This window comes from Ursus americanus, chromosome 4 (assembly GCF_024610735.1).
Source record: "Ursus americanus isolate L20-20 chromosome 4, mUrsAme1.1.p, whole genome shotgun sequence".
Taxonomy (NCBI): Eukaryota; Metazoa; Chordata; class Mammalia; order Carnivora; family Ursidae; genus Ursus; species Ursus americanus.
This window is the reverse complement of record NC_142130.1, coordinates 35,423,747-35,474,609: the sequence shown is the minus strand read 5'-3', so window position 1 is coordinate 35,474,609 and position 50,863 is coordinate 35,423,747. Positions and strand designations below refer to the sequence as shown.

General features: G+C 41.2%; 2 protein-coding genes across 16 annotated transcripts; one reads left to right on the top strand and one right to left on the bottom strand.

The window, feature by feature from the left end:
• Window positions 1-12,232: 12,232 nt before the first annotated feature.
• On the bottom strand, window positions 12,233-41,695 carry PARP9 (poly(ADP-ribose) polymerase family member 9). 14 transcript variants are annotated; one of them, XM_045812543.2, is made up of 13 exons: window positions 41,557-41,655; window positions 39,526-39,680; window positions 39,119-39,241; window positions 38,217-38,327; window positions 37,396-37,432; window positions 34,702-35,549; window positions 32,179-32,403; window positions 30,796-31,014; window positions 27,994-28,054; window positions 23,540-23,920; window positions 19,177-19,313; window positions 18,354-18,528; window positions 12,233-13,045 (listed from the first exon to the last, which is right to left on the bottom strand). In XM_045812543.2, the coding sequence occupies exons 4-13, from the start codon at window positions 38,238-38,240 to the stop codon at window positions 12,669-12,671; spliced, it is 2,484 nt and encodes an 827-aa protein (XP_045668499.2). In that variant the 5' UTR covers window positions 38,241-38,327; window positions 39,119-39,241; window positions 39,526-39,680; window positions 41,557-41,655; the 3' UTR covers window positions 12,233-12,668. The 14 variants fall into 14 exon arrangements, with proteins under 14 accessions (XP_045668499.2, XP_045668497.2, XP_087717699.1 ...); XM_045812541.2 differs by lacking the exon at window positions 39,526-39,680 and having other exon boundaries at window positions 41,557-41,695; XM_087861573.1 differs by lacking the exon at window positions 39,526-39,680 and having other exon boundaries at window positions 38,217-38,324; window positions 41,557-41,695.
• Window positions 41,696-41,715: 20 nt separating this feature from the next.
• DTX3L (deltex E3 ubiquitin ligase 3L) lies at window positions 41,716-50,575 on the top strand. Of its 2 annotated transcripts, none has more exons than XM_045812549.2 (5): window positions 41,716-41,899; window positions 42,930-43,138; window positions 44,961-46,508; window positions 46,947-47,164; window positions 50,002-50,575. In XM_045812549.2, the coding sequence occupies exons 1-5, from the start codon at window positions 41,716-41,718 to the stop codon at window positions 50,069-50,071; spliced, it is 2,229 nt and encodes a 742-aa protein (XP_045668505.1). In that variant the 3' UTR covers window positions 50,072-50,575. The 2 variants fall into 2 exon arrangements, with proteins under 2 accessions (XP_045668505.1, XP_087717705.1); XM_087861579.1 differs by having other exon boundaries at window positions 41,716-41,998.
• The last annotated feature ends 288 nt before the right edge of the window (window positions 50,576-50,863 follow it).

Below are 50,863 nucleotides of genomic sequence, written 5' to 3'. Positions count from 1 at the left end.
AGAAAACTTTTTTTAAAATTTTTTATTCTGTTATGTTAGTCACCATACAGTACATTCTTAGTTTTTGATGTAGTGTTCCATGATTCATTGTTTGCGTATAACACCCAGTGCTCCATGCAATACACGCCCTCCTTAATACCCATCACCGGCCTATCCCAATCCCCCACCTGCCCCTCCCCTCTGAAACCCTCAGTTTGTTTCCCAGAGTCCATAGTCTCTCATGCTTCATTCCCCCTTGTGTTTACCCCCCCTTCATTCTTCCCTTCCGTCTCCTACCTATCTCCCTGCTATTCCTTATGTTCTATAAATGAGTGAAACCATATGATAATTGCCTTTCTTTGCTTGACTTATTTCACTTAGCATAAGAGGAGAGATCACTTTATTCCAATCAGGAACTAAGATTATTCAGAGCTGGACTTTAGTCTTGTGAAAACTAGTTTCTTTCCATTTCACCCTTACTCCTAGCTAGGGCCCTTCTTCCTTGGCCCAGACTCTCTTTCTGGGCCCAGTTTCCTCAGGCCCATGAGACAGCCAAAAGCTCTACTCAGTTTCTCAGCCACTGCTTTCAGACTTAGCAATCACCTCAGGTGGAACGGTGATGCAAATGTCAGCCTTATGGCTTCCGTTTTCTTCCAGATCTTGGACCCACAAATTCTCACTGCCTTGTGACTCCTTCATGCCTTAATGTTTTTATATTTTGTCCAGTTATTCTCAGTGGTGGGAGGATTTGTTTGACAACAGTAGGCCATTGCTGAAGCAAAATTCTTATGTATATGTTACTTTTACAAAAATGTCATCCTACCACACAACATGTTTTATTAGTGAATATCTCTCTGGCTTTATCTTTTTGTAGTTTGAGAAATTTTAAAATTGTAGAACAATAGTTTTGCCACTACGAACAATACTGCTATGAGCATTTTTGCGCACATCTTTGTGTATATAGGGAAACTGCTAGATCCTAGGATACTACCTCTTTAATTTCACTAGCTGTGGTAGGCAGAATTCTAAGATGGCCCCATGATATTTGTCCCCTAGTGTTGCCGTATTAATCCCTACCCCTCAAGTGTGAGTGGGACCCTTGACTTAATTCTAGCCAATAGAATATGGCAAAGATAATGGAATGTCAGTCCCATGATTACATTTCATTTTAGCAGGCTGGGGCTAGACATGCTCCTAATGGGCTTGAAGAAGTGAGCTGTCATGCTGTGAACTGCCAAAGGAGAGGGTCATGTGCCAGGGAACTACTGATGGCTTCTAGGACCTGAGTGCCTCCAGCTGACAGCCAGTAAGAAGCCAGGGCCCTCAGTCCTACAACCATGAGGAAATGAATTCTGCCAACAACCTGAGAGAGCTTGGAAGTGACACTTCCCCAGTCAAGCCTCCAGATGAGAAGACAGCCTGACTTATACCTTGATTGCAACTTTGTCAGACCCTGAGCCAATGAAACAGTCAAGCTGTGCCTAGACTTCTGGGCCACAGAAACTGTGAGATAATATGTTTTAAGCCACTAGGTTTCTGGTAATTTGTTACACAACAATAGAAAACTAATATACTGAATATCGCAAGAAGATTTCACAAAGTGGTTGTACCAATTTATACTCCACAAGCAATATATAAGATTCTCTTTTCTAAACATCCTTGCTAACATTTGAAAATGTCTGGCTTTTTTTTTTTTTTTTTGCCAATCTGATAGGTGTGAAAATAAATGATAATATGATTATACACATATGTTATTACTTTAATATAAAAACATGTATTTACTTGAAATTATATATTCTATTTCTTTTCCATTACATTAATGCTATTACTTAAAATAGCAATAGGACCAGCTGAAAGTGGCAACTAGCAATAATAGGAAGACTAATTATAATTAAGCAAATAACATGTGAGAAAAATATAACAATTTTTGAAAAAGGGGGAGGGTCAGAGGGAGGGAGTGAGAATCTTAAGCAGGCTCCATGCCCAGTGCAGAGCCCAACATGGGGCTTGATTTCACAACCCTGAGATCATAATCTGAGCTGAAATCAAGAGTTGGGCATATAAAAATTTTTTAAGTTTTTTATTTTTTTTATTTGAGAGAGAGAGAGAGAGAGCATGTGCACAAGCACAAATTGGGGGGAGGGGCAGAGGGAGAATGAGAAGCAGACTTCCCACTGAGCAGGGAGCATGATGCAGGGCTCTTTCTCCGGACCCTGAGATCATGACCTGAAGGCAGGCACTTAACTGACTGAGCCACCCAGACGCCCTAATATTTTTATAATGTAATATCTTTATGTTCTTTTCTGTGCTCTGGTACAGCAATTTATTTTAACTGTTTTAACTCTTTTTTGCATATTTAAATTTTGTGGGCCCTATTAGTCTATATTCTTAAGATACATAAATGTAAGAATTTTTTAAAGGAGAATGTAAATGCAGTAGACCTAATTAAACAGATATTACCTATATTAAATTAAAAAGCAATATGTTTCTTTCTGTTCAATGATACAATGGGAATTTTTTATTGTTTATTTCCTTTTCCATTAATACTCTGAACTGCCTGGGGCCTTTAGGACGTCTTTCTTTTTTTTTTAACATAATGGTTAAAGTGAATATATATTCTCTCAATGAAAGTGTTTGAGCACAGAATACTTAGGATTTTATTTACTAGCACAGCACATTTCTAAATTTGTAGGGATTTGTTTCTAGCTCTCCGAAGTGTCTACCTTTGTGTCTACCTACTTTGTGTCTACAGACTTGCTTTGGTAAGCCGGATGTTTGTCAGTTAGGTTCTTTGCCTCTCTAAATTAATCATGTAAGCTGTTCCTATCCAAACTGCTCATCATTTTAAAAACACTCTGAAGCACATTGTATGTCATCATAAGTTAAACCTCTTTTCCCCAGGGAAAATGCTTTTAAAACACAAAAGTAATTTAAACTTGTGAAATTGAAGTTAGCTTCCAAGTAAGTGTACAGTTTTAGTAAAGAAATTCAAAAAGTTCTGCTTAACTTGGTTGCCTTTTTTTAGGGACTTCTTTTTTTTCTTAAGATTTATTTGTTTATTTTAGGGGTGCCTGGGTGGCACAGCAGTTTAGCGTCTGCCTTTGGCTCAGGGCGTGATCCTGGCGTTATGGGATCGAGCCCCACATCAGGCTCCTCCGCTATGAGCCTGCTTCTTCCTCTCCCACTCCCCCTGCTTGTGTTCCCTCTCTCACTGGCTGTCTCTATCCTGTCGAATAAAAAAATAAAATCTTTAAAAAACAAAACAAAACAAAACAAAAAAAATTTATTTGTTTATTTTAAAGAGAGAGAGAGCGTGTGCACAAGCAAGGGGAGGAGCAGAGGGAAAGGGAGCGTCTCAGACCCACTCCTCCGTGCTAAGCACAGAGCTGACACAGGGCTCCATCTCACAACCTTGAGATCACGACCTGAGTGGAAAGCAAAAGTTGGGTGCTTAATCGACCGTGTCGTGCCCTCTTTTTTAGCGACTTCTTAAAAAGTTCTGAAATAGTTTATTTCCCCAAAAATTCATCTTTTTTTTTAATCTGTTTGAGTTTTTGACTCAATCTAACATAACATTGAATAACTCCCGTGCAGTTGGTTCATCTTTTGCTAGATTCCTCATGCCTTCTTCAAGGATTATCAGACAGTTTTAGAGAACCAGCATGTTTATTTCTGTTTCACTGTAGTCCTCTCCACTCTCATGCTCAACATATTGCCAAATTGAAGCAGGACATTCTTCTTTTTCCATACTTTGAAAATATGATTTTATGGCAGGCCATGATTTTAACATATTTTCTATGGCTAGCAACAATGATAGTCATTTGTTACATATATACATATGTTTGTTATGTATGTGTGTGTATATATATATATACATACACACACATGTATATACATATATATGCATACACACACATATATATAATGTGGTTTTATTTATTTACTTACTTATTTTTTTAAGTAATCTCTATACCCAACATGGGGCTTTAACTCACAACCCTGAGATTAAAGCCGCATGCTCTACCGACTGAGCCAGCCAGGCACCCCAATGATAGTCATCTTGTAGGCACATGTTTCAGGTAGCTATCTCCTTCCATTTCTGTAAAGTCAAAAATTAAATCAAATGCTTCTGCACATTTTAAGGAAACTGAAATGACCAAACACTTCCATTATGAAAACCTCCATATCCCAGGTAAGCAAACCACATCCTTTCTTTTTAGCAGTATTACGTCTAAGGTGTTTCACAGATGACATTGTTTCATTTTCTTTGGAAGTTTAGAGACTGAATAGAATTTGTCAAAATTAACATTTGCACTGAAAGCAGATAAATGAGCCAAGTCTACTTTGTCTTTGAACAAGATAGAACACCCTTTGTTTTGTGTATATGGTTTCATTTAAAATCTTAATAGACAGTAAGAAGCCAATTTGAAACTCCCATTTTTCAGGTCAAATAGCCTTAAGAGCTAGAGGGGAGTTTTGTTTTGTTTTGTTTTGAATCAGGAAATGTAACCTTATTCAGTTCCATAGAGCAGTCAAAGGTACCATACAGTAATGCTCACTGGTTCATGTGATAGCCCAAGCTAATTCGGCAGCTATTTTCAGCTGAGCATTGGTATCTTTGAGAAACTAAAAAACTTTTGATTGATTCTGAAGTACTTGTCTCTCTTATTCCAGACTTGTAAGATTCAGTGTCCATATGCACTTTCACATCTTCTCCACTATAGCCAATCCGAAATTCTTCCCTGCATATTGTGCAGTATGCTCTGTTTTTGTTATTTACCTTCCTAATCCAGTTATATTGTCTTCCATTGGTCATCAACATTACACAGTCATTTGGGTTTCTTTTGCAGTGATATCTGGGTCATGCTGTTGGTGGTGTTATAACCATTCTCATCTTCATTATCGCCACTTTTATAAAATATGGTCACAACATTCACAGTGTTAAAAAAAATTCAACTTGTACGAGGCACAGCAGTTAACCCACAGGCAAAGCCAAAGATGGACTGCTAATGCTTCTGATTACAACACACTTACACTGCACACTTAAGTCATATCCTTCAGAATGATGCAACAGTGGATGATGATTGTTGTGAACTGCAAATCACGGTTACCAACATCAATGGCCGGGGGGGGGGTGGGAAACAGCAAGATAGTAACTATAGACGTCAAAGAATCTACACTATATCTATTTGACACTAAAAGTGGTGTGGTTGCTTTCAGCCCCTATGTTTTGGGCTGTCATACAGATGGGTTTTGTACTTTTCCCCCTATCTTCCACACTCATCGCAGACCAGGATTTTTTGTGTGTCCAGAAGGGTTTCCGAGGATTTGGGAATTTGGGCACCAAAACCTGGAAGGTCAGGCAAGTCAGAACAGTTGTCACTCTTCCCTATCTGTACTAGTGGGGGAAATGAAATGAATTCACTTCATCTAGCCAGTATACACATTCCCCAACCTGACGTGAGTGCTGGCAGATAACTTTCAGCTGCCCCCTTCTCTGAAGAAGTACAGGCCTAACAGGAGCCAGCTTGCTAGAAGTCTCCTACTCCTACCCTCAAGGACAGAGGGAGGCCAATAACTGACATCACTTCAAAAGGCCAACTGCTGTTACAGTGTTCAACTTAATCTAATGGTACAATTTGTGTTCTAGAGCTTTCCCTTGAAATTATACTGAAGCTAGTCTTCAGCTGAGACCATATTCCTACTAGCTTTCCCCCTGCCCTATGCTGCCTTCATTCCCATATTCCCGAAAGCAGTCCCCCAAAAGGTCATTTGAACAAGAATCACCATCTTAGGCCCTGTCTAGACCTAGAACAAGATCCAAATTTATTGTTTTCCATTTCCTTAACCGTTGTCTAAGACCATTTATTGAGATTGGTCCATTGTTTTTCCAGTGATCCACAGTTTTACCTCTGTCATTCACATATATACACACACTCAGAGCGCTTTACTGAGAAAGGTATGTATATAGATAGTCACATGATACTCAGAAAGTAAGAAGAACTGGTGTGCAAAAATGCCAGCATCAAATAGCCAGTTTTGACTTGATACAGAAACTTGAATAAGAAATCAACTGTATTCTGGGGCACCTGAGTGGCTCAGTTGTTAGGAGTCTGCCTTTGGCTCAGGGCGTGATCCTGGCTTTCTAGGATCGAGCCCCACATCAGGCTCCTTTGCTGAGAGCCTGCTTCTTCCTCTCCCACTCCCCCTGCTTGTGTTCCCTCTCTCGCTGGCTGTCTCTCTCTGTCAAATAAATAAATAAAATCTTAAAAAAAAAAAGAAATCAACTGTATTCTGTATCATGTGAATTCTGACTTTTAAAGATTTTATTTATTTGTCGCAGAGAGACAGCATGCACAGCAGGGGGAGTGGCAGGCAGAGGGAGAAGCAGGCTCCTGGCTGAGCAGGGAGCCTGATGAGGGACTCAATCCCGGAACCCTGGGATAGTGACCTGAGCCAAAGGCAGATGCTTAACCGACTGAGTCACCCAGGCGTTCCAGAGTCCTGACTTTTAAATAGTACTTAGCTTCTAATGGCAAATATCTGCTGGAAAATTTTATACATGTACCATAAAAATATTGACACCATTAAACCTGCAATGTGAAAAGTTACAACATAAATATTGCAGAATATATAATTTTTATAGTATATAATCACCTATATAAATAGTATATAATTTTTATAATAATAAACTTAATATATAATATATAATCATATATATTTATAGTATATAATTTTTATAATATGTAAACTTGAGATATATTTCTCAAATATACATATTTATAAATGTATATGTATTTTATACATGTTAAACGCCTACATAGAGATATATATTTGAGATATATATGTATGAGTATATATATATTCAAGATACATATATTCTCAAGTTCTACATTGGCATAGGTCTGTTTTGGAGCTTTCTATTCTGTTCAGTTGGTCTGTTTGCCTATTTCTGCACCAATAACACATCATAATTACTATAGTTGTATAATAAGTCATGATATGTTTTAGTTAAGTCACCTCTTCTTTGTTTTTCTTTTTTAAAATTACCTTGGCTCTTCTTGGGCCATTTTATTTAATATAAATTTTAAAAGTACTCCATCAATTTCTATGAAGAAAATCTTATGGTTTTGATTAAAATTGTATTGATAAGATTTATTTTTGGAGAATAGAGATCTTTATTATATTGAGTTTTATACATTTGATGACAATATAGTATATCTCTCCATTTATTTAGATTTTCTTTAATGCCTTTGAATAACATTTTATTATTTTTTTCATTAAATTTCTATACATCTTTTGTTAAACTTATTTCTAGTCACTTTATTTTTTTGGTGATGCTATTGTAATGGTAAAAAAGTCAATATATTTATTCTCATGCATAAGAATGAAATTGATTTATATATAACTTCTATTTACAACCTTGCAGAATGCTTTTATTCATTCTAATAATTTGTCTTCAGATTTCCTTGGATTTTCTATAGACAATCATGTTTCCTGTGATTAATGCATTTTTATTTCACCACCACTAGTCATGTTTTTCATTTATTCTTCTTTACTGTGTTGGATGGGAGTTCTAACTCATTGTGGAGGGTAAGTGGTGGCAGATAGCATCTATTGTCTCATTCCTGATTTTATAGGGAATTGTTCCAATGTTTTACCATGAAATATGATGCTTGCTCTAGGTTAACATACTTATTGGTGAGTTACGGTAATAGATGTTCTTAAATTATCATCACATTTCTCAAATAAACCTAACTTGACCATGATTTATCTATTTATACAGAGCTGAATTATATTAATTGTTTTATTAAGATTTGTACTTTGTGCATCTATTTACATAAATGAATCAGTCTGTATTTTTCCCATCTATACTGGTTGTCTATTCCTGGTATCAAAGTTAAACTAGCCTTGAAAAATTTGTTGTGGAATGTTCCCTCTTATTTATCTAAGAAGTTCTCTAGAAGATTTTACATAAAATTGAAATTATCTGTTCTTTGAAGATTTGGTAGAACTCACTAGTAAAATCATCTTAGCCTGTTGTATTTGTTTACTTGGTAGGTAAAACTTTAATTGCTGCTTCAACCTATTTAATAGATATTGGAAAATTCAGGATTTCTAGTTCTTCAGTCAATCGTGGTAGGTTATGTTTTCATAACAAAATCTATATTTTTTCTAAATGTTCAACTTCTTAGCACAAAATTGTTTCTAGTATTATTACCTTTAGATCTCTAATGTATTTTAGTTACACCCTCTTTTTAGTCCTCAAATTCTTTATTTGTACCTTTTGTTTTTTCTTGATCAATCTTGCCAAAGATTGGTCTATTTTTAAAATCTTTACAAAGATATGGCTATTGACTTTATTATTTCTCTCTGTTGTATGTTTTTGTGTCTATTTCATTATTTTCTGTTTTTATCCTTTCAAGTTTACTCTGATTTTCTTAAGTTGGATGCTTAGCTGATACTTTCTGCCTTTATTTTTTCTTAATATAAGCTTTAAGGTTATAAATAATTTAAGCATTATTTTAGCTTTATGACACAAGCTTACACACAGGCATGTGACCAACTCAGCCTTCATGTCCAAACCCCATCCCTGCAATAGTCACCCTTTGGCCATTCTTGATGCAGACTGTAGCATAATCTACTCTCAGGAGGACAGACCCAAGAAAGCGGTTCAATTTAGGCCCTGGAAATAGACTTGGAGCTGTTTAGGCCAGAAATTGGGGGTTCCAGGTACCTAGTGGGTGGTTTAGAAGTGAAGTATGCAGGCTTCAAATGGATACATTCTCTTGACCCGATAGACTACTCACCTTGTAAAGATGAGAAAACCTACAGGAAGGCCAGAGTGGTGCCCTCTCAAACTAGAAGTTCAGGTCAGGGCCTCTCTTGCCCATATCCAAAGACAGTACCATACGAGACAGGAGGCATGCTTCTTTCAAGAGGAAGACTGCTGCCACAGCAATCAGACAAGAAAAAGAAATAAAAGGCATCCAAATTGGTAAGGAAGAAGTAAAACTTTAACTATTTGCAGATGATATGATACTATATATAGAAAACCCTAAAGACTCCACTAAATAACTATTAGAACTTATAAATGAATTCAGTAATGTTGCAGGATACAAGCTCAATATACAGAAATTCACTGCATTTCTATACATTAAAAATGAAGTAGCAGAAAGAGAAATCAAGAAAACAATCCCATTTACACTTGCATCAAAAAGAGTAAAATACCTAGGAATAAACTTAATTTAGGAGGTGAAAGACCTGTACCCTGAAAACTATAAAACACTGATGAAAGAAATTGAAGATGACACAAACAAATGGAAAGATATTCCATGCTCATGGATTAGAAGAACAAATATTGTTAAATGTTCATACCATCCAAAGCAACCTACATATTTAATGCAATCCCTATCAAAGTACCAACAGCATTTTTCACAGAACTGGAAAAAATACTCCTAAAATTTGTATGGAACAACAAAAGACCCTGCATAGTCAAAGCAATCTTGAAAAAAAAGAACAAAACTGGAGGTATCACAATCCCAGATTTTAAGATATACTACAAGCTGCAGTAATCAAAACAGTATGGTACTGGCACAAGAACAGATACATAGATCAGTGGAACAGAGTAGAGAGCCGAGAAATAAACCCACAGTTATGTGGTCAATTAATCTTCAACAAAGGAGGCAAGAATATACAATGGGAAAAAGTCTCTTCAACTAATGGTGATGGAAAATAATGGACAGCAACATGCAAAAGAATAAAACTGGACCACTTTCTTATAGCACACACAAAAATAAACTCAAAATGGATTAAGGCCCTAAATGTGAGATCTGAAACCATAAAAATCCCACAAGAGAGCACAGGCAGTAATTTCTCTGACATTTTTCTAGATATGTTTCCTCAGGCAAGGGAAACAAAGGCAAAAATAACCTATTGGGACTATGTCAAAATAAGAAACTTCTGAGGAGCTAAGATGGTGGCATAATAGAAGAACCCTATGCTCCTCTTGTTCCTAGAGCACAACCAGATAACTATCAAATAATTCAGAATACTCATAAAATCGACCTAAGGACTGATAGAACTGCACGACTAGAGGGATAGAAGAGGCCACATCAAGGAAAGTTAGGAAGTACAGAGACACGGTTTGGGAGAGAAACAAAATGAAAAGCTTCTGCCCAGCAAAGGTAACAATTGACAAAACTAAAAGGCAACCTACAAAATGGGAGAAGATATTTGCAAATGACATATCTGATAAAGGCTCGGTATCCAAAATATATAAAGTTGTATATATATATATATATATATATATATATATATATATATCTCGACACCCAAAAAGCAAATAATCCAATTTAAAAATGGGCAGAAGTCATGAACAGACGTTTCTCCAAAGAAGACATACAGATGGCCAACAGACACATGAAAAGATGCTCAACGTCACTCATCAGGGAAATGCAAATCAAAACCACAATGAGATAGCACTCACACCTGTCAGAGTGGCTAAAATCAAAAACACAGGAAACAAGTTGTACACCTGAAAGTAATTTTATATTGTATGTTAACTAACTGGAATTTAAATAACAACTTAAAAAAATTTTTTTTAAACACAAGAAACAACAAGTGTTGGCAAGGATGTGGAGAAAAGTTACCTTCATGCAATGCAAATTGGTACAGTCACTGTGGAAAACAGTATGGAGGAAAAAAAAAAGAACAGTATGGAGGTGCCTCCAAAAATTAAAAACAGAATTGCCAAATGATCCAGTAATTCCACTATTGCCAAAGAATGCAAAAACACTAATTTGAAAAGATATATGCACCCCTATGTTCATTGCAGCATTATTTATAATAGCCGAATTATGGAAGCAGCCCAAGTATCCATTGATAGATGAATGGATAAAGAAGATTATATATATATATATATATGTATATATATATATATATACACACACACACACACACACACACACACACACACAGTACCATATGAGACAGGAAGCATGCTTCTTTCAAGAGGAAGAATGCTGCCACAGCAATCAGACAAGAAAAAGAAATAAAAGGCATCCAAATTGGTAAGGAAGAAGTAAAACTTTAACTATTTGCATATTATTCAGCCTCCCCAAAATAATGAAATCTTGCCATTTGCAACAACATGAATGGAGTGAAAGAGTATTATGCTAAGCAAAAGAAATCAGAGAAAAGACAAATACCATATGATTTCACTCATATGTGGAATTTAAGAAACAAAACAAAGAAAACACAGAAAGAAACCAAGAAACAGACTCTTAACTATAAAGAATAAACATGGTTACAGAGGGGAGTTGGGTGAGGGTGATGAAAGAGACGAAGGGGATTTTTAAAAAAAGAGGAAAAATGCTGGTTACAGTAAGATGAGGCAGAAGAAGTGTTCTGAGCAAAGATATAAGGGTCAGGAAATTTGGGGAGTATAGAGAAATACGGATTTCAGAATAGGCAAGAGATATATGGTGAGATTAGCTGGCCTCTGTATCGTGGAATTCTGAAGTAAAATTTGGGCAAAGTCACAACAGATTCAGCCTTTATAAGAGCTATTCTCTCTGCATAAAATACTCTTCCAACTCTGCTCCTGATTTGCTGTATCCTTCATTCACCTAACTCTTATAAATACTTTTGGTCTCAGCTTGAGTTTCACTTTCTCTAGAAGGCCTTCCTCCCAACCCCTGATTAATTTATCCCCCTCCCTCTTAAATTTTTCCAAAGAATCTGTAATTCCTCTTTTGTTATACTCAATCGTATAGCTGCCTTTCTGATTGTTCAGGCTGAAAGCTTTCTGAAGACATTTGTCTTGTCCTGCATCATATCCTCAGCACCCAGAAAATGACGGAAACACATCTGGTGATCAAGAAATACTTGGCGAATTAATAATTTGGCCTTGGGGCACCTGGGTGGTTCAGTCGGTTGAGCGTGACTTGATTTCAGCTCAGGTCTTGATCTCCAGGTCCTGGGACTGAGCCCCACGTCAGGCTCCACACTCAGCGAGGAGTCTGCTTGAAATTCTTTCCCTCTGCCCTCTCTCTCCACCACTCATGCGCACTCCCTCTTTCTCTCTCTCAACAATAAATATATCTTTAAAAAAAATAAACAATTAGGCCTCGTGGTGCTTGAGTGGCATTGCTTGGTATGGTTGAATCCAAACAGGATATCAGTAGACTATCAGCCTTTGGATGTCCTTCCACTTTGAATAATGTCATTTTACATACAATTTTTCAGTCAGTTACTCAGACAAAGATGGTTTATTTTGACATCTAAAATACTACATAAGATTTCTCTGGAAAATCTAAAATCATCCTGCTGTTACACTATCATTTTAGAAAATAAAAAGGCTTGGATTATATACTAGAAACCCCCCTTCATCACATGTAAAACATTTTTACTGTTACCCATAGTAAAAGAGATGAAAGGACAACTTGAAGGAGAGGGAACGGTCCTGAGAGTGTTTGGGCTGGGATTTACGCACCCCAATCCCAAGAGGTGAAGACAAAGGTGAAAGAACTAAGATGCTAGTTTGTGGTGGCTCCCTTCGATAACACAATTGGGCCATATGGACAACACATCTGACATATTCAGACCACTCTTTGACTCACTGATGGTCATTATTTGGAAAGTTCCTCCAAAGCAGGCACATGCCGGTTGTTAAAATGATGTGGAGGTTAAACAGAACTACCCCTTGAGAATCTTGCTTTAGGCTGCTGTGAATATAGCACCCTTGGTTCTGATGAGTAATCCCATGGCTGTACACGATCCTGGGTGCAAGTCCACAAATACTGGGGCATAGCCTGAGTGTTACTAAAAATAACAAAGGTTTCGGGGCTGGAGACATTGTCAACTACACTGTCATGGCGATCTGTGTCTCCAGGATTCAATGGTGGGGGAACGATATATAACGGATGACCCCGACAGAAGGAGCCTGTGAGTACTTCAGCTTCAAACACATATATCAGTTCGTCCGTGGCCGATGTTTTCTTGACCTGATATGCTAAGTTTTTCAGGTTCTTGGTGAAGTATATACCAGCTCCATATTTTGGGTCTGATAAAAGAAAAAAAATTAAAAGATTATTAGGATCTGATGAATCATATTGCCTATGTGGGTACTACTCTGTACTCTCTAGCCCTCTGAATAATCACCACCTCCTGGTCCCAAGTCCCTGTCTGTAGCAAAGACACCTAAAGTTGTTCTCTTGAGACAATTTATCATTGATATCATCAGCATAATAATAGCTTACATTTATATACCTACCTTCCTTTTTATTTCCCTTCCTCCCTCCCTATTTTTTTTCTTTACATTTACTTAGGATTTAACCAGATATTGTTGCAGGCTCATGAGCAGCACTGAACAAAAGAAGTTCAATGTAAGCTATATATGTAATTTAAAATTTCCTAGCAGCCACATAAAAAGGCAAAAAGGAACAGGTAAAATTAATTTAATAATTTTTATTTAATCTATGATATCCAATATATTATCATTTCAACTTGTAATCAATATAAAAAATTATTAAGGAGATATTTTACACTCTTTCCTTGGGTAGTGATCTTTAAAATCAGTGTATATTTTACACTTACAGCACATCTCAATTCAGATTAACCACATTTTAAGTGCTCAATAGCCACATGTGGCTAGTGGCTACCAGCTGGACAATACAGCTCTAGGGCTTCAAAGAATGACTAAGACATGATCCCTGTTCTCAAAAATTCACAAAGGGAACTACCCACACGTAAACAGGTAAAGTACAGCACAATTTTATGTGGAGAGAAAAATATTTTGAGATAAAAATCAAAGATTTCTTTTCTGGAAGTTTCTTCTTGCTCTTCGTTTTTCCACCCATTGAGTTCTTGCTACTTATTACATCAGGGGCAAAAAAGATAAAGCTCAGAACAAAGTCAATTGAATATATGTAACATTTTTGAATTATATAATATGTATTTATATATAAATTATATAATATATATTTACATGTATTATATAATTAAAAAATATTTTAGAGAGTGCAAGCAGGGGGAGGAGCAGAGGAAGAGGAAGAGAGAGGCAAAGAAGGAGAGTCCCTGCTGAGCCGAGATGATGCAGGGGCTTGATCCCAGGATCCTGAGCTTGTGACATGAGCCAAAACTAAGAGTCAGAGGCTCAAGTGACTGAGCCATCCAGGTACCCCATATATCATATATAATTATTTTTAATCAAAGCATAGATTATGGTCTTGAAAGGTTTCCTGAGAGAAGAAAAGGGTTTTTTGAACCGGAAGTCTAAAAACCTAAAGGATTCAGAGCATGGAGTTTATGCCATATGTAACAGAGGAGAGGAGGATAAAAGGTAATTCTTAGAATAGTTCTCTCACTTCAAAATAAATAAAAGTTCTTCCTTGCACCTGGTGGAAAGAGAAGAATCAGAGAGGACATGACTAGAACTTTTGGGGACTCAGAAGGGACTCACTTCACTGCCCCACTCCCTCAAGAGAGCCCTGGGCGTCGAGATAGGGAAGAACAACAAGAATCTCAGAAAAACAGGGAGTAGGGGACTTCGAGAGTAGAAGGAACCAGTGCCTGACTCTACTGGGTGCAGCCCCCTCCTCCAGCCTGGCTGCTAAGTGGAAAGCAGTGATGGCTGGGGAAGATGTCCAGAACAGGTGAGGAATGCCACACAAGACCTTGCATTTCAGCTTGGACGATGTGCACACTCAAAAATTTCCTGCGCTGCAGGAGGGGCACAAACAATGGAAGGGAATTCCCTCGGCACGAAAAACAGAGTGCCCTGTGTAGACACTAGGAACAAAGGGCACCATAAATTTAAGCACAGGAGGGTGCTAATGACGAAAGCCCAGGGTGGTTTTTCCAGCAGAGGACATCTGGAGACAGAGAACAGACAGATGAAGAACCAGACCACTCTCCCCACAATGCCTGTCCATCATTGAAAGCACTTTCAGAAGTGAAGAAGGAGAAAAACCTTGCAGGAACTGAGTTTAAACCCCAAAGGGACTAAGAAAACTGAAAATGACTGAGTTGATCTCCAGCTGTCAAGATGGGAGTTTTCCACATCTGTGGACATGGCAGCATGAAAGGTAGATAAAGTTCCATTTTAGGGCTATAAAGAAGACAAGCCCCACACCTGAGTTTTGTGGAACGGTAGATTTTTGTACCTGTTGGAGTTACAGATGCGGTAACAGAGGAATATAGGACGTGCGGGAGCACAGAGCAGGAAGGGACTCCCTGGGCCTGCAGGAGTGAGGGAAGGTGTCAACCAGGAGATGCCATTTGAGCTATGTCTGGAAGAAGGAATAGGACTTTGGAGGGCTAAAAAAAAGGGTGAGGAGGGAAGGCATTCTGCACACAAAGGCATAGAGGCATGAAATAACCAGCACATTTAGGAAACTCTAAGCAGTTCCTGGCTAAAGTGTGGATGACACAGTGAGTGATGAGGCTGGGGAAGTAAGGGTGGGGGGAGGCAGAGGAAGGGGGGTTAGGTCCTCACATGCTCTGCCAACGGGGCTGGAGTTTTACCTTGTAGGCAACTAGGAAGGCAGATATTAAACAGGCACGTATGTTTTTAGCATGATTCTGGTAGCAGAGAAAGGATAGGTTGGATAGGGAAGATGGTACAGTTTCCAGCTAGGAGACATGGTAGGTAGATGGTGATGGTATTAGCCAGGTTAGGGACTATCAGGGGGGTGGGGAGGGAAGCACCTATTTCTTAGGGGAAAATATGGTCAAGGAAAAAGTTCAGTCTGAGGAGGCTATGGAACATCTAGGCAGAAATATTCAAAAGAAGGTCGGAAATATGGACCTGCAGGTCAGGAGAGAGGAAGGGGGTTGGAGTTACAAATCTGTAAGTCATCATAGAGGTAGGAGTTGAAGCCATAGGTATAGGTGCAATCATCCAGGTGACATCATAGAGTTAAAAAAATAAAAAAGACTTCCTTTAGAACTCCAGAAAACCAACAGATGGACTCACTACATTATAAATCATAAAGGTGGGAACTCTGTGTGTTTTGTTTACTGTTGTATTCCTCCCACCTAGCACAGGGCCTGCCTTATAGAATGTGCTCAAGAAACTTGTGGAATGAATGAATGAACCCAATAAAAAAACTGCAAGCATGGAGGCTCCTTCTTGCGACATTCAGCCAAGTCCTACAAGCAAGAGATGACATCAAAACTGGCTTGAATGCAAGCCAAGAGAGAAAAAATATATATAAAGCTTCATTAATAGAAGCCCCTTTTGCCTATAGCTGGCCATCTAAATTGACTGAGAGTCCCATAATTTGGAAACTTTCAGGGGTAAAAAAAAAAAAAAGCTAAGAACCTTTGTACTCCAAATGAAAACTAGGTTAAAAAAGAAGAGTTGCAAAACAATTTCAGTGGTGATAAAATGTCTCCTGGGTTTCTCAAGCACGCTCTCCAGACATGTTGGCGCAAGTCACATTATGGACAGTATCTCCCCAGTGAGTCTATCATTCGAATCGCCTCAGGCAGCGGCTTTAAACTAAGAGCTAGGGTCATGGACAGAGCATGGAGGCCAGTAGGTAAAAGACCATAATCTTGAGGCTTAAAGACTAGGTGGAGACAAGACCTTCAGCTGGGTTTTAAAGACACAATCTTGACCAGAAGCAAACAGGCTTCATGCCTGCTGATGTTTTAAAGGAACTGTACTGCTGAAGAAACTGTAAGCCTGGCTGTCAGTTGCTTGAGAGCATTCTAGTCCCTGATGCAACCCATGGACCCCTGATAGGCCATGGACCCCAGGGGGCCTAGAAATGACCACGGGCGGCAACACATAAGGAAGATTCTTCCCAGAGTGCAAAACCAGGGTGTCGGTCCACTCTGAAGACAGTCCTCACTATCCCTGTCCAGGGGCATGTGATTAGTGGTAGGGACCAGTGACTTTCCTTCTCCCCTTTAGAAATGGGAGGTTTTTTTGTTTTGTTATTTTTAAAGATCTTATTTATTTTTTGACAGAGAGCACAAGCAGGGGGAGTGGCAGGCAGAGGGGGAAGGAGAAGCATGTGGGGCTCGATCCCAGGACCCTGGGATCATGACCTGAGCCAAAAGCAGATGCTTAACCATCTGAGCCACCCAGGCGCCCCTAGAAATGGGAGTTTTTATTGCAGTTTTTCTGCTCCTTCTCCTATTATTATATAATGAGTGGGTTAGAGCAATTACCTTGCTTTTAAGCTTTACGAGAGGATTTTCTGGACTTGAGTTTGATGATAAGACAGGATGAGACTTTGGGGCTGTCTTCCTTGGGAGGTGGTGTGTGTGTCTTTCAGGAAGAAAGACATGTACAGATGTCATGCAATTCGCAGCGTCTGCCATAGGACTGAAAAGAAGGCAGTACTGGATTTGAAAAAGAGGAGGATAGTGATGGTCTTAGTGAGAGTAGTTTAAGTAGGGGTGGGAGGGGGGAGTGCAGAGAAGCCAGTTACAACGGGTTTAGGAGCAAACGGAAGTTGTGAATTTTTAAGACTTTACCAATATCACTATTCTGGCTACACTCAAAGACTTCTTGGTGGGGATTCATTAATCAATTTTTACCCCCAGGAATTTTTCATGTTCAATTTTTACTCCAGGTATTGCTTATGTTCTCTCTGGGGCAAAGAGATGATGGCTTCCAGACCCTTTGCTTTCTAGAAATCAAGACTTGGAGTTGGCTTCACAGCAAGGATCATGCTATATATTTTGAAAGGTAAAGATCAAGAACATAGTCAATGGATCAGGCAAAATCAAGCCTCATGGCTAGGTATCCTCCATGATTATTATTAAACTTCTTCGCCTCCTTTGGAGAGATTTAAAGGGGACAAAACAGCAATTAAGTATGCAATATTGTTGTACAACTGAAAAGAGACATGGAAGCTACACATGGTAGAACTCCCATGGCTGAAAAGGATCTTAAGATGTTGTTTACTTCACCTGTCAGATGCTATCTAATTCATTCCCTAGCAGGCTACAGGAAATGAAGAAGATGGAAGAGAAAAGAGCAACTTCATTAAGTTCAGAAAAATGCCCTTTTAATTAAGGATGAGGTTTGGTAGTGTTGATAATAATTTTGTGGAGCTAAGCCAAAAAAAAAAAAAGCTTCAGGGTGTTCTCTGCAGATAAAACACATAACCACAGAAAAGAGAAAAACAGTGAACTGTAGAACTTACCACTAAAGCTTTCATAAATCCATCAGCAACAAAACATATGAAGGCAAACAAAAAATATGACCCTTTCCAAATGACTTGATCACTATATCCCAGTGGCAAGGTTCCCCTCACCACAGCAACAAATACCATGAGCGATGAGTCATCTGCTAAGGTCTGCTTACCAAACCCCATGTACAGAGGCCCTGAAGATGAGGGGCTGACACCTACCGCAGGCCGCCGAGTACATTCTTTGGAAGCCAACTCTGCACACTGCTTCACAGAACTGGTAGGGAATTTGCTGATACAGCCTGTGGCTCACAGGCTTCCCATGTGTTCTCCCTTCCATCATTGTCTTCTTGTTTTGGAAGACAGCCATGAGAACTGCATTGTCTATTTTCTCCACCTATGACCCAAGGATATGAAAAACTGAAAAAAACTGAAAAAAAAAAGTGAGAACCTCTATTTACATTGCCTGATACTCTGGTTCAAAGAGAAAGGCTCTTAGGTGCATGTTACCTGGCATGCAACTTGCTTTTCGTATAAAGTGTTTTAAGAACCTCTCCTGGCCCTACCCCTCTCCTATTTTGACTTCTGTCCCTTCAAAATTCCCTGTCCCTTCTTTGATAAATCCAGGTAATAAAAATTCACTGAGCAATCCCTATGTGCCAGGCCCTGGTAATGAAACGGTCAACAGTGTAGACAGTCTTTGGCTTCTTCAAAGCTCAGGGTTTAGTGAGAGTAAAAATAGGTAAGCGATTACAATCCAGTGTGATAAATGCAATTCCGTTTCTTTTGTGTTGCTTTAAGATATAGGCAGGTAAGTTTGCCCTGACGCTTGATTGGTGCTTCTGTACCTCCTGACATCATTCCTACCTCCTGATTCCAGCTATACCCTTTGTGCCTGCCCACCCCTGCCCTGCTTTCAGTCTTACTCCTAGGGGTCTGGGCCAATGAGCAGCTGGCTTAGAGTCATCAGCAGGTGAGTTTTTCTTTTGGTTACAGAACTAGGTGATAGCAAGACGAGTCGAAACCTTCCCTTAATTCAGTATACCTTTATAACCTGCAGACCACAGTTTTCAAACTGTTTCTTCCGACCCTGAATTTCCTCCGTTGAAAGCTTTAGGCATTTCCGAAATGTATTCCTTTTTATTTCATCCTGGTTTGGGAGCTGCCAATCAGTCTGTTGTCCTAAAAATGAGTAACACAAAACTTTGTCTCAATGCTCTGTGAGAAGAAAAAGGTTTGTAAAGAAATTTAATAAAACAAATTACAAAAATTTAAAGGAATGGATTAGCCAGTTTAAATTGTACGCCTTATGTATTTAGGACAGGCAAGGAGAGTACAATATAATGAGAAGGCATAGGATAGAAGAGGGGGTTAATAAACTTGTCCTCACATGATTTGGATTACGAGGCTGACGGGGGTGAGAGAAAAAAAAGCATTAAGATATATGTTCCCCATCGATGTTGTAACGATGATAAATAATTGTGTTGCTAACAGGAAATGTTTGTATTTCTGGCCAGGACGCTCACCAACAAAAGACACAGGCATCACAAAACATTAAATAATGATGAAAAATCGTATGACGTTTACGTAAAGCTTCAAGATTTTCAAAACAGTTGCACTTGAGAATTACCTCACCACCACTGAAATAACTAACCCACTTTTGCAAATAAGGATATTGAAACTCGGAGAAGTTAAGTGACTTGCCTGGTATCACACAGCCAATTTAAACCTGGCTTTCACCAGTACTTTCTGCGAGTGGCAGAGTACTCTCCACATGTATCACTTGTATGCCACCCAACCACAAGGAGCAAACTTTGGAGATTAAGAGTTTATGGTGTCCTGTCTTTCCTCCCTTCCTTCCTTTTTTCCTTCCTTTGTTTCTTCTCCCTTAACTTTCTTACTTTCCGTTTTAAATTCAAGGGACAACCTAGCAACTCCTTGTTGGAATAAATATACATACAGGTGGACAAACAGGACCCCCCCCCAAGGACTTATTTTCTTTTCTAAAGATTTTATTCATTTATTTGAGAGAGACAGAGAGAGCAGTGCAAGCAAGAGCAGGGGGAGGGGCAAAGGGAGAGAGAGAGAGAGAAGCAGACTCCCTGCTAAGCAGGGAGCCTGATGGCAGGACTCGATAACCAACTGAGCCACACAGGCACCCCTCAGTTTATTTTCAGTTTGACTTAAACCCAAGTAAACAAAAATGACATAATTCCCAGCACATTATTTAACTGAATGTGCTCAATTTAACCACAAAAAGCAGATGATAAATCCAAAGAAATTCACTAGAGGGGCCAAGTTGTAAATCCGGAAAGCAGGAGGGACAAAATTCCATAGCAGAGAAACTCCAAAGCCAGGAAATTTCAAAGGAAGAGACTATAACTTAAATCTCGAGAGCAACAGCTGACATTTATAAAGTACAGTAATAGAGTTCAGTTCACTAGAGTTCAGCAAACATTTACTGAGCTCCTATTACCTGCCTGGCGCTGGGCTGGGCACCAGAGACTCAAACATCCAGGAACTCCTGCTGTCAGAAGTTCTCCCCAGGGAGGATGACAATGGCAGCATCAAAAAGGAAATAACTAGCTTCCCTTATTTAAATTTTATCACTCTGGTGGATAGTTGATATTCCTTGTAGTAATAATTCATTGAAAATTTGTCCACTGTGTTAACTAAGGTCTTAATCTGATTGAGAGAGGGTAAGCGTGTAGGGGCCTCTGAAAGACTGCTGTGGAATAGTATGCTTAGTCACCCACTATCAAAAGTGCCACCTTGCAGCGGAACAGGGGACTTACAGGGGACTAATTGCCAATAGCTGGGAGAATGGGTCAACCTGATGAATGCAGTTAAAGTAATGCCACAGGCTTTATAGACCAGTGTTTCTTTGTCTCTTGTTCTCTTGGGAAGTGTACTGGTGTTAGTTTAAATATCCACAGTCATCACCTTTCAAAAGCTAAGTAGAAATCATAATCTTCGGTCTCATTCTTGTGTATGAATTTTGAACGTTATTTCTTTATGCTCAGTGTTTTTAAAGATTTTTTATTTACTTATTTGAGAGAGGGAATGTGAGAGAGAGAGAGAGATAAAGAGAGAACATGGGGGGGGGAAGGGGCAGAAGGAGAAGCAGGCTCCCTGCTGAAAAGGGTGTCTGATGTGGGACTGGATCCCAAGACCCTGGGATCATGACCTGAACCAAAGGCAGATGCTTAACCAACTGAGCCACCCAGGCGCCACTCTTGTGTATTATTTTTGTCCATGTTTTTTGACACTGGGTTTTCTAGGGAATGTGGATACAACACTTATTGTAAACTCTCACTCACTTTGACCAGGTCTGCCTGGATTATTTTTACAAACACGAGGTGAAAATGAGGTGTCCTTTGAAAATTTGCGTCTGAATTTTTGTACCAAACTCATCAACATTACAATGAAACTGACCTATCTTTGCTAAAATCCTTCAAGTCTCTCCCTTGTTTCAAGAAAAACTCTGAACTCTCATGTGATTTATAAAGTCTTTCATAATCTAGACCCTGCCACGGTCTGATTGCTTGAAAGTTTCTTCACCTTACTAATTTCTACCTATTCTTTATTCTCCATTTATGACACCTCCTCTGAGAAAGCTCCCCTTGACCTCCCAAGTCTGGGTTAAGTGTCTAAATCGGTATTCTGAGACCCAATTCCAATGTCTGTGTGTGTAGGAGGGTTTCCCATATATACAACCAAGCAATTCTGCTACTATCTACCCAGAGACAGCATCAGAGTCCACAGGCTAAGAGTTTAGTCCTACAAGACTGCTCCTCAACACACACACACACACACACACACACACGCACACACACACACACTTCAGACACCAGTTGAAAGCCAGGTTTTTACCTGTGCTTCTGGCTGACTAGCTACAAACTGAAGGTTCCAATGACCTTCTCCTTGGATTTCAGACACCAGTTGCAAGTTCAGGTTGTTACCTGTACTTTTAACTGGCTGACTGTAAATCAGAAGTTCCCATGATCTCCTCCTCGGGTTCAATTAATTTGCTAGAGCAGCTCACAGAACTCAGAGGACCATTTTACTTACTAGATTACTGGTTTATTATACAGGTGTATTACAGGAACAGCCAGACTGAAAAGATGCATAAGGCAAGGAAGGAACGGGGAAAGGGTGTGGAGCTCCATGCTCTCTCCCAGCAAGCCACACTCCCTAGCTCTCCACGTGCTCACCAACCTGGAAGCTCTCTGAACCTGTCCTTCTGGAGGTCCATTACCTAGTCACAGCTGGTTAAATCATTGACCATTGGCAACTGATTCAACCTCCAGCCCCCTCCCCAGAGGTTGGGCTGGGGGATACCAAAAGTTTCAATCCTCCAAACACAGGTCAGGTTTCCTAGTGACCACTCCCCATCCTTAAATGCTTTCAAAGTCACCCCCTAATGTAACAAAAGACACCTTTATCACTCTCAACACTTAGGAAATCCAAGGGCTTTGAGAGCTGTAAGCCAGGAATGTGGATAAAGACCAAATATGTATCACAAATGTGTTTTGATCGTCTGAATGACCAAATATATATTCTAAATCGCAACATCATAGTGCCCTTCTGAGGTGCTCCCACAGAGTATTTTCACCCTCCTCTTTCATAACTAACCTGTTTGCTTCTCAGTATCCTCAATTCGATTTTGAATGGAAACAATGTCCATCTTATCACTGTATCTCCAGCACCCATCACTTGCTTGGCACATATCATGGATACAATATACATTAGTTGAGTAAAGAAATGAAATAAGCTTCTGTTTCCCAAGGTGGCATTTACAACAGTGTAATTTTCCTAATTAGCTCTAGGGCCATGTTGAAAGGACCTCTCCAGACCCAAATTCCCAGTCATTGTGAGGATTTTTGCCCCACTGAATGGGAGATACTTGAGTGTTACTTCACAGTATGAATGAATAATTTACTTAGGTGAGAGAGCTCAGAGTAATTTTAAGATTCCCAATGCTGCCAGCAACAAATACGTAAATGCAATAAAACTCAAAGAAATGAATTAATTAAGTAGAATGTGTCTATATTTGAATGCTCCATTTGTAGAATTAGGGATGTACTTTCCCCCCAGAACCTGGGCTTGTGTTGCTGGAGGCTTTCCATTTAATTGCCTCTTATAATCCATGTCATCATAAGTAAATCCAGTCACGTGTGTGCCCGTGTGTGTGTGTGTGTGTGTGTGTGTGTGTGTGTGTTTATTTACTAATTAAACTTGCTCGTAGAAAGACAGCCCAAAAACGGTTATAAAAGGTCATAGCTTAACACAGAACCAGCATGGTTTGCTCTCTCTTCCATACTATCTCTGACCCACATACACACAGACGCACTCACACCCATAAGGAACAGTTGCAAGAGCTGACTTTCCAACTTAAAGTTACTCACCTGACATGCTCCAAAGGACTAACTCCTTTTTTCTTGTCATTTCCTTTTGAACTTCACACAGCATATGTTCAATGTTCATAATGACCTCAATGACGCCGGCTTGGGCTCCTTTAATCTCTAACGTTGCCTTTTCTGGAGTGATAATCTCTGAGATAGAGACTCTTAAGGTATTCTGAAACTGAGTCAAAATGTCATGTTCCTTTCTCCCAAGGTAGAGGATATGATTATTCTCAATGATATGGTGGTCCTGGGGGGTCAGTATCCTTTGGATCCACACTTGGGCCTCCTTCATCTTTTCCAGGTCAGATCCCATCAGACTGATGGCAGGAGATTTAGCTTTGAGCCCGTTTTCTCTTTTTTCCTCTCTGGTCAACTGGGGGACTGAAAAGACTGTCATAAACATCCACAGAAAGCAGGTGGGTTTTAAACCAGAGCAGAACAAAACACCAAGGCCAGTATTTGCCCCAAGGATATTAGGACCGTTGCCAGCAACAGCAACTTCAATTAAGTGCCTATCTCTGATTGCTGTGCTAGATAAGAAGGAAATCTAAATGTATGGTTTACAGTCTCCTTGCGAACAAGAGTTTAGCCTGTAAGGGGTTGGTCTTATCATGGCCTTGCCCCTGCTATCTTGCATTTGTCAGTGCACAGGTGAGTTCACCTTGTGATATGACCCTGGATGTTAACCAACTATTGTACCTCAGAGAAGTAGGTTGGGTTCCACCTCACCACAATAAAGTGAATATTGCAATAAAGCAAGTCAAATGAATTTTTTGGTTTCCAAGTGCATATAAAAGTTACGTCTACATTATACTGCAGCCTATTAAGTGCGCAATAACATTGCCTACAAAACAATGTACATACCTTAATTTAAAAATATTTGTTGCTAAAAAATGCTATAATCTGAGCTTTCCACGCGTCATAATCACTGATCACAGATCACCATAACAAATACACTAATAATGAAAAAGTTTGAAATATTGTGAGAATCACCAAAACGTATACAGAGACATGAAGTGAGCAAATGCTGTTGGAAAAACGGCACCAATTGACTTGCTTGACGCAGGGTAGTCATAAACCTTCAATTTGTAAAAAAAAAAAGCAGTATCTGTGAAGCATGATAAAACAAAGTACGATAAAACGAGGTATGCCTTGATGTCCCGCTGACTGAGATCTTCCTTAACCTTTTGCTACTACTGAGTTTGAAATCAAACATCTCTGAAAGCCACAGACTTTAAAGAGTGAAAATTCCTTTTGAAAAATATGTATTTTTTTTTAAGATTTTATTTATTTATTCGACAGAGATAGAGACAGCCAGTGAGAGAGGGAACACAGCAGGGGGAGTGGGAGAGGAGAAGCAGGCTTCCTGTGGAGCAGCCTGATGTGGAGCTCGATCCCATAACACCAGGATCATGCCCTGAGCTGAAGGCAGACGCTTAACCGCTGTGCCACCCAGGCGCCCCGAAAAATATGTATTTCTGATTATAAAAAATAACACGCTTATTTTTGAAAAATTAGAAAATTATCCAAGTTTAATGAAAGGAAGAAATACTCCTAACTCTACACCAGGGATTCCTTTTGATACCTTATCTGTACGTAACAGGATTTCCATCTGCAGCGTTTGGAGCTTAGCAGCTTCTGCTTGACACGTATACCCCAGCAGAAAAGGTCATGGAACTTGATTCCAGCCCACCCACGTGTACTCCTCTCTGCAACCCCCCTCCATAAGGAGCAAAGACATATATAAAGAAGCAGAGTTTCTGATGCATTAGGGTAACTCTCAACCCAAACTGCAAAAAAAAAAAAAAAAAAAAAAAGTTGGGGGGCAATGGACTAGCAGAGAGGAAATTCATGGGTGAGGCAGTATCTAGAATATATGAAGAGTTCTCTCAAATTATCAAGAAAAAGGAAGAACCTAGTACTCAGCTGGGCAAAAGATTTCACAGCAAAGGAAACACGAACGGCCGACATATGTGTGAAAAGATGTTCATCTTCACCGGTAATCAGGGATATGAAAAATTATCCACCAGACTGGCAAAAAATAAGTCTGACAATATTAAGTGTTGGGAAGGATATAGAGCAACTGGAACTCCTGTATATAGTTATGATGGATGTAAAACCTGAACAACTACTCCCATAATTATATTTTGTAAAGAAATTTTTGCATGTGTGTATCAGGAGATATGTACAAGAAAATTCACCTTCTCCTTTGTAACAGCAAAAACCTGGAAATGACCCAAACGTCCTTGAGCAATGGAATATTATTACAGCAATGAAAAGGAGTGAACTTTAGCTATTTGGATGAATCTCAGAAACATATTTTGAAGGGGGGAAGTAAATTGAGCACTTACTATGGCATTGTTCTAAGTGCTTCACATAAATTATTCTGTTCATTCCTCACAACCTTATAAGTACTATCAACATCCCCATCTTACAAATGAGGAAACTTATTCAGATTTATCAAATAACTTGCCCATGGTTATAGGACCAGGAGGTGTGGACAGTCTGACTCTAGTACTCATATAATTCTGCCTCCGCGTAAGTGATCTGAGGTTAGTAGTGGTAATTAGCATCTCTCCCCCTAAGGTTAGTTGGGTGGTACCAGGAACTATGAAACAGTACCAAGAAAGACTCAGAAGTAAGAGAGGGTCTGAGTTGGAAAAAAAAAAAAAAAGCCAATGTTTTGGATACTAGAAGTGACAAGGGTTCTTAAACTGGAAGCACAGGGGTTTTATTTGTTTTTTAATCCTTGTTCTGCCTGGGAGTTCACACTAATTTTTAGGAGAAAATAGAAGCAAAACATAGTGATACTTCATTTATCCATCATTACCAGGAAAAAGAAATTGTCCTTCTGGGTAACTAATTGTTCAGATCACTAAAAAATATACTTTTAGCACGAAATACATTAGATAAGTATTTATTAGTTAAATTTCTTAGTTCAATTAAATATTTATTAGTTAAATATTTCTAATGAAAACACATTTCCCTGCCTTCCTAAATAGTTTAACTTTTCCTTGATAAACTGAGATCATCACCATTAACCATTATTAATGTCAATTACTGTCCTGTGCTATAATTATAATTTCTTAACAGATGTCCTTAAAAATGAAGTAAATGGTAACGCCTGGCCCTATCATTCAGACTAATAACATAGAGACATTGTGTGTCCCTTTTCCATATTATCCTCACCCAAAACTCCTATCTACCTTCCCTAGATTCAGTGTGGTTCCCCACATATGCGCTGTATCTGTTTGCTCCTATGCGTTTTCTTCACCTTGGGTGCCCCACCCCACCAGCTCTAGCCATTGAAAGTCTGCCATCCTGAAAGCCCAACTTAGAACCACTCATCCAGGAAGTCAGTTCAGGTCAGAAGCAATCTCCCCTCCTCTGGGCCCCCGGGGCAGTTTGTCCACCCTCTCATTCATTATTCTTTGGCCTTCGTTTAATGCTTTGCAATTTACGAAACATTTTTACGTACATAATCTGCAATTATCCTCACAAAAGCCCGTCATTATCATCATTTTACAGATAAATAAACAGGTTCATAATAGGTGCAGTCACAGACCACAGCTCTTCAAGTGTCCCCTCCTTTGTTTCCAGCACTGCTGAACCACTGCACATCCATAAATGAACTCTTCTGTTAAAGGGTATAAGCAAATCATTGTGACCCTAATGGGAAATATCTGAACAGTTTCTATTGCTGGTTGAATGTAGTGTTTTTAACATTTATAGAACACTGTAGATCAAAGGACTATTTCAGAAGTACAGATCCCAGTTATCATGAGGCAATTCCAACTCCATCAACTCAAACTCCACTAACGGGAAGGACTTATACGACACGGTTAATCGTCCTCCAACATCAACCAGGGTTAGTTAAGCCCAGTGATCCCCAAACCTAGTTCAGCAGCAAAACTGACTAGGAGCTATTGAAAAATATACGTGCTTGGCCCAGATCCAGAGCTCTTGAGCTGAGTCAGAATCTGTGCAGTTGGGGCCTATACATATTTTTGTCTGTGTGTTTAAGGTTTCTGTTTTGATCCTAGTGATGACTCAGGTTTGGGTAGCGTCAGCTTAATCCATTTATTATTATCTGGTCTCACTGAGATGTGTTTTCTATAATGGCTCATGAGTAACCCCATTTAGATGTGACCCCATTCAGAGCAGCAGCTTCTAAAGGGCAGATCTTTTTCTTAGAGAAAAATTATAGAGAGCTATCTATGAAGGAACTACCCACACCGTGTATTACCCACTTAGCCTCTCTCGAATCATCTCATGAAACTAGACTGGGCAAAAAAATGCAATCATGTTCAGATACCGAGCAGGTTAGTATCCGAACAGGAGAAAATACATTTGGCTTATTTCTTCTTCTTGCCCCTTAGTTCAGATGATGAACACCAGGACGAGCCTCTCTGGTGGGTAGACTCCACTTCTAGGCCCATGAATTTCTTACTCACCACTGTAATTATTGAAACCATGTAGCTTGGATTTACTCTTTGCCATTTCAGTGCTGAAAGCCTGTAAGAAGCAAAACAGAGCAGAGTTGTAAGTGGGGCTTTTAGCCATTGTCATCAAAATCCTCTTCCTACCTGAATATACCATTTGGCCTCACCCACTCTGTCAATCCCCTTCCCCACGGCCACAAATCTACAGCAGCCTTTTGGAAAGTCCTAGGAAACAGCAATCACAGCACCAAATTGTGTAGTACCATGATCTATTAGCATCCCTAGGGGAAACAAGTTTAGAAAAACCTGAAAGAAAACCAAAATCTGGTATAAAAAAAAAAAAGAATGTATATTCATATCCCAAGGCAAAATGTAATCATTTATTAATTCCACAAATATTAATGCTCTGGTTATCACATATTAGGCACTGAACCAAGGCTTCGGCCATGTCACTGGAGAAGACAAAAGTAGGCAGATGCTCTTGTAATTGATAAAACAGAAATTCATTTGAAAAACATTGTTCTACGGTTTCTCCTTAGCACAGTGCCTGGTTGACACAGTACATGGCAGCTGTTTTTATCATTAACGCCTGGGGGAGCCCTCAGATTGTGGTTGATCTTTCTACTTTTTTGAACTGCCACGTACATTTTTGTCTGTGTGCTGACGAGAATGGACCTGCCTTTCTAGATGCAGTTCATTCCCCTTGTAGGAATGGTACTTCCTGAGCCATTCGGGGATGAGCTCGGGGCATCTCTCTGGGCCCATTGCCGGAGCTCTGCTTTGGGGGAACTTCATTCGCAAGACAGGATGATTCACTGTGTCTGGAAGGGGAGCTACCTCACTGGGTAACTGGCTCGCAGGCCAGCTGCGATGACACACACTGGGTCCTGGAGCTGGCTGACACTGGCTAATGAGGGCTCACTGCGGGCACCTCTTCCCGACTCCGCCTTCAGAGATGTGAGCAGTGAGTATCAGCAAACGCTACAGACCTCCCTGCAACTCGTCTAGCAGCCAAAGGAATAGAACTTTCACACTTGTTCCAGGAAAGAGCAAGCTAGAACAAGTATAAGTTCGCTTTTTTATCGAGAGAGATGAAATGGCAACTGCCCCCCGGAGACAGGCTGCGAGGCGGAAGAGTGAGCAGTCAGAGGACGAGTGTTCAGAGCCACTCTCTCTGCCAGGCACCGAGCAAGGCCCTTTATACCCCAAACCCAGACCCCGCCTGGGAGGTTGTACTAGCACTTGGATGTTGCCATTGCCAGAATCAGAAACCTGTCTTGAAAATCCGTTTTAAGTTGCTGTATCTTATTTCACTTCCTTTTTTTATTCTTCCTTAACATCATGACAACCCCTTCTCGAAGTGCCAGCTAAGCAAGAATAAAGCCCAGAGATGGTACTTTAAAGGCAGAACAGCACAGCACTATATGCTAATTATGCTGGGTATATCAGGGACTTTGCACATGTTAGAAACTCAGCTTAACCTGCCTGCTCTAAAACAAACAGCTGAGATGAAGTGAAAACTAAAAAGGCTGGACACACAGATCTCTGCCCTCAGACACGTGGACACACTCCTTAACACACTCGTCCCTCCCCCCTTTTTTTTTTTTTAAAGATTTTATTTATTTATTTGACAGAGACAGAGACAGCCAGCGAGAGAGGGAACACAAGCAGGGGGAGTGGGAGAGGAAGAAGCAGGCTCCCAGCGGAGGAGCCTGATGTGGGGCTCGATCCCAGGACTCCAGGATCACGCCCTGAGCCGAAGGCAGACGCTTAACAATTGAGCCACCCAGGCGCCCCTCATCCCTCCCTTTTGTAACACACAACAACTGACTTCCCTCTGGGGTCACCCACAGAGAAGTTAAACAATAGACTGAATTTGGGGACAATACGGGGGACATGGCAAAAGTAGCCAGACACCTGAGCTGTGAAAGAATTAATAATCTAATAGGGAGAAAAGATAAACAGGTCACTTGGTTTCATCTTCAGGTCGGCACTCTGAATTACAGTCCATTACAGCTGGTACAACAGCCAGCCTCCATGGAGGGCTTCCTTGTGTGCCAGGTACCATTCTAAGTGTTTTACGTGGATTAACTCAGTTAATGCTCACAACAGCTCCACAGGATGGTAGTTATTAATCCTCACTTTATTTTACTTTTATTATTTTTTTTCAAATAAGCACTACACCCAAAGCGGGGCTCAAACTCACAACCCTAAGATCAAGAGTCCCATGCTCTACTGACTGAGCCAGCCAGTCGCCCCTATTATCCCACTTTAAAGATGAGGAAACTGAAGCACAGAAAAGTGTATTAACTTGCCCATAGAAGTTGATCGTTTGGAGAGGAGAAGACAAAGAATTTGTTTTAAATATGTTGGATTTAAGATGACAATGGGATAACCAAGTGGAAATGAGAGAGGGTTAGGTGTATGGCGCTGACGTGGCTCTGAAGACAGGACTGCAGAAATTGTAAGAGTACTTGTGTTCTCAGAGCAGGAGAGAAGAGAGAGGAGCAGAGGACCCCCACACTGAAACTAGAAGGTTGCCTACCTCTGAGGAACAGGGGGAGAATAAAGACTGACAAAGGAAAAGAGGGAAATTAGGCAGCAGGGTAACATGGCTGCTTTAATGACATTCTTCACTAGGTCAGAGGTGGGCAATTAAAAAACAATTAAATTCACCAAGTTAGAACATCACTGTGCTATACAGTGCTTAGCTCATGTCTTACGTTGGAGATATTACACAGACGTTATAGAATGCCTGCTTGAATGAATGAACGAACGAACGAACTATAGGACATTTCTAAAATCTTAACTTACCATATATGTCTCCAGTTCTTCTGGAAAGATCACAAACTTTACAGTTAATTGTTTTTTCAAATGGCATTTGGCAAAAGTTAAAACTTCATCAAACATAATCTCGGCTGCTGTACTGTTCTGTATACCAATGTTTCCAGTCCCAAGGGCAGGAAAGGAAATAGAAGTTTTATTTAGTTCAAGGCATTTCTCCAAACATTTCTTCACTGCAAGTCTCAGTATCTGTGGGAAAAAAAAGATCAGCCTTCGAGTCAAAATAAAACTTCACTCACCCCTTGATCCTGCTCACATCTTACAATGCCAACCCCTACTCTCCCTCGGGTCATGGCCATGCCTCCTTAGAGAGCAGGAAAGGCTGCACTCCATGGGGAACCCATTACAGCCGTAAGGTTAGATGATGAGAAACAGAAGTCACTGAGGGGTCTGTTTGGATGCCATGATTTCTCCCAGTTTATACGGCCTTGTCCATCTCCCCAGGTCAGAGAGCCAACCATCAGTTTATCCCCATTTACCTGCCACTTCCAGGTTGAAACAAAGAGCTCTTATAAGTTTAATGAAGGAGACAGAGGGAAAAATACATAAGCAGCTTTACCCAACATCTTTAAGATATGTCCTAATGTACTATGTAATTTCTTCTCGAGAAGTACTAATATATTTGGCAGATTTAAACTTTCCATCAACATTTCAACATTCAAATTGAAGTACAGGAAGGTTATCTGTGGAAGGGTCTTGGAAAACTGGAGGGTAGAGAGTGACTAGAGGACCAGTTTGGGATTAGAGGGCTCTTAGTCAAAGAAGGACCAGAAATGGTGGCAAAATGAAGATACACAAAGACAGAGAAGGGGACTCTTTCCCTCTCTCCACATTTAAGTGGGTCTTCCCACTCTTCAATGTGCATGTTTTATGGGTCTTAGGTGAAGAGTTGCCCAGAAAGGCAATCTGCCCATCTCTACCACAGGCATTGGTGGGAAGACACCAGAGGTAATAGATTTACCTGGAATAATACTGGAAAGGAAATCCCAGGTCCTCCTGGCATTTAACTGGTGGAGGGAAATACAGGAGGCCGAATTCCAGGCCCACTTGGGGAAAGGCCAACAGGGTCACAGAGGGGTGAGGTGAAAGAGTGTGCAGACTGAGGGAGCCCACTCTTTCCAGGTCTGTTTGCAGTATGCCAGCTTAAAATTTAGACATAGGTTAGGTAATATTTAAAATTAAATTTCTTCAGATAACTTGTGTGACAACAACAATTTTTCTGTATTTGAGAGTGGTAGAGAATGAGGGCTATCCCACTTACCAACATTTCATAAACGTAATGACATGATGGAAATTCAACGAAGACTATGTAGACTATGGAACTACATAAAGATAAACTTATTTTGAACTTACCTTGGTCAGTTTGCGACATCCTGAATGCCACAACACATGGTATACGTATTGACAGGACAATTTAAATCCTTTTGTGACCAGTACCAACTGAGACTCTTGTATCTCAGTAACTTTTTCATTAAATTCCAATTCTATTTCATTTCCTGCTTGTTGTAGAATTGATATCGACACAGGTCCAAATCCAAGACCATAGAATGGATTTACAGAATTAACAATTACATCCGTCTGAAAAGGAAAAAAAAAAAAAAAAGATGGACAGGATTCATTGTTAAATTACTTTTTCTTAAATCGTTAGTTTGCTGAGGAGCTTTGAAAATACTTTTGAAGATCCTAAATTCACAAGACCTCTCTTGTTTGTGTGTTTGTCTTGCACAAGATACCATTTAACGGTGGATAGAAACTCATAATTCCATTTGATTGCTGTGAGTCATTTGTCCTATTCAGAAATTAGGTAAAATGAGTGGAGGATACAATGCTGGCTGCAAACGTCTGCCTGCCCCTTGCTGCCTCATACCTTCCCGTATTCCGAGATTCGGAGCATTCATCCCCTACCGCACTGCCATCACTTTCTGCTATTTCTGTGTGAATTTTCTGTTTTGTTTTAAAGAGAGTAGAAATAAAATTTCTTGGGAAATTTCTACCTCCTAATGCTTTTCTTTTTAAAGAAAGCAGTACATGGTTTAAGAAAATACAAATGAGACAAATAAGTCTTCAGTGGAAATAGGCCTCCCTCTTGCTGGGCTCCTTGGATGCCCCACGCATCCACTTGTCCTGCAGGCAACCACTTTTACCAGTTCTTCATCTGTCCCTTTGGAAATGGACTGCACACACATGGGCTGTGTTTTCAGTAATATCACCTCCTAGTTAGCCCTCAGACCCGGGCTGCAGGGGACAGTATCCTTCCACTCCCGCCCGGTGCTTCAAACACCCCTAAATCATCCTGATGGCTTTGGTTCTTTTTGTGGGCAACACAGGTACTTCTAACGGATGTTAATGAATGTTTCACTTTGCAAGTGCAACCAGAATTTCCAATTTGGGAGCACTGGCTTCCTTGAAAAATTTTAAGGTTCTTAATGTTGCTGGCAATAAAGAAATAAAATAAAAGTCTAGTTAAAGGGTAAATTATTCAACTAGGATGTTTCCATTTTAATTTTAAAGTGGCATATTAACGACTTGTTGAATAAATGTTTCATTGTGTGGGGTCCCCTAGTCTTCTTTTCGAATTGTCTGGTAGAAAATAAGTGGTTTTTGGGTGCCTGGGTGGCTCAGTTGGTTAAGCGTCTGCCTTTGGCTCAGGTCATGATCCCAGGGTCCTGGGATCGAGCCCCACATGGGGCTCCCTGCTCAGTGGGGAGTCTGCTTCTCCCTCTTCCTCTGCCCCTACTCATGTTCTCACTCTCGCTCACTCTCTCAAATAAATAAATAAAATCTTAAAAAAAAAAAAGAAGTGATATCTTTTCACTCATGATTAAGTCTATTTGATTGTGGCCATAGGAAACTTAAGTGTGACATCCGTGATCCAGGAATAAAAATAATATAGCCCTATATTCTTTCTCTTCCCTACTGCCCCCTTCACTTTGGAATCAATAACTTGCTGAACACCCAGATGCATGCCCAGACTGGGCTCTAGCAGGGGAGCTGCACCAACCCAGAAATACCCAAGTTCATTGTTACCCCCATTCCCTTCCCTCCTTGCCAGGGCCGTGGCCTTGGTGCCCCACAAGCGCTGGCTAAATGCTAAGTGACCCTTTGTATTCTCTCCAACCCCTGACAGACAGCAGTATACTAAGTATACAGCTTACAGCTGCACTTAGATCTCCTGACTGGTCCAGTCCTTGATCTTTAGGCTCTCACCGCTTCTGTGTCTCTCTGATCAAGTCATTCTAACCACCCAGTTCATACCCATCATAACTTGAGATCAGATTCAAAACTCCTATCTTCTGCCCTACACTCTTGTCACAAATTTACATACTCTTAAATATTATGAATTCGTTTTGTATTAAGACTTCTCTTGTTTACTCTTGATAAGTTGCTTCAGAAATGTTCAGATGGTTTGTTTCCCCAATGGGATTTTTCAAATCGAGAATTTTTTCTTACATAAAAAAAGTGTATAATCGATTTGAAGTTCCTTGGAATCAAAGCTTGTTCTATTTCCTTGTGGTGCCTAAGAAATAATGGCAATAATAATCATAAATAGTTATCACGTGCCAAGCTCTAGTCTAAGCATTTTATGTGTATTGATTCCAGCTCTTTGATATAAGTGCTATTATTATTCTCATTTTACAGATGAGGTGACCAAGGTCTAAAAGATAAAATAACTCAATTCAGATCACCCAGTTAGCAAATGGCAAAGCTAGCATTCAAATCCAGATGGTCTGTTTCTGAAGTCTATACTCTTAGCCTTAACAAGATGCTTTCTAAATAGCATCTGAAATAGTATTTACTTAAAAAAAATACTTGATAGGTAATACACAGTTCAGGGATCTCTTCTGGCAGTACAAGAGAATAGAAACAAAGACTTACCTCCTGCAGTTGAATGTAGCCCTGGACAATCTGGAGAGTCATATTGTTCACAATAATTGCCTTGAAAGGAGGGGTGGCTTCTTGACTCATCCAGGATCCCATCTTGTTCATCCTTAGGATTACTTCTGAAGCATTTTTAAAGGCAACAACAGTAGGGTGCTCATTGCTTACCAGGTGAATTTCTTTCAAATTAGTGGCCAGTTGCTTCCCCCGGTAATAAAAGCAGATAGTTTCCACAATGATCTGTGTACACAGGTCCAGAGGGAACTGGAAAACCCCAGAGCTCAGGGCTGGAATTGCTACTGTCTCAATGTCTGGATTGATAAAAGTAACATAATCCAGAATACTTATAATGGCCTCTTGCAGCTTACAGGTGCATGTCTGACAATCTTTTGCTGTCCACTGAGGCCCAACAGCATGGATAATTAATTTGCAGGGAAGTCTCCCTGCTTTTGTGATAGCTATTTTACCAGTTGGTATTTTACCAAGTCTGGAAACTACTCTTCTGCTCTCCTCTTGGATTTCAGAGCCGCCAGCCTTCACCAGGGCCTGGGCCAGGCCTCCCCCATGAATAAGCCTTTCATTGGCTGCATTCACCACAGCATCAACAGCATGTCTGGTGAGGTCGTCCTTCCAAACAGATAACTCCAGCCCGGGAGTAAGCATTTCTCTGAAGACTCGCAGAGACTCATTGTTACCTCCCAGGGATGGAGACACCAGGGTACAGATACAGCCAAACTTATTCTGAAGGACTTCACACAGCTGACTCTCATTATTTTTTAAAACTGTGAAGTCATTGTGATTAATGGGAATTTGCCAACTGTGGTCTTCTTCAGGAGTGGCAGTCTCTGGAAAAGAAGAGAAGAGAAAAAATAAAGAAATGAGCAAGGGTTCCTTTGAAAAGAATGTAATTCCACTTTACACCAGAAGACCGAGGTCCCCATGTGCAAAAGTGAGATGAATTTCCTCTCGTCCCCCTCCCTATCCTCCTTTTCAAGCAGACATGTAATTAGACCAAGGATATACAAGAGTTTGTCATGGTGGGTCACCTGTAAAGTGCTTCGTTTTGTGCCTGGCACACAGTACTTGCTAAATGGTAGCTACTATGCTACAGCGATGGTGGTGAGAAAACTATGTGTATGGGGACTCACAAATTTTCGAAATCTATGTAAAAATGGTGACTCTGGGAACATCCACACTGAAGGCCCATGTACTGGCAAGGACGTAATTCTGAGTCAAATATACATGGAGGCTTTATTCATAACTTGTTTGCTTTTGTCGGTGTCTCCGCTTGGGGTTCTTTTAGAAGCAGACCCTGAGATGAGGATTTGAGTGTAAGTTTATTTGGGAGGTGATCCTAGAAAACACCAGGGGTGGGCGAAGAAGATGAGGAGGGCAGAGTGGGAAAGTAAGACAGGACAAGAAAGGAAACGAATAAAAGGTGTGTTACAAAGCAAATGAAACTTAACTCCACTAGGGGGCAGTGCAGACCATGGGTTTCATAGCTACCCCACCAGTGGGGTAAAAAAATTGGGGCATATTTATCCAACTGCCATCAGTCACTGGTTGAGGATACTCCTGTGAGGGCATGGGCCAGAGAGTGTGTGGAGCACTGATGGTGTGACAGTAAATAATTCTTCATCATTCTCTAATTTCATTGCACAATTCTGGTGGAATTAAAGGTTATTATTGTATGTGGCAGACAAGAAGATGTGCTGCTCAGACCGCCCCCCCTTCAATGCATTTATGAAGGGGCAATATGGCTAGGCAACAGCATCCAGTTGTTAGTCACTCAGGGTCCATTTCAGCTTTCCAGCCAAGGTCACGCTTGCTATTCTCCAGGGTGGCACCCATCAGTGGCTGAGCAAGGCCATTTATGTTCAATGTGGGGCTCCTGAAATGAGCACTCTCAGGCTGGCAGAGCTTTGTCAGGTTTTCATTACAGTCTGACGGCTCCACCCACCCAATCTGGTTTCTTCTCGTTTCCTTTCACAATAAACCTTGTGTACCCCTAACTCCAGGTCAGTTCTGCTTCCTAGAGAACCCAACCTATGACACTGTATTTCATGGAGCTTGGGGCACCATGATTACATGTCACTGCTAAAAGAAAAATGATGCCAATTAAACCATGGCACCCTATGGACTGATAGGGAGTAGCCCTATTTCAGAGATGTGAAAAAACTGGGAGTCCTAAAATAGATAAAATGGGGTAATTAATGACGTTTTACCTCAACTTCCATTTCTAATCTGAGCCACCTAGAAAGATCTCTGGTGGCCTTAATGACCCAAAAGCAGCAGCACCTGGAGAGACAAATCCAGCTGGCCTGCGCTTTGGCTGAAAATCTCAAGTTGGCCACTCCTATGATTAGGTAGGTTCCATTTGGATCATACAACCCTTGCTATGCAAAGGGAGAGCAGTGGGTCACCTCTTCTGGCCACTATCAGCTGTAGGCTGTGGTCAGAAGATTTTCACATCGTGTGGGCAAAGGCAAGGATCAGTGGGAGTGCTGAGAGAACACGTGTGCGGGTGTCCCACTGCCCCTGAAGCAGTCTCCTTTGTGACATCACAATGCCCTGTAGTCATACACCTGAGCGCCTGGGGGAGGAGGAGACATTTCGCTTCTATATTTCCCTTTCTCCACGGAGGAAAGATCTGAGCAGAGATCCTCTGAAACAGGAGTGAGGTGATCCTACCTGATTTCTCATTGTAAGCTGCTGCTCCAGAGGAACTCTGCGATAAATAAAAGCGGTTAAAAAAATTGCAACTGAATGACTACAGAGTACTGATAACAAATACAGCCTAATAAAAACAAAGCAACAACAACCCAGCAAAAAACACTAGGTTTGAGGGGGACGGGGAACACGTGTTTGTTTAATCACAGACTTGAAATACTAAGTGTCCCAGCAAACACTGCCCCTGCCCTACTTCCCCGGAGGCCAATGCACTTCTAATTCAGGATCAGATGAAGAGTGGGAGATTAACATTTGAAAAGGCTCAAAGGTCACAGACCAAAATGATCCCAAACTCCCAGAGAGGCCTCCAATCTCCAATGGCTTGTGCGGTTTCTCTAGACAGAACAGGAGACACGGGAACACGAACTCATCGGCTACACCTCCCCATCTACCAGTAAGGACCCACTTTCAATGGCTTATTTCATGACACAAGCCTGAATGTGGAATTTTCCGTTTAAACAAGTGAGGTGCCTTTTCTCCATTTCCTTGTTTTCATTCCTCCTCCAGCCTCCTCCCCTCATCCTGCAAAGGCAGAACTGTTGAATAACTAGACAGAATCAAAATGATACTGAGGTGACATTTTTAAAAAATCTCCCATCCTCGTGCTGACTCTGTTGCTTACATCACCATATTCTTGATTTCCCATGTCTCACATGGTGCGAGGTAAAAACTTTCATGAGCTATTAAAACCAAAGAAGAATGCCGAGTAACCCCAGGTTTCTAGCTGTTATAGGAAGAACTCTTCGTGTGCGGACCAAGGTTCATCATTTATACACACTTACGTTTTTTACCTCGGAAAAGTCCATCCTCCAGGTCCCGGGGTCTTTAAACGTTTATACTCTGTTTTGCGTTTCCCAATGTAAACTGTTATTCCCAAATGTGGTTGCCTGCTTCTAGGAATGAATAGAAAGGATGCAATAAGCACGGACTAGTGTCTTAGGGAATTTGGTAAGAATACACCACAGGAAGAGTAAACATCATGATTTCCTTTTTTTAAGATTTTATTTGAGAGAGAGAGCGCGAGCAAGCAGGGGGAGCAGCAGAGGGAGAGGGAGAAGCAGGCTCCCCACTGAGCGGGAAGCCCGATATGGGACTTGATCCCAGGACCCCAGGATCATGACCTGATCTGAAGGCAGACGCTTATTAACCGACTGAGCCACCCAGGCGCGCTGTAAACATGATTTCTGATCTTTAGTAGTTTTCAGTGGCATTGGTGAAGATACACACACTGTTTTTGCAGCTGTTGTTGCTGTTTACCTTCCATCCTTTACAGAGAGCTTCCGGTTCAAGCCATAAGGGTGGTTCAGAGGAGAAGAGCTATACGGAGTACAGCAGGGAAAGCTTTATGGAGGAGGTGATGGCAGAGCCAGGCCTTGAAGGTCAGAGCAAGCTTTTACATATCTAGAAGAGGAGGATACCAAGAGGTACTGAGCGCAGCATTAAAAAAGGGGGGCGGCGCCTGGGTCGCTCAGTCAGTTAACAGCTGCCTTCGGCTCAGGTCATGATCTCAGGGTCCTGGGATCCAGCCCCGCACCAAGCTCCCTGCTCAGCGGAGTCTGCTTCTCCCTCTCCTCCCTGCTCGTGCTCTCCCTCGCTATCTCTGCCGCTATCTCTGTCTCTCTCTCTCAAATAAATAAATAAAATCTTAAAAAAAAAAAAAAAAAAGAAAAGAGGAAAAACTGGCCTTAGGAGTGAGTGAAGCCCCTGGAGGATGTTGAAGAAAGAGGACGCTGTGCTTGTGCCAGTGGAGGGCCGGTGTCACTGACTTTGTGATAAATATCCTTGATCAAATTAGAGTGGAGAATATCTGGAGAAAAATCAGAAACTCTGCAAAAACATATTTTAAGATTATCCGTCTACCAGGAAGGAATTAAAGACTGAATTTTTAGGAGAATGCTGATGAAAATGCTTAAATTTATAGCTGCCCACCCTCGTCACCCACGTAGTGGCCTCGAGGCCTCTGAAATGATTTCTAATGCCGTTGTTGCGGAAAACTTTTGTTCCACTATCTACAGCAGCAGAGCACAATTACTCTTTCAGGCCAGGAAAAGCAGGAAGTCTGGCAGAATCCTAAATGTGAGGACAAGATACATTTTTGCCTCCAGAGGGCACTGCTGCTTTCACAAAAGAAGGGTAACTTCCGTGTCTGCTTGGCTGTGGGCGTCCAGTCGGCTTTTGTTTTAGACGCTGTTGCACTTGTTTTTTCCTTCAGACCTGGGGATGTTCCTTGAAGACCTAGGGAGGGACTTGACGGTCCCAAAAATAAAAAGAAGGAGTACATTGCCCCATTCAGTCTCTTCCGCTTTTTTTTTTTTTTTGAGAGAGCGAGAGGGAGAGAGAGCAAGTATGGGGGGGGGGCATAGGAAGAGGGAGAGAGAGAGACTCTTAAGTAATGGCATTCATTTAACCTCCCAAAAATAAAAAGAAGGAGCATATTGCCCCAGTCTCTTCTGCTGCTTTTTTTTTTTTTTTTTTTGAGAGAGAGCGAGCAAGTATGGGGGGGGCACAGGAAGAGGGACAGAGAGACTCTTAAGTAATGGCATTCATTTAACCTCCCAAAAGTAAAAAGAAGGAACATATCGCCCATTCAGTCTCTTCTGCTTTTTTTTTTTTTGGATAGAGAGAGAGAGCACCTATGGGGCGGGGTGGGGGGGGGATAGGGAGAGGGAGAGAGAGACTCTTAAGTAACAGCCATGCTCAGCTCAGAGCCCCATCCAGGTCAAAGCTCCAACTTGCCAGCTGCAAATATGACTCCCATACCTATCTCTAGGCTATGCTTCTCCTGATGCTCAATTTTCAACTCTCCCTGAGCTGAGATCAAGAGTCGAAAGCTTAACTGACTGAGCCACCCAGGCAGGCCCTAAATGACTTTCAAATGTGCCCCTACCCTCCTTTCCCACTGACACCATTTTATTTCAGGGCCTCAGAGCCTCTTGCCTTGAGGCAATACATTCTTCTTAAGGATTGAAATGTATTCAATTTTACATCTTATTGTTTGAATGGGTATAATGTTCAAGAAAAACTTGAAAGGCTCCCTCCTACCCCCCTCACTACCTTTCCTTCCCAGATGCAATCACTGTCATTAGCTTTTCCTGTCTCCTTCCAGAGCAATTTCAGTAGCATCTTTCACATACTCTTCTGTATCTTGCCTTTCTCATGTCATGTGTCCTAGAGCTCTTTCCATGTTAGCACATAAAAAACTTCTTCATTCTTTTTACTGCTCTTTGCATTCCTTTGTATAGATGCACTGTAAGCTGTTAAACTTCCAGGTTCCCCTATTTATAGACATTTAAGGAGTTTCCAATCTTCTGCTATTGTAATAAAGGCTGTAAAGAAAATCTTTGTACGTAGGTCACTTCACACAGGTGTTAACTGATCAATGGGCATATACTTCTAAAAAATGGCTACTAAAACACTTGAAATGACATATACCCCTCCCATTCTATTTCTATTGGTCAGCACTGATCTAGACCCTTCCTCTGTCCCCTCTCATCTCCTCCAAGGCCAAGGGCTCCCTCTGCTTCACAGGGATTCTAGCACCTCAGACGCTCCCTACCTCTCACCCTTTTTAAGATTCTGCTGCAAACTTACTCTTGGAGGCCTTAAGAGATTTTGCTTCCTTATTCACAAGTCCACCTTCCTTTACCAGCCCCTGAGGGCAGGGCCTCCGCTCTCATCTTTCTTCCCTAGGACACGGGGGCATTACCCAGGTCAGTTCCGTTCGCCAAATCGAGGCATGAGAGTAGGAAAGTCCCAAGAGCCATTCTAAAGGATAGAGTTGGAAGGAGGTCACTGGTGACCTATCACAATGCAGCTGAACGAATTCAAGTTTTTAAAAGGCATGTGAGTACGTTTCACCTGAATTCGGAATGTGAATTACATTTTCGCTGCAAATAATAGTAACGAGAAGAAAAATGTAAAGGAATCACAAACACAGGAGAAGCTTAATTTGACTTAAACCTCCTCCTAGCCGTCCCCACCCTCCCAGGGGACACCTGGCCCTGGGAAGCCGCTTCTCCCCCGCCCCCACCCCACCTGAGCCCGCAGGAGAGAAGCGGCGGCGACTGCGCCCACCGCCGCCGCGAGACGCGGCTCGGGGGCCGGGGGCCTGGACCTACTCACCGGGCGGACCGCGGCAGGAAGGGCGCCCAAGAGAGGAGGGGGAGCGGCTCTGCCTCGCACCGGGAGGGATTTCGGGGAAAGCGAAACTGAAACTTTGCGGCCCGGGACTGCGGGGCGCGGCTCGGCGCACGCTGCCCCCGGAGCCCGACGCCCGGAGCCATGGCCTCGACCCTTCGCCCGCCGTCCCCGCTGCTCGTGCGGGTGTCGGAGTCCAGCTCTCAAACACCCCGGAAGCTGGAAATCTACTTCCAGAGCCGGAGGTCCGGCGGCGGGGAGTGCACCGTCCAGCCCCTCTACCACCGGGACCGGGTCACCTTCCTGGTGAAGTTCAGGGAAAGGGCAGGTGAGCAGCGGGCGGGGGCTGCGGGTGCAAAGGAGCCTGGCCCCGCGGGATTCCAGGCCGACCCAGCTCGTGCTGACCTAGGAGAGACGGTGGGAGAAAGTAAGGCGCCGTCTGCTGGGGACGGGAACGGGGGGGGGGGGGGGGGCTGCTGCTGCCTAAAGACAGCCCGACGGGGAGGACGAAGCCCGGAAGTGCCCAGTCGGTGATCTGGTCTGAGCACATTTTAAAGTTGATGCTTTCCAGTATCCTCACCCTAACTCAGATTTCTCAGCTCGGGGAGGGACACCTTTCCCTGCCCCCAGACACCTGTATGTAAACTCGTGTCATTTAGGTATTCCACTTTTATTTTTTAATTATTCCACTGACTTGTTTTTGAGAATTACAGAAGTAATATATGCTCACTATAGCAAAGTGGGAAAAGAATAAAGACCACCACCTGGAGATAAACAATATGGCATTTTTCTTTACAGTCTTTTCTATGAATGTCAGTCTATCAGTATATATTTACAAAATTCTGAGGCTGTATCTTTGATTCCTGCTCTTTTCACTTAACTTTATATAATGAGTATTATTCCATATCATTGAAATGGGAAACTGGAGACAGTTTCAGAAACGTGACTTTTAAAGAGTGTATTCCATTATCATGAGATTTTCCTGTCTACAGTAAAACGTAAACTGGGGGCACCTGGCTGGCTTAGTCAGGTAAATGTCTACCTGTGGCTCAGGTCATGATCCCAGGGTCCTGGGATTGAGCCCCACTTCAGGCTCCCTGCTCAGTGGGGAGTCTGCTTCTTCCTCTGCCCCTCCCCACTGCTGGCACTCTCTCTCTCAAATAAATAAATAAAATCTTTAAAAACGAACAAACAAAAACATAAGCTGCCCCTGTTAGAGTTTGAATAGTTCCTGCACAGTGCCCTGTCACCAACCCACCATTCCAGGATACAGGGAACAGCCTTCTTGGGACAGGGTACAGATGCATGAATAAGAGGTTTATTTAAAGTCTTTCCCATCTATAATGTCTCCACTGAAGCTAAAGAGGGAGTCTTGAAGAAAGAAAAGCATCAGATTGTGGTTGACAACAAACTTGTGACTGTCTTTCTGGAGAACGCTGAGAATCCAGTGGAGAATGCAAGACCAAGAACATCTTCGTTGCCACACTTACAGGAAGGGGTGAGGTCTGGTGAGAAGCAGCAAAATGAAGAACATATTCCTGATGTTATGGATTCCTGTCTCCAAAAAGTAAGGTTTGAAAGAAGGAGGGGCGCTATGTTCTTGCACCTTCCTCTCCATTCACCATACTTTTCATTATTGATCCAACCACCACTAAGAGACAGGCCCTCTTTTGGGCATTGGGACACAGAAGTGGCCGCAATAGATAAAGTCCCTGCTGGGTGGGGAGGTACATAGAAAGACAACAAGCAAGTAAACAAAATAAATGAAACAATTTCAGGCAGTGATATATGCCAAGAAGAAAATAGAATAGGGTTTTGCCTTAGAGGGTAACAGGGCCAAAGTGAGGAGGGGGAAGGAGATGCTGCTGCTTCTGACCAGAAGTCAGAAACAACTTCTCTGAGGAGGTAACATTTGGCCTGAGACTTGAGTGATGAGAAGGAGCCAGCCGTGGAGTCATTTGGCAAATCAGTATCAACTACCTTGTGTGCCAGGCACTGTCACAGGAGCTGGGGATATAGCCAGGAGCACAGACCCTGCTCTCAGGGACCTTAGATTCTAGTGAGGGAAACAGATAATGATAGTTAAAAAAAAAAAAAAACGTAATAAAATGTCTGCCAGTGATAAGTGCTAGGAAGAAGAATAAGACAGGATAGATGATAAACAGTGACAGATCATTATTTTTTTTTCAGACCATTATTATAAATAAGATATCAGGAAAGTCCTCTCAAATGAGGTAATGAAGTAAGGGAGCTAGCTAAGTGAGGTGAGAATGTTCGAGGCAGAGGGAAGCACAAGTGCAAAGGCTCTGAGACAGGAACTTCTATCCTGAACCCCAGGGGTTTCAAGGAGGGAGACCACTGTGGCTAGAAGGCAGTGGAAGGGAGCGAAGGACAGGAGAGGAACTTGGAGAGGTAGCCAGAAGTCAGGTCTTTGGGGGATGAAGGGAGGGACTTTGGATTTTAACTTCAGTCTTAGGGGATTCATCTGAGGGTTTTGAGCCAGCGGTGTGGGGAGATCTGGTTTATATTTCTAAAGGCTCACTTCAGCAGCTGTGTGGGGGACTGAGTGTAGAAAGGGGCCAGAGTGGAAACAAGGTGAGAGCCCAGTTAGGAGGGGTTGTGGCAGACGAGGAGCAAGAAGAGAGTGGCTTGGACTCTGGGTGGTCCTGATGGAGGTGTGACAAGCGGCTGGACTTGGGAAACGTCTCAAGGAGGATCTGCATGAAGGATGTTACATGTGGAGGAAATAGCATGTGCAAAAACTTGAGAACAAAACGTAGAAATCTTGCTTTTATATTACATTCGGTTTGCATCTGTCCTTTTTAGCCTAATCTGGTGTTTTTGTCCTGTGTTTGACCTTCTAGAGGCCAGGACTTAGAGGGCCCAGCAATACTGCATGCAGTTAAGTATTTAGTTTTTTAAAAAGGGGTGGGGTGACTGAAGACGAGAAAGAACAGCAAATAGGAAAAAACATCCTCTTCAGATGTGTGGCTCCCCTCGAAGCTCATAGAATCTTGAGAGAACCACAGCAAGTTGCCCAGAAAGCAGATGTGCCTTCATTCCCCAATAGTGGAGACAGTGGACGGCTCTAGAACGCAGACTTTTTGTCCATATCACTTTTAAATATGCTCGTGCTCACGCTCTACCTTTACGGCAGAATCTCTGGAGACGCACCTGGGCCTTGGCTTTTTTGTTTGTCTGTTTTTCGTCTGTTTTGTTTTAATCCCCCAGGTGATTCTAATGTACAGACAGCTGAGAACCTCTAGGCTGTAGCGGGCTGCATCCTCTACAAAAAGGGTTTGAAAGAAGTCATCCTCTGGCTGTTTCTCTTGACAGGACACGTAGGGCTGACGTCTGAAAGATTTTATTTGTTCCTTTTAAAATTTCAGATCTTTCTTAGTGTCACAGCGGACCTGAACTGTAACCTGTTCTCTAAAGAGCAGAGGGAACGCATAACCACTATCTGCCCCAACGTCAAAAAGATGGAAGGGGACGATGGAATTGAGAAGGTGTCTGGTACCTTCGGAGATATTGAAAAAATACATCACTTCTTGAATAAGCAACTCCAGGAAATGGGGTGCAAACATGAATCTTCCCCTTTGACAACGGAGAGGAAGCCACTCTATCAGCAGGACCAGAAGAGCTGTGTTTCTCCCTTCAAACCAAAAACCAGGGCAGAAGACAAAAGCAACCATCTTGAAATTCCCTTGCCTTTCTTTGAATACTTCCAGGTTGCCTATCCTGATAAAATAGACTCAATACAGAAAAGATTTGGTGTAAAAATAAAAACAATTCAGGAGAGTTCTCTGAATACGGTCCATTTAGACTTCACCTCCAATCAATCAGGTGACCTCAAAGCCGCTAGAGAGTCTTTTGTCAGTGAATTTCAGAAAACCATAGGATCCCTGGAGCAGAAATGTGTTGCTTTCGCAGACAGTAAGCAGGCAAATAAGATCAAACAGGAATTGAATCAACGGTTTACAAAGCTCCTTATAAAGCAGAAAGGAGGAGAATTAACTCTCCTTGGGACCCAAGATGACATTTCAGCAGCCAGATATTTTTTTGCCCTAAAAGCCTCTGAAAGTCTCGTTACGGAACCTGTGAAAATATCGACTCCCAAATGCATGATGAATGGAATTGAAGTTGACAGAGCTCACTACACGCTTGTAAAAGCTGAATTTCTCCAGGAGATGATAGCGATAGGAAAAAAGTACAGTACTCGGTGTGAGGTTTGGGAAGACAGTAAGAAAATCCACATTCAATTTAACCCTAAGGACAAGAAAGTCAATCTGTCCGCCCATGCTCGTGCAGGTGTCATTGATGCCTATCAACATGTGTCAAGTCAGCTGATGAGAGAAGTTCTTTCACTGAAACCTCTGGACAAAGCGAGAGAGCGCTTATATGAGACCAGGTTTGCTGATGACTTTAGAAAAAACCATCCGCATGTACACTTTATACTAAATCAAGAGTCAGTGACTTTGACTGGGTTGCCAAACCACCTTGCAAAGGCAAAGCAGTATATCTTTAAACAAGTGGGGATGTCCCCATTAGCTGGAGATAAATGGAATGAGGACCACGAAACACCCATGGACATTGCTAGTGATGATTCAAAACTAGCTTCACCAACATTCCAGCACTCTGCCACTTCGGGGGTGTCAGGAGTGGACAAGGAAGAGGACATATGTAGCATCTGTTTCGACACCATTAGTAACAAACAGGTGCTATCGAAGTGCAAGCACGCATTCTGCACCCCTTGTATCGACAAAGCCTTGTCCTATAAGCCGGTCTGTCCTATGTGCCAGACGTCCTATGGTATCCAGAAAGGCAATCAGCCAGAGGGAACCATGACTGTCACTGTCCTAGAAGGCTCACTTCCAGGTTATGAATCCTGTGGCTCCATTGTGATTCATTATAACATGAAAGGAGGCACACAAACAGTAAGTGTTTCTGAGGGACGTGGGTTTCGTTCCAGTATGCTAGAATTATCAGAGCAAGAGACTGTTATGGTGCCGATTACTGGATATCCCAGGGAATTATTTCCATGTGTATTTCCATAGGCAAGGGCTTTAAATAAGAATAATATCAGTAATAAAGGTAGCAATGTTGGCTTATAACTTAGGTAACTTTTGTGTCTGTTAAGGCAGAGAAAGAGTGGGTGGTGATTGTGCGTTAGAATGGGGCAAGTCAGAAGATGGATAATGTTTCCAATATGAATTTAGGGAAAGAGAAATATGAATTATTGAGAATATGTGCAAACCTTCAATAACTTTTTGTTTGTTTTTGATTTGCTCTATCTGCAAATGAGCACATCTCTCTGTATAGTAAAATTTAGACTTGGGAGTGTTTTCATGTGATATTTTCTTGTCTTCATACAGAAAGAGCACCCAAACCCAGGAAAGAAATACTCTGGAGTACAACGAACAGCATATTTGCCTAATAATGAGGAAGGAAACGAGGTTTTGAGACTGCTTCGTAAGGCCTTTGACCAAAAGCTGATTTTCACGGTGGGGGAGTCTCGATCACTAGGAGTCTGTGATGTCATTACATGGAATGACATCCACCACAAAACCTCCCGTACTGGGGGGCCACAAACGTGAGAATCTTCTGAAACATAAGGATTGCTAAACAGGATTTAGAGCTTCTTAAATATGGCAGCTGGAGGTGGTGGCTCTAAGGAGGCTTTAGAGCAGTGGGCTTGGCTACAGTATTTTTATGAAGTCAAGTTGACATACAATGTTACATCAGTTTCAGGTGTGCAACAGTTGATTTGACAATTCTGTACATTACCCCATGCTTACCACAGTAAGTGTAGCTACCATCTGTCGTTTATTTTGCAACTGGAAGTTTGTATCTTTTAGTCTCCTTCACCTCTTTTGCCCATCCCCCAACCTCTAGCCCCCTTCCCCTAGCAACCACCAGTTTGTTCTCTGTGTTCATGAGACTGTTTCTGTCTGTGTGTGTGTTTTATTTTAGATTCCACATATAAGTGAGTCATACGGTGTTGGTCTTTCTCTAACTTATTTCACCCAGCGTAATAACCTCTAGGTCTATCAGTGTTGTTGCGAATGGCAAGATTTCATCCTTTCTAATGGCTGAGTATTATTCCATTTTATATATAAGGGAATATATATATTATATTACATATAATATATATATATGTAATCTTCTTAACCCATTTATCTATAGATAGCCACTCAGGTTGCTTCCATAGCTTGACTATTGCAGATAATGCTGCAATAAACATAGGGGTGCATATATCTTTTCGAACTGTATTTTTGTTTTCTTTGAGTAAATACCCAGTGGAATTACTGGATCAAACAGTATTTCTATTTGTGACTTTTGGAGGAAACACCATACTGTTTTCTACAGTGCCTGCACCAATTCACATTCCCATCAACAATACATGAGGGCTCCCTTTTTTGCACATTCTTGCCAACACTCGTTTCTTGTCTTTTTGATACTAGCCATTCTGACAAGTGTGAAGTGATATCTCATTGTGGTTTTGGTTTGCATTTCCCTGATGATTAGTGATATTGGGCACGTTTTCATGTGTCTGTTGGCCGTCTGTTATGTCTTCTTTGGAAAATGTCTGTTCAGATCCTCTGCTCATTTTTAAATCAGGTTTTTTGTGGGGTTTTTGGTGTTGAGCTATAATGAGTTCTTTACATATTTTGGATATTAGCCTCTTATCAGATTTATCATTTGCAAGTATCTTCTCCCATTCAGTAGATTGCCTTTTTGTTTTATTGCAAAAGCTTTTTAGTTTGATGTAGTCCCAATAGTTCATTTTTACTTTTGTTTCTCTTGCCTGAGGAGCATATCCAGAATAAAGTTGCTAAGACCGATGTCCAAGAGATTACTACCTATGTTTTCTTTGAGGAGTTTTCTGGTTTTAAGCCTTACATTTAGGTCTTTAATCCATTTTGAATTTATTTTTGTGTATGGTTTAAGAAAGTGGTCCAGTTTTATTCTTTTCTGTGTAGCTGTCCAATTTTGCCAAGACATTTATTGAAGAGATTGCCTTTCCCATTATATATTCTTGCCTCCTTTGTGGTAGATGGATTGACCACGTAAGTGTGGGTTTATTTCTGAGCTCTCTATTCTGCTCCATTGATCTATGTGTCTGTTTTTGTGCTGGTACCATGCTGTTTTGATTGCTATAGCTTTGTGATATAGCTTGAAATCTGGAATTGTGATACCACCAGCTTTGTTCTTCTTTCTTAAAATTGCTTTGGCTATTTGGGGTCTTTTGTGGTTCCATACAAATTTTAGGATTAAGTGTTGAAGTTCTATGAAAAATATTATTAGTAATTTGAGAAGGATTGCATTGAATCTGTAGATTGCTTTGGGTAGTATGGAAATTTTAACATTAGTAATTCTTCCAATCCATGAGCATGGTATATTTTTTCATTTGTTTGTGTCATCTTCAATTTCTTTCATCAGTGTCTTACAATTTCTGGAGTACAGGTCTTTCACCTTCTTGATTAAATTTATTTCTAGGTATTTTATTCTTTTTGATGCAATTGTAAATGGGATTGTTTTCTTAATTTCTCTTTCTGCCTTGTTATTAGTATATAGAAATATAGCAGATTTGTGTATATTAATTTTTATCATGCTACTTTACTGCATTCATTTATTAATTGCAGTAAAGTATTTTGAGAGATGCCAGTCTGGAATGATAATATCATAAAGCAGAAATATTGGTTCTATCACCTTCTACCCTCCAAACCACAAAGTGTCACACAGTTACTAAATTTTGCATTAAAGGGAAGGAACTTCAGAATCTAGGATGAATGGTATCTAAGGTGATTTAATTTGGGGTGTCCCATCTATTTGGAAGATAGATCCTAGCAATGTTATTTACTTTGCCTTCTTTCAAAAGCACCCTTTCTTTTATCCTACCTTCCCAATGGTCCATAGAGATCCTAAATTCACTTGGCCAATAGTACTCTAGGAAAAGTCTCAGTTAATGGTGGTGGAAGTTGTATTACAGGTAATCCAATTGTTCTTTACTTGCTTTTTATGAAATTCAAATAGAATGCCTCAGACTCTTAGTGTTCAAAAGGGAATGCATCCTGAGACTTTTGAAAATTTCCCAAATTAGAAAATTTTCCTATAGAATATGATTACCCTCCATAATATATAGTGTAGTATGACTTTAGGAGAGTCACTGCTTACCATGAGCTGAAAATTTTAAAAAAGCCTTCTTGGAAGGCAGATCCTAGGCAGACAGCTTGGCTCACTTACCAGCTAGATGACTCACATCTGCACACTTACAAGTGATTGTAAGTCATCCGCTTTCAGGATTGTTTTTGAATGTTTGCACCAAAACCCCCAGTTCAGGATGCTGAATGTTAGTGCCAGGGATCTACTGTACAGATTCTTGAAGACCATTTGTGAAGGAGCTAAGGGTTTTTTTTCCTTCTGCAGGTATGGCTACCCTGATCCTGGTTATCTGAAACGTGTCAAAGAGGAGCTGAAAAATAAAGGAATTGAGTAAGAAGATAAGAAGACTGCTGGAGGAATGTCTTGAGCCAAGCTTTCAAAAGACACAGTTGAAGAAACACCTTTTAAAATTTTTCATCTTGGCACACTTGGGAGGCTCAGTCGGTTAAGTGTCTGCCTTCAGCTCAGGTCATGATCTCAGGGTCCAGGGATTGAGTCCCCTGTCCGGCTCCCTGCTCAGCGGGGAGTCTGCTTCTCCCTCTCCCTCTGCCTGACGCTCTCTCTCTGTCAAATAAATAAATGAAATCATCTAAAAATAAAATAAAATAAAATTTTTCATCTCAATGGGGCACCTGGGTGGCTCAGTCAGTTGAGCATCTGCCTTCAGCTCAGGTCATGATCCCAGCGTCCTGGGATCGAGCCCTGAATCAGGCTCTCTGCCCAGTGGGGAGCCTGCTTCTCCCTCTCCTGCTGTCCCTGCTCGTGCTCTCTCTCTCTCTCTCTCTGTGTCAAATAAATCAATAAATCAATAAATAAATCTTAAAAAAATTTTTTTCAACTCAAGAAGTGGTCTGTATAAGAGTAAGAATCTGCTAGTCTGTCATTTCGGGAGTGTTACTTTTTATGGGAGATAAAAGCTCCAAAGATTTGTGTGATTTTGTAGGTGTTGTGCCTCATTCTTGGGTCATCTTTGGTAGGGGTGGAGGGGCGGAGTGCTGTGGGTCTGAAATCATCACCTGTGTTCTTCATTTGAAATAGTGGCTGTCAATTGATCCTCTTTTTATTGCCACGTCTGAGGTAGCCTTTTGGGGTTTTTTTGTTTGCTCCGTAAGTACCCTAAAAGTAA

Coding starts and splice junctions, on each gene's coding strand:
- PARP9 (XM_045812541.2), bottom strand. CDS start 38,240: ATGGACTTTTCCGAGGTAAAAAAC. Junction 23,921..27,993: donor TGGTTTCAATAATTACAGTG/GTGAGTAAGAAA, acceptor CAGTCTTTTCAG/TCCCCCAGTTGACCAGAGAG. Junction 19,314..23,539: donor AGTCCTTTGGAGCATGTCAG/GTGAGTAACTTT, acceptor ACTCATTTTTAG/GACAACAGACTGATTGGCAG.
- DTX3L (XM_087861579.1), top strand. CDS start 41,716: ATGGCCTCGACCCTTCGCCCGCCGTCCCCGCTGCTCGTGCGGGTGTCG. Junction 41,999..42,929: donor AGGAGAGACGGTGGGAGAAA/GTAAGGCGCCGT, acceptor TCTCCACTGAAG/CTAAAGAGGGAGTCTTGAAG. Junction 46,509..46,946: donor TGAAAGGAGGCACACAAACA/GTAAGTGTTTCT, acceptor GTCTTCATACAG/AAAGAGCACCCAAACCCAGG.